The sequence below is a fragment of the Bufo bufo genome, chromosome 6, assembly GCF_905171765.1.
Source record: "Bufo bufo chromosome 6, aBufBuf1.1, whole genome shotgun sequence".
In the NCBI taxonomy this organism is placed as follows: domain Eukaryota; kingdom Metazoa; phylum Chordata; class Amphibia; order Anura; family Bufonidae; genus Bufo; species Bufo bufo.
The window spans coordinates 166,338,813-166,410,901 of NC_053394.1; the positions used below are offsets into that span (position 1 = coordinate 166,338,813).

A 72,089-nucleotide genomic window follows, 5' to 3' on the forward strand; every position below is an offset into this window, starting at 1 on the left:
AGCATCAGGTGAAATATTCAAGGACAAAACCCTTTCACTATTTAAGATATATTATAATTCAAAGTTGGCCAACGACCTGTCCACATTTCTAATCTCTTATGCCAGTTTTCTGTAATAAAAGAACACTGAAATCTATGCCAGCCCCTTCGATGTAGGCGCATGGACATCATGTAGCACGCTTGGTTATCATAGACTGGCTTACGCCTCCAGACTATGATAAATCAGCCCCTAAGTCTTCTCTTCAAATGCACCAAAGAATTCATGCTTCAGGGCAATCTATGGCAGCTCCACCTTTTGAAATCAGAGCAGACTTGTCAAAACAGTCGAAGGGGTTGTTCGGGATCAAGAAAAAATTAGTAATGGTGGAAAATTGCACAAACTAATAAAAGAAGCATTACTTACTGATCAGACCTTCTGCCGTTATATCATGGTCACTCCAGTTCCCCCCACCGGTGTTAGTTTACTGTGATAAAGGACTGACGGCACATCGACACATGTGACTGTTGCAGCCAGTTACTGGCCTCAGTGGTCTAGTGCCATACAGTCAAGCATCAGAGCTGGGACCTCTGATTGGCAGCAGGAAAAGTAAACAAAGAGTACCGGGGACCACCAGAGTAGCTGGGGGTTTAACAAGTGAGTAGCACAGTGGCAGGGGGTAACTAGTGAGCAGTACGGTGGCTCAGTAGGTTAGCACTGGTGCCTTGCAGTGTTGGGTTTTAATCAGACCATCTGAATGAAGTTTGTATGTTCTCCATGTGTTTGTATGGGTTTCCTCTGGGTACTCTGGTTTCCTCCCACACTCCAAAGACATACTGATAGGGAACTTAGATTGTAAGCCCCATTGGGGACAGAGTGATGCTAATGTCTGTAAAGCGCTGCAGAATATGTCAGAGCTATATAAGTGCGTAAAATAAGAAAATAAATAAAATTACATTCCCTGCTGTTCAAGAAATGTTTTAAAATTCTGGGAACCCCTTTCTATATATTCTATATTCTCTTTGTCCTTATGTGACATGTTTTGTTGACTTTTTAAGGGTGCTTGCACAGAAAATCTGCACCACAAATCCGCACTATTTATTAGAGATGTTGCGATACCAAATTTTTTATTCGATTTCGATACCATAAAAAAGTATTGCGATACTCACTACCATTCGATACCATGCGAAAAAACAAACCAAAAAAGCCAGGTGCATTCCGCATTTTAAAAAATGGCGAATCGCGCTGTTTTTATTTATTTTTTCTGTTCCGGCATTTACCGCATTGATTTTTTAAAATATTTTAATAGTTTGGACTGTTTATTTATTGTTTATATATGAAATTGGGAAAGGGGGTGATTTATACTTTAATATTTTTTATTTTTACCACTTTTTATTTAATAACGATTTCCCCCCTTAGGGGCCAGAACCTGGGATCTTTTGATCCCTTGTCCTATTCACACTCATAGAGCTCTATCAATGTGAATAGGACTTCACACTCTCCCTGCTGCCCTGTGCTTTGTGCACACAGCAGAAGGGAGCTGACCATGGCAGCCAGGACTTCAGTAGCGTCCTGGCTGCCATGGTAACTGATCGGAGCCCCAGGATTACACAGCTGGGGCTCCGATCAGAAGCTGACACTGCCACTAATGAGGGGGAGGGGAGAGGGGACCCTGATTTTAATACTTGGGGGGGGGGTGGAGGGGAGGAGGGGGCGCACTGCACCACCAATGATTTTAATGGGGTGGAGGGGTTGAGGGCGCACTGCGCCACGAATGATAATTACCCCTTAATACAGGAAGTGGGTGCCAGCAGCAGATCAGCGGCACCTGAGGGGTTAACTGCTGCTGATCGCAGCGCCCTGTCAGAGGAAGGGTGCCGGCTATGCGATTCTGCTGCCGGCACCTGCCTCCTGTATTCAAGGTTAAAGACGACCTTATATGGGTCCGGACTTTAAGTATTAGGCTACACAGAACAGCGCCCAGAGATGTCCCAGCACTTACTATTATTCCTGGGCGCCGCTCCGTTCGCCCGCTGTGCGCCTGTGCCCCATTACTGTCTCCTGCCCAGTATGCTAATTACTATGGAGCAATGGGGAGGAGACATCAGCTTCTCTAGTGGGCTTTCCTTCTCCCTGCGCTGTAGCGCTGTCCAATCGCAGCGCAGGGAGAAGGAACGCCCAGGAGAGAAGCTGATGTCTCCTCCCCATTGCTCCATAGTAATTTAGCATACGGGGGACGGAGCAGTGCCCAGGAATAATGGTAAGTGCTCGGACATCTCTGGGCGCCGCTCTGTGTAGTTGTCATGCCCCACTCTGACGATGTGCGGAGGTCGGCCAGGATAGCAGCACGAGTTTAGTATTTGTTTTGGTGCCGTGCTGGATCCGCCTCTCATCAGGTGCACTGGGTGGAGTCATTAGTTTAAATGGTCTCCAGCTAAGTGCTCTGAGCGGATTATACTGATCATTTTGGTCTGGGAAGTTTGGAGGGAAGGTTGGCTGTCAGTTCCTGCTCTCAGAAGATAAGTGTCATTTCTTGTTTGGTTGTTATTGTCATCTATCCCATCCAGGTTCTGTGCGAGCAGGCTGCTCCCATCTCCCCACTTCACCATCTCAGGGAGTTCAGGGTTTTGTTAGTTCAGGCTGGAGGACACAGCACACCTACCTTCAAGGTCTGCCTGTGGGCTGAGCAGTGCAGGGAAAGAGGTCAGGGATAAACTAGGAGGTGACCCTTCCCCTGTCTCTCGTCCAGAGCCTGGTTGGTGTGTTATCTTTTATACTGTGCACGTCCGCCGTGACAGTAGTCTAATACTTAAAGTCCGGACCCAGGAAAAATCCTTATCATTGGTGTTGCAGTGCGCCCGCCCCTCTCTCCCCATTGGTGGCAGCGGCACAGGAGGAAGGAGACACTGCTTCCTTCTCCCCTGTGCTGCCGAGAGAACATGAGCGCACCAACAGCAGTGCGCTCATGTCCAGAGATACTAGACTGCGCAGCAGCGCAGCCCAGTATCGAAAAAATGGAAATCCCGGTATCATATCGATACCGGGACAAAAGTATAGATTGGGTATAGAAATTTAGATACCCGCAACAACCCTACTATTTATTGTGTTTTCTGTGTGGTTTTTAGTTGTTTTTTTGCTGCAGATCTTACCCTTCCATGGAAAAGGTTGAAATCAGCACAAAAAAAACTGCAACAACAATTGACATGCTGAAGATTTCAAAATTTCGGCACCTAAGGGCTCATGAACACAAATGTATTTTCTTTCCGCTTCCGTTTAATTTTTTTTTTTTCCGGGCCGTATGCGGCACCATTCATTTCTATGGGTCTGCAAAAACAACGGAAGGTATTCCATGTGCATTCCGTTTCCGTTTGTCCACATGGGTGTTCCGCAAAAAAGTAGTGCATGTCCTATTATTGTCCGCAAATCACGGTCCGTAACTCCATTCAAGTCAATGGGTCTGTAAAAAATACGAAATGCACACGGAACACATCCGTATTTCATCAGTTTTTTGGTGGATCCGTGCTGTATATTATTAGGCCCAGCCCACAATAGCCATGTGCTTGTAGTTTGTAAATAAGGATTTGTAGACAGGTGCAGTGTGGAGTAGGCCAGAGCAAAGATACAAGCATGCCTCGCATGGATGTTGAGTAGCTTATTTCTTTAGTACAGGAAAGGCCAGAACTGTGGAACACACGGTCAGATAATTATCATGACCGTGTCCAAGACAGGCTATGGGTGGTGGTGACGAAAACCATATTCGACTCAGAGTGGGAAGGATGCCCTAAATTGAAAAAAAAACTCTTGGTAAGCCAAACCTTGCTGACCATAAAATTTTGCATTTAAAGCATAATGTATAGGCGATGTTTAGAAAATATTTTGCAATCAGCTACATACCATATAATGGCCACCAACATAGTTATAATATAAGCATGTCTTTGAGTACGTTTTCTGCAGCAACTGGAATAATGTCATAACGGTATTTTATAATTGCCATCATAGTGGGACCCTGCTGTAAAGTGTTTTAGAATGTATTGCATCATTAACAGTATGATAGCCGCCATGTGCTGTCTATTCACTGCATGTTATCTCATGTACCAAGTGATGGCTGCATTATTTCATAATACATGTTTAATGTTCTGATGTTCGGGGGGGCGGAGCTTGCCAATGGCGGAGTAAGACGTGCTTCACCTCGGCTCCTGAAAGGCTCCAGCTCACACAGCCATTATAGGACAATCCAGATCCCGCCAGCTTCATGAAAGGTCGCAGGAGGAGACCCTCATCCACCCCAGCTCCGATCCAACGCAAATCGGGAGCTATATCCCGCTTCTTTGCCTCCTCAAGCCAGACAGACGCTCACCAGGAGAGTGCCGATTCCTCCAAGATGGCGTCGAGACAGCGCAGAGCGGCGTCCCCTGCGCGCCATGAGGGATCGGACCCACAGGCCTCGGCTTCACCACAGCCAGCAAGAGGTACTCTTACCAGCTCTCCGGCCTCATACGCTGCAGCAGCTAGCTCCGGTTCGTCGGCTGCTTCGTCTCCCTTGCTTGCAGGGACGGCCTCCGCAGCAGCTCGGGGCCACTCTCCCAGAAACCGCTACTCTCAGGCCGCGATGTCCGGGTCGGGAGGCTCCCCAGCCCCACTGGGTGACGATGAGGACTGGGACTGGAAAGTTCACCTCAAATCCCTCCCCACCAGGCATGAAATAGATGCCTTATTCACAAGGCTGGAAACTTCTCATAAACGGGACATTGAGGCCTTGCAGCATGATCTTAAACAGGTGGGTCAGAGGGTGGAAGAGGTTGAAACAATGCAGGATCAAGTACAAACCAGATTCCAAAAAAGTTGGGACACTATACAAATCGTGAATAAAAACTGAATGCAATGATGTGGAGGTGCCAACTTCTAATATTATATTCAGAATAGAACATAAATCACGGAACAAAAGTTTAAACTGAGAAAATGTACCATTTTAAGCGAAAAATATGTTGAATCAGAATTTCATGGTGTCAACAAATCCCCAAAAAGTTGGGACAAGGCCATTTTCACCACGGTGTGGCATCTCCCCTTCTTCTTACAACACTCAACAGACGTCTGGGGACCGAGGAAACCAGTTTCTCAAGTTTAGAAATAGGAATGCTCTCCCATTCTTGTCTAATACAGGCCTCTAACTGTTCAATCGTCTTGGGCCTTCTTTGTTGCACCTTCCTCTTTATGATGCGCCAAATGTTCTCTATAGGTGAAAGATCTGGACTGCAGACTGGCCATTTCAGTACCCGGATCCTTCTCCTACGCAGCCATGATGTTGTGATTGATGCAGAATGTGGTCTGGCATTATCTTGTTGAAAAATGCAGGGTCTTCCCTGAAAGAGATGACGTCTGGATGGGAGCATATGTTGTTCTAGAACCTGAATATATTTTTCTGCATTGATGGTGCCTTTCCAGACATGCAAGCTGCCCATGCCACACGCACTCATGCAACCCCATACCATCAGAGATGCAGGCTTCTGAACTGAGCGTTGATAACAACTTGGGTTGTCCTTGTCCTCTTTGGTCCGGATGACATCGCGTCCCAGATTTCCAGAAAGAACTTCGAATCGTGACTCGTCTGACCACAGAACAGTCTTCCATTTTGCCACACTCCATTTTAAATGATTCCTGGCCCAGTGAAAACGCCTGAGCTTGTGGATCTTGCTTAGAAATGGCTTCTTCTTTGCACTGTAGAGAGTTTCAGCTGGCAACGGCGGATGGCACGGTGGATTGTGTTCACTGACAATGGTTTCTGGAAGTATTCCTGAGCCCATTCTGTGATTTCCTTTACAGTAGCATTCCTGTTTGTGGTGCAGTGTCGTTTAAGGGCCCGGAGATCACGGGCATCCAGTATGGTTTTACTGCCTTGACCCTTACGCACAGAGATTGTTCCAGATTCTCTGAATCTTCGGATGATGTTATGCACAGTTGATGATGATAGATGCAAAGTCTTTGCAATGTTTCGCTGGGTAACACCTTTCTGATATTGCTCCACTATCTTTCTGCGCAACATTGTGGGAATTGGTGATCCTCTACCCATCTTGGCTTCTGAGAGACACTGCCACTCTGAGAAGCTCTTTTTATACCCAATCATGTTGCCAATTGACCTAATTAGTGTTAATTGGTTCTCCAGCTCTTCGTTATGCTCAAATTTACTTTTTCCAGCCTCTTATTGCTACTTGTCCCAACTTTTTGGGGATTTGTTGACACCGTGAAAATTGGAATCAACGTATTTTTCCTTTAAAATGATACATTTACTCGGATTAAACGTTTGATCTGTCATCTACATTCTGTTACAAATAAAATATTGACATTTGCCATCTCCACATCATTGAATTCAGTTTTTATTCACAATTTGTTTAGTGTCCCAACTTTTTTGGAATCCGGTTTGTACTGGAAAATGAAGGGATGGCAGTGATGGAACTGGGCTGAAAGATCCATTCTCCAATGACAGAATGCTGATGTTTGTACCCTGGCGAGGGTGGAGGTGGTAAACTAGGAGAGAACTGTGTCCGAAGGTGTCAGCCAACTGCTTAAAGGGTTTCTATCACTTCATATGACATAATTAGCTGGCAGACACTAGCGATCTGCTAGTGTCTGCTCTGGCCAACCATCCTACTATAATCACTTGTGGGGCAGCGGTTTTGCTAAAAAACTAACTTTTATAAATATGCTAATGAGCCTCTAGGTGCTATGTGGGCGTCATTAGCACCTAGAGGCTCCGTCTACCTTCATACACAGCCGCCGCCCAGCGCGTCCCTCCAGCCCGCCCATGTCCTCCTCCGTGTGACGCAGCGGACGAGTTATCGCGCATGCGCCGTGCGCGGCTGTATTCGGCGCATTAGAGATGTCTGAGCTCGGAGCGGTCAGACATTCAATGCGCATGCGCCGACAGCCGCGCATGCGCATTGAATGTCTGACCGCTCCGAGCTCAGACATCTCAAATGCGCCGAATACAGCCGCGCACGGCGCATGCGCGATAACTCGTCCGCTGCGTCACACGGAGGAGGACATGGGCGGGCTGGAGGGACGTGCTGGGCGGCCGCTGTGTATGAAGGTAGACGGAGCCTCTAGGTGCTAATGACGCCCACATAGCACCTAGAGGCTCATTAGCATATTTATAAAAGTTCGTTTTTTAGCAAAACCGCTGCCCCACAAGTGATTATAGTAGGATGGTTGGCCAGAGCAGACACTAGCAGATCGCTAGTGTCTGCCAGCTAATTATGTCATATGAAGTGATAGAAACCCTTTAACTGTTAGCCTCCTATTGATTCTGATTGGAATATCAGAATCAATCGGGTACGGGGCACACAGGTTCGTGTGCATGAACCCTTAGAGTCAGAAATGATAAGTGAAGAAGTCATGAATGTAGGCGAGTTGGTTACATATAGAATGTATACGAGGGAGTAGGAGTCAAATTGATGTTTTTAAAGGAGTTGTCCTTAATTAGACAAACTATGGCTGCCTTCTTCCAAAAACAATGCCACATCTGTCCATGGATTGTGTGGGGTGCAGCAGTTCAATCTCATTCACTTCTGTAAGAAAGACATGTTTTCTAATCCCTGACAACCCCCTTAGGATTTAAATGTTGTGGGTGACACTATAGGGACGCAGCAGTGGGGAGACGTAGGTGTCAGCATAATGAGTATTAACTGATTGTTTATGTTTGGGAATTAAAGATTTAAAGGGTTTTCAGAGATTTTTATTCTCAAGATGTTTTGAGAAGGTTTTGGCGCTCCTGTGAGTGCTGCTGCCTTCTCACAGCTCAGCAAGCACAACACTGTACATAGTATAACGGCTGTTCTTGGAATGGCGCACAGCCCCATTCAATTGAATGGGGCTGAGCTGCTCCTAGACCACATGACATCACTGGCCTAGGAAAAGCTGGGACAAGGCCGCAATGCTCACAGGAGCGCCACTGCCTTCTTTTACCGCTGATCGGCAGGGGTCCCAGGTGTTGGAGGATAGGTCATCAGTATTAAAATCTCGGAAAACCCATTTAAACTCCTTAACCAGGTTTTCAGCTTTTTGCCCTTTTTTATTTCGAGACCAGCCTGCTGTAAAAAAAATAATAATAATTCATTCTCCTGCCCCCCCACTGCTCTGTTCCTGCTCCCTTCTGAGGTCTTCTGGTCCCCATTCTGTAAAATCCAACAGATGGGGTCATGTGTGCCACTGCACCCAGCGACTGGCCTCAGAGATAACATGTTTCCAAGAGCTTGAGGACACGTAACTGTTGGGGCCAGTCATCACTGGCTACGGTGTCACACATGACCATGTCCTTTTGGGAGTTTACAGGATGGGGGCTGAAAGACCACAGAGAAGGGCCAGTGAGCCGGAATGGAGCATCGGGGAGCAGGTAAGTATGTTTTTTTTCAATACAAACAGCAGGCTTGCCTTGAAATAAAAAAATAAAAGTGCACAAGGAACCTGTCATCTTCAATTTAGCTATTAAACTTATCCTTTCTTAATCTTTATTGTGTTTCCCCAGTCATATAAATCACAATTAGAATTAAATCTGCTGCCGATTTAACTAACAATCTTTTCTTTACTTCCCGCCATCTATGCAAATGTGCATAAAAGAGTCATATCTTACATCTCTCAGCAGAGAAGAGTCATATTTTCCCGGAGTCAAGCTCAACAGCCCCGCCTCAGAAACGCCCCATATCGATGTAATCTCGCGCATGCGCATTATTCTTATTATTGAAAACGAGGTTGCGTCGCTGTGAAGCAGGAACTAACGCACCGCTATCTACTATCGCTGGAGGACCGGAGAGTTGGGAAAATTTTAGCACGTTGTGGCGTGAGGGGACATACATTGAGCTATCTGCTCCAAGAAAGAAAGGGCAATTGCGCATGCGTGCGATATCAGATGCGATTTCGAGCGCAGATGCAGAATATTGGCTGTCAATCAAAGTCTAGGGGGAGGGAAATAGGCGCTGATGGTGTGAGGGGAAGGAATTAAAAATGCTAATGAGCATAACGGCGGGGAAGCTTTAGGGGGCGATATATTAGGATATGGGGGTCCAGAGAAGGTTATGGATGGATCGCTGGAAACTCTCATGGTAGACAAGATTTATGGTACCTTTAGTTTAATATGTAAAAACATGGTGACAGGTTCCATTTAAGGTCCTACATTATGCCAGCATGGTAGTACATACACAGCTCATGTGCATGTAATGCTGTCACTTTTCCACTCACAATATGCCAAACCTCTGTTTTACCCTAAGTATACCCCACATAAAGGAAAAATCAAAGAGGCATCCCCTTTGAATTGCATCACAAGGATGTCCTTACCCTACATGGGTAACTTGACCAATGTTTATTGAAGGACCCTAGGCTATTGGGCCTGTTATGGAAGAAGTACATACAGTGCAATAAGCATTAGTATTAAAGGGGTTGTCTTCATGGGACCCCCCCTTTAATACTGATACTCATTGTACTTCAGCTGGCAAAGCAGCAGGTCCAGCTTATATAACCCCCAGTGATCAGCTGATCAGGCAAAGGGCAGCCTCTTCTATAAACAATTGCCATAGGACCATGTAACGCAATGCATGAACGCCCTTGTGTCCTCACTCTAGTTGTCGAGCAATCACGTTGTAGTTCTCCACCAATCATGGCATCTGGGGACACTCTTCCCTAGTGCCATAAAGGACAGAGCACAGCCAAATTTAACACTGAAGAATCACCAAGCCTTACAATCTACTCTGCATGTGACAGTATATTATCCAATAGCAGTAACACAGTTGGCCACTAGGCGGTAGCATAATCCTGTAAATACAACACAGTATAAGGGGTCATTCAGATGACCGTATAGCATTCATTTCAATGGGGCCGCAAAAGATGTGGACAGCACACTGTGTGCTGTCCGCATCCGTACCTCCGTTCCGTAGCCCTGCAAAACTATAAAGCATGTCCCATTCTTGTCCGCAATCGCGGACAAGAATAGGCATTTCTATCATAGTGCCGACCCTATGCGGTTCGCAAAATGCGGAACATACATAGCCGGTATCTGTGTTTTGCAGATCCACAATTTGGGGGGCCACAAAACACTATGGCTGTCTGAATGCACCCTTAGTCCTTATACACACGACCGTATCCATTTTGCAGTCCACAAATCGCATATCCGCAAAACACGGATACCGTCCAGGTGCATGCCACCATTTTTTCCAACTCCTGTAAAAATGTCCTATACTTGTCTGCAAAACGGTCAAGAATAGGACATGTTCTATCTTTTTTGCGGGGCTATGGAACAGACATACAGATGCGGACAGTATATGGCATGCTGTCCAGATCTTTTGCGGCCCCATTGAAATGAATGGGTCCGCATCCGATCCGCCAAAAATCCGAAAAAATGGTTGTGTGCCTGAGGCATTAGACAGTAAACTGAGTTATGCATATTTAACCATTTATAAACTAGTTCACTGAGGGATCAGGTTACATGCTGTTCATTAAAGTTTATGGAGAAGGGAGGAAGAGAGCGCTCCAGGAGGGAGACAGAGGGATACACAGACACTGCTGGCTTACCTCAGCCCAGTGCTGGATTTACAGCAACACTGTTCAGTACTGCTGCATTATGTCCTCCATGCTGCCTTTGTTTCTGAGGATGTGCTGCAGAGAAATAAGAAAGCAGGATGTCCTCTTTGTGAGCTGTGCATGGGACAAAAAAAAAGTCCCATAGAGATGGAACAGAGCTCACCCACCACTCCAACCAAACAGAGCCCTCAACACCCCCATTCTTGAGAAAGGTTCCAGTGGTTCTATTCCTTATCCAAAGGAAATGGGATAACATGTTATTACCAGAATACCACATTAAAAGGGTTTTCCGAGATTTTAATACTGATTGTGGAGGTCCAACCCCTGGACCACCACCGATCTGCTGTTTGAGAAGGCACCAGTGCTCCTGTGGGCGCCGCAACCTTCTAAGTGCTTACCAAGCACTGCGCCGTACATTGTATATGGTATATATATGGTATCGCACTCAGCCCCATTCACTTCAGTAAGGCTGAGCTGCTCTTAGGCCACATGACAGATTGTCGTCACTGACCTAGGGAAACCTGAGAGCGCCGCTGCCTTCTTAAAACGCTGATCGGCAGGGTTCCCGGGTGTTGGACCCTCACCAATAAGATACTTATGACCTATCCTAAGGATAGATCATCAGTATTAAAATCCCTGAAAACCCCTTTAACTCAGAATTCTTTAAAAGCGTGCATATGGAAATAAAATAAGGAAATGTATCCACTATCCTATCTGTACCCCAAATAGCTCTGCTCCAGAAAGCAACCAGTCAGACTCCTCCAAAAGGAAGAGACAACCTTTCGTAGATAGCTGTTTGAACCAATACCTCCTATATGTCCCTATAATGGCAAAACCCCCAGCTATACCCACAATACCCAGACCCTCATACAAATAATAGGCAAAAGCTATTTTGCTCCAGTTCTTCAAGGAACTAATATGTGGAGATACAGTAGATACAGTAGATTGAGTGCATTATTTTCCGTGATTTTTTTCCTTATAAATGTTGCCATGTACATCCGCATATTTAGTTATCATATTAGGATGTTTTGTATCTTTTCTGTGATTTTTCATGGTGGCAGGAAGGAAGACATTAGAGATGAGTGAATTTCATATTTGGAAATTCGTTCACGCTTTGTTTACTGGTAAAAAGTGAATTGCGTAAAGGATTTAGTTACCACGGACCATAATGCCATTTTATGACGGAATGCATAACTGAAGGCCTTTAGAGGCATTCCGTTATTCATTCCTGCATAACTGAAATGGGACAGATCCGTTTTGCAGCCCATAGACTTCTATTATGACGGAATAATTAACGGAATGCCTCTAAAGGCATTCCGTTATGCATTCCGTCATAGAATTGCGTTATAGTCCGTGGTAACGGAATCCATAACGCAATTCACCTTTTACGAGTAAACGAATCTCAGACGAATTTCATAGCCGGAAATTCACTCATCTCTAGAAGACATAAAAAGGGATATTCTGCATAAAGTTGGGTGTGTTCACATGTCAGTAGTGTGCAATGCTTTTGCTTTTATTACACTTTTTTTTATATGCGCGACACTGGTAGCACATAGATGTACAAAAATCACCATTAGATATCTATTACTTGTAATCTTCCCAGTATCAGCTGAACTGCAGCTCAGCAGTGAGGGGGTTAATGCAGCCACTGAGCATGACCACTGCTCGGAGACCAGAGAACAAGGGGCGTGATGTCTTCAGCCTGCATCACGTGACAGTGGGAAAGATCACATGGGCAGGAAGTGGTGGTGGGGGCAGCACTGCTGCTGAGGTTGGAAGCATTTCCAGGTCAGGCATCTTATCACTGTTATTATACATCTCATAATCTTAATTATAAACTGTGCATGCCGGGACATGACAGCAGTGGAAGCTGGGAAATCACTTGTAGAAAGTGACTGAAAAAAAAAACACAAAACAGTAATTCCACAATATAATGTCCCATGCAGTTGCTATTATAATGATAGTAACAAGGAGGAGATGTCTCTGATCTTATTATAATGATAGTAACAAGTGGGAGGTGTCTCTTTTCTTATTATAATGGTAGTAACAAGGAGGAGGTGACGCTGATCTTATTATAGTGGTAGTAACAAGGAGATGTCTCTAATCTTATAATAATGGTATTAACAAGGAGGAGATGTCTCTGATCTTATTATAATGATAGTAACAAGAAGGAGGTGTCTCTGATCTTATAATAATGATAGTAACAAGGAGGAGGTGTCTCTGATCTTATAATAATGGAAGTAACAAGGAGGAGATGTCTCTGATCTTATTATAATGATAGTAACAAGAAGGAGGTGTCTCTGATCTTATAATAATGATAGTAACAAGGAGGAGGTATCACTGATCTTATTATAATAATAGTAACAAGGAGGCGGTGACACTGATCTTATTATAATGGTAGTAACAAGGAGGAGGTGACGCTGATCTTATTATAATGGTAGTAACAAGGCGGAGGTGACGCTGTTTTTATAATAATGATAGTAACAAGGAGGAGGTGACGCTGTTCTTATAATAATGATAGTAACAAGGAGGAGATGTCTCTGATCTTATAATAATGGTAATAACAAGGAGGAGATGTCTCTTATCTTATTATAATGGTAGTAACAAGGAGGAGGTGACGCTGATCTTATTATAGTGGTAGTAACAAGGAGGAGATGTCTCTAATCTTATAATAATGGTATTAACAAGGAGGAGATGTCTCTGATCTTATTATAATGGTAGTAACAAGGAGGAGGTGTCTCTGATCTTATAATAATGGAAGTAACAAGGAGGAGATGTCTCTGATCTTATTATAATGATAGTAACAAGAAGGAGGTGTCTCTGATCTTATAATAATGATAGTAACAAGGAGGAGGTGTCTCTGATCTTATAATAATGGAAGTAACAAGGAGGAGATGTCTCTGATCTTATTATAGTGATAGTAACAAGAAGGAGGTGTCTCTGATCTTATAATAATGATAGTAACAAGGAGGAGGTATCACTGATCTTATTATAATAATAGTAACAAGGAGGCGGTGACACTGATCTTATTATAATGGTAGTAACAAGGAGGAGGTGACGCTGATCTTATTATAATGGTAGTAACAAGGCGGAGGTGACGCTGTTTTTATAATAATGATAGTAACAAGGAGGAGGTGACGCTGTTCTTATAATAATGATAGTAACAAGGAGGAGATGTCTCTGATCTTATAATAATGGCAATAACAAGGAGGAGATGTCTCTGATCTTATAATAATGATAGTAACAAGGAGGAGGTATCGCTGATCTTATTATAATGGTAGTAACAAGGAGGAGGTGACGCTGATCTTATTATAATTGTAGTAACAAGGAGCAGGTGTCTCTGATCTTATAATAATGATAGTAACAAGGAGGAGGTGTCTCTGATCTTATAATAATGGTAGTAACAAGGAGGAGGTGTTGCTGATCTTATTATAATGGTAGTAACAAGTGGGAGGTGTCTCTTATCTTATTATAATGGTAGTAACAAGGAGGAGGTGACGCTGATCTTATTATAGTGGTAGTAACAAGGATGAGATGTCTCTAATCTTATAATAATGGTATTAACAAGGAGGAGATGTCTCTGATCTTATTATAATGGTAGTAACAAGGAGGAGGTGTCTCTGATCTTATAATAATGGAAGTAACAAGGAGGAGATGTCTCTGATCTTATTATAATGATAGTAACAAGAAGGAGGTGTCTCTGATCTTATAATAATGATAGTAACAAGGAGGAGGTATCACTGATCTTATTATAATAATAGTAACAAGGAGTCGGTGACACTGATCTTATTATAATGGTAGTAACAAGGAGGAGGTGACGCTGATCTTATTATAATGGTAGTAACAAGGCGGAGGTGACGCTGTTCTTATAATAATGATAGTAACAAGGAGGAGGTGACGCTGTTCTTATAATAATGATAGTAACAAGGAGGAGATGTCTCTGATCTTATAATAATGGTAATAACAAGGAGGAGATGTCTCTGATCTTATAATAATGATAGTAACAAGGAGGAGGTATCGCTGATCTTATTATAATGGTAGTAACAAGGAGGAGGTGACGCTGATCTTATTATAATTGTAGTAACAAGGAGCAGGTGTCTCTGATCTTATAATAATGATAGTAACAAGGAGGAGGTGTCTCTGATCTTATAATAATGGTAGTAACAAGGAGGAGGTGTTGCTGATCTTATTATAATGGTAGTAACAAGTGGGAGGTGTCTCTTATCTTATTATAATGGTAGTAACAAGGAGGAGGTGACGCTGATCTTATTATAGTGGTAGTAACAAGGAGGAGATGTCTCTAATCTTATAATAATGGTATTAACAAGGAGGAGATGTCTCTGATCTTATTATAATGGTAGTAACAAGGAGGAGGTGTCTCTAATCTTATAATAATGATAGTAACAAGGAGGAGGTATCACTGATCTTATTATAATGGTAGTAACAAGGAGGATGTGACGTTGATCTTATGGCAATGGTAGTAACAAGGAGGAGGTGTCTCTGATCTTATTATAATGGTAGTAACAAGGAGGAGGTGTCTCTGATATTATTATAATGGTAGTAACAAGGAGGAGGTGAGGCTGATCTTATAATAATGATAATAACAAGGAGGAGATGTCTCTGATCATATAATAATGGTAGTAACAAGGAGGAGGTGTCGCTGATCTTATTATAATCATAATAACAAGGAGGAGGTGACGCTGATCTTATCATAATGGTAGTAACAAGGAGGAGGTATCTCTGATCTTATAATAATGGTAGTAACAAGGAGGAGGTGTCTCTGATCTTATTATAATCATAGTAACAAGGAGGTGACGCTGATTTTATTATTATGATGGTAACAAGGAGGAGGTGACGCTGATCTTATTATGATGATAGTAACAAGGGGGAGGTGTCTCTGATCTTATAATAATGGTAGTAACAAGGAGGAGGTATCGCTGGCCTTATTATAATGGTAGTAACAAGGAGGAGGTGACGCTGATCTTATAATAATGATAGTAACAAGGAGGAGATGTCTCTGATCTGATAATAATGGCAGTAACAAGAAGGAGGTGTCGCTGATCTTATTATAATGGTAGTAACAAGGAGAAGGCGTCTCTGATCTTATTATAATGGTAGTAACAAGGAGGAGGTGACGCTGATCTTATTATAATAGTAGTAACAACGAGGAGGTGACGCTGATCTTATAATAATGAAAGTAACAAGGAGGAGATGTTTCTGATCTTATAATAATGGTAATAACAAGGAGGAGGTGTCGCTGATCCTATTATATTCATAGATATTCATAGTAACAAGGAGGAGGTGACGCTGATCTTATTATAATCATAATAACAAGGAGGAGGTGACGCTGATCTTATTATGATAGTAGCAAGGAGGAGGTGTCTCTGATCTTATAATAATGGTAGTAACAAGGAGGAGGTATCGCTGGCCTTATTATAATGGTAGTAACAAGGAGGAGGTGATGCTGATCTTATTATAATGGTAGTAACAAGGAGGAGGTGACGCTGATCTTATAATAATGATAGTAACAAGGAGGAGATGTCTCTGATCTGATAATAATGGCAGTAACAAGGAGGAGGTGTCTCTAATCGTATTATAATGGTAGTAACAAGGAGGAGGTGACGCTGATCTTATAATAATGGTAGTAACAAGGAGGAGGTGTCGCTGATCTTATTATAATCATAGTAACAAGTAGGAGGTGACGCTGATCTTATTATAATGGTAGTAACAAGGAGGAGGTGTCGCTGATCTTATTATAATCATAGTAACAAGTAGGAGGTGACGCTGATCTTATTATAATGGTAGTAACAAGGAGGAGGTGTCTCTGATCTTATTATAATGGTAGTAACAAGGAGGAGGTATCGCTGATCTTATTATAATGGTAGTAACAAGGAGGAGATAGGGAAACTGATCTGATTATCACAATCCTAGTAACAAACACTCTGATCTCATGACTATAATGTTAAGAATATTCCATAGTCACAGTGTTCAACAGTCTAGAATACATTCTGTCACATGTTGAAGGTTCATTGTATGAACAACGGTTTCATGTACATTGGGTTCAGTTCTACTCTTTCCATAATCTTTTTATTTAATACTGTCCACGTCATACAATGTGAGAAGAGGAGGTGTATCTACAAGCTAAGATATTCGTCTCAGTGGATTATTTGACCCGAGTACTGTGACCACAGTTGGCAATACATGATGTGTTTTTTTTTAGAACTTTCATATGAGAAGAAAATAATTAAATTTGTTGCTTCAGACTGGAGAAATGAGCCATTTAAGAGTCATGTTTCTGGTCCTAATGCTAATCTTATCTAATGATCTTCTGATGGTCAGCTTATGATGGTCTGTTCCATCATACAGGACATTGATGGGAATAAAAGTCAGAACCCATCACATTATTCATATTCTAATTTGCTGATAGCAGCAGTGATGACATGAACATTGATGTCATTGAACATCACAGTGTACAAAATGAAGCTATGACCATGCTACCTAGAGGGGGATCAGATTCCAGAGGACATTTCACCAGTAGTCATGGGTGTTGAAGGGATGGTTGTTTTCAACTATGTACAATCGCACCATGTATGGTCAACAGAATTGTCTCAGCGCTCTTCTGTAACACTGTTTTATGTCTTTTCTTCTAGGAAAACACTAAAAATGCCAAAATGCATTGTTGATTATTGCCATAATTATGCAGGCATGAGGAACAATTATGCCAATGTAATTCTACATGGTTTTCCCACCACTCTTGACAGAATAAAAAGCTGGCTGAGATCTTTAGAGCGGGGTGGTCAAATTTTCAAGAACCTTGAAGAGATGGCTACAAAGATACATGAAGGCAAAAAGCATGACTCATATCGTGTTTGCTCTGAGCACTTTTCCAAGCAATGTTATATTGTGAACGGTGAGAAGAAGGTGTTAAATAAAGATGCAGTTCCAACAATCTTCATGCCATCTGTGATGGAACCACGCTGTAACTATAGGCAAGAGCCCCTGAGCAAACAGGTAAGTTGTGGCCCCAAAACTGGGATGATTGTGCAATATACATGTATGTTAGTAATGACATGATACTGGAAAGCCACAATATTTCCATGTATTACTACATTTCAGCCCGTCTCCCAACTGGGATTAGACAAGCATAAGTGACTGTCACATTTAGGACAGAAATACAGCTTTTTAGTTAGGGTAAAAAAAAACTCTAAAATACTGCACATCTGGGATTAGACGTGCATAAGTGACTGTCACATTTAGGCCAGAAATTCGGCTTTTTGGTTACTGGGGTGAAAAAACCCTCTGATATACTGCACATCTGGGAATTAGACGTGCATAAGTGACTGTCACATTTAGGCCAGATATACGGCTTTTTGTTTACTGGGGTGAAAAAACCCTCTAATATACTGTACATCTGGGATTAGACGTGCATAAGTGACTGTCATATTTAGGCCAGAAATACGGCTTTTTGGTTACTGGGGTGAAAAACCCCTCTAATATACTGCACATCTGGGATTAGACGTGCATAAGTGACTGTCACATTTAGGCCAGAAATATGGCTTTTTGGTTAATGGGGTGAAAAACCCTTCTAATATACTGCACATCTGGGATTAGACGTGCATAAGTGACTGTCACATTGAGGCCAGAAATACAGATTTTTGGTTACTGGGGTGAAAAAACCCTCTAATATACTGCACATCTGGGATTAGACGTGCATAAGTGACTGTCACATTGAGGCCAGAAATACAGATTTTTGGTTACTGGGGTGAAAAAACCCTCTGATATACTGCACATCTGGGATTAAACGTGCATAAGTGACTGTCACATTTAGGCCAGAAATACGGCTTTTTGGTTACTGGGGTGAAAAAACCCTCTAATATACTGCACATCTGGGATTAGACGTGCATAAGTGACTGTCACATTTAGGCCAGAAATACGGCTTTTTGGTTACTGGGGTGAAAAAACCCTCTGATATACTGCACATCTGGGATTAGACGTGCATAAGTGACTGTCACATTTAGGCCAGAAATACGGCTTTTTGGTTACTGGGGTGAAAAAACCCTCTGATATACTGCACATCTGGGATTAGACGTGCATAAGTGACTGTCACATTTAGGCCAGAAATACGGCTTTTTGGTTACTGGGGTGAAAAACCCCTCTGATATACTGCACATCTGGGATTAGACGTGCATAAGTGACTGTCACATTTAGGCCAGAAATACGGCTTTTTGGTTACTGGGGTGAAAAAACCCTCTGATATACTGCACATCTGGGATTAGACGTGCATAAGTGACTGTCACATTTAGGCCAGAAATACGGCTTTTTGGTTACTGGGGTGAAAAAACCCTCTGATATACTGCACATCTGGGATTAGACGTGCATAAGTGACTGTCACATTTAGGCCAGAAATACGGCTTTTTGGTTACTGGGGTGAAAAAACCCTCTGATATACTGCACATCTGGGATTAGACGTGCATAAGTGACTGTCACATTTAGGCCAGAAATACGGCTTTTTGGTTACTGGGGTGAAAAACCCCTCTGCTATACTGCACATCTGGGATTAGACGTGCATAAGTGACTGTCACATTTAGGCCAGAAATACGGCTTTTTGGTTACTGGGGTGAAAAAACCCTCTGATATAGACTGCACATCTGGGATTAGACGTGCATAAGTGACTGTCACATTTAGGCCAGAAATACGGCTTTTTGGTTACTGGGGTGTAAAAACCCTCTAATATACTGCACATCTGGGATTAGACGTGCATAAGTGACTGTCACATTTAGGCCAGAAATACGGCTTTTTGGTTACTGGGGTGAAAAAATCGTCTGATATATACTGCACATCTGGGATTAGATGTGCATAAGTGACTGTCACATTTAGGCCAGAAATACAGCTTTTTGGTTACTGGGGTGAAAAAACCCTCTAATATACTGCACATCTGGGATTAGACGTGCATAAGTGACTGTCACATTTAGGCCAGAAATACGGCTTTTTGGTTACTGGGGTGAAAAACCCCTCTAATATACTGCACATCTGGGATTAGACGTGCATAAGTGACTGTCACATTGAGGCCAGAAATACAGATTTTTGGTTACTGGGGTGAAAAAACCCTCTGATATACTGCACATCTGGGATTAGACGTGCATAAGTGACTGTCACATTGAGGCCAGAAATACAGATTTTTGGTTACTGGGGTGAAAAAACCCTCTGATATACTGCACATCTGGGATTAAACGTGCATAAGTGACTGTCACATTTAGGCCAGAAATACGGCTTTTTGGTTACTGGGGTGAAAAAACCCTCTAATATACTGCACATCTGGGATTAGACGTGCATAAGTGACTGTCACATTTAGGCCAGAAATACGGCTTTTTGGTTACTGGGGTGAAAAAAACCCTCTGATATACTGCACATCTGGGATTAGACGTTCATAAGTGACTGTCACATTTAGGCCAGAAATACGGCTTTTTGGTTACTGGGGTGTAAAAACCCTCTAATATACTGCACATCTGGGATTAGATGTGCATAAGTGACTGTCACATTTAGGCCAGAAATACGGCTTTTTGGTTACTGGGGTGAAAAAACCCTCTGATATACTGCACATCTGGGATTAGACGTGCATAAGTGACTGTCACATTTAGGCCAGAAATACGGCTTTTTGGTTACTGGGGTGAAAAACCCCTCTGATATACTGCACATCTGGGATTAGACGTGCATAAGTGACTGTCACATTTAGGCCAGAAATACGGCTTTTTGGTTACTGGGGTGAAAAAACCCTCTGATATAGACTGCACATCTGGGATTAGACGTGCATAAGTGACTGTCACATTTAGGCCAGAAATACGGCTTTTTGGTTACTGGGGTGTAAAAACCCTCTGATATATACTGCACATCTGGGATTAGACGTGCATAAGTTACTGTGAAATTTAGGCCACAAATACCGCTGTCATATAGAGTTTTAAAAAAAAAAATTGAGTGCATTACCCTACATCAGAGTTTTTATTGGCGGTTAATTATTTTTAACAGACTTAACCACTTTTTACTTTGCTTTGTGAACGCTAACTATGAGGCAAACATCTAATAAGGGACGCGGTCGTGGTGGTGGTGTTGGTGGAGCCTCTGGTGCAGGGAGAGGACGTGGCCGTTCTGCCACAGCTACACGTCCTACTGAAACTACTACCTCAGATCCCAGTAGCCACCAGAATCTACAGCGATATTTGGTCGGGCCTAATGCCGTTCTAAGGATGGTAAGGCCTGAGCAAGTACAGGCGCTAGTCAATTGGGTGGCCGACAGTGGATCCAGCACGTTCACATTATCTCCCACCCAGTCTTCTGCAGAAAGCGCACAGGTGGCACCTGAAACCCATGCCCATCAGTCTGTCACATCACCCCCGTGCATATCAGGGAACCTGTCTGAGCCTCAAGTCATGCAGCAGTCTCTTATGCTGTTTGAAGACTCTGCTGGCAGGGTTTTCCAAGGGCATCCACCTAGCCCTTCCCCAGGGGTGGAAGACATAGAATGCACTGACGCACAACCACTTATGTTTCCTGATGAAGACATGGGAATACCACCTCAGCACGTCTCTGATGATGACGAAACACAGGTGCCAACTGCTGGGTCTTTCTGCAGTGTGCAGACCGAAAAGGAGGTCAGGGAGGAAGACTGGGTGGAAGACGATGCAGGGGACGATGAGGTCCTAGACCCCACATGGAATGAAGGTCGTGCCACTGACTTTCAGAGTTCGGAGGAAGAGGCAGTGGTGAGACCGAGCCAACAGCGTAGCAAAAGCGGGAGCAGGGTGCAAAAGCAGAGCAGCCGTCGCCAAAACAGTTCGCCTGCTACTGGCCACCGTCACCAGGGACCGAGCACACCAAAGGCAGCTTCAAGAAGTTCCCTGGCATGGCACTTCTTCACACAATGTGCTTACGACAAGACCCAAGTGGTTTGCACGCTGTGCCATCAGAGCCTGAAGCGAGGCATTAACATTCTGAACCTTAACACAACCTGCATGACCAGGCATCTACATGCGAGACACGGGCTGCAGTGGAGTAAGCACCTTCAAAACCAAGAAAGGCCCCTCCTGCTCCCTCTTCTGCTGCTGCCTCGGCCTCTTCCTCCGCCTCTGGAGGAACGTTGGCACATGCCGCCCAGCAAACAGAGGATGTGCCACCGACAACACCACCTCCGTCACCAAGCATCTCCACCATGTCACACGGAAGCATTCAGCTCTCCATCTCACAAACCTTTGAGAGAAAGCGTAAATTCCCACCTAGCCACCCTCGATCCCTGGCCCTGAATGCCAGCATTTCTAAACTACTGGCCTTTGAAATGCTGTCATTTAGGCTGGTGGAGACGGACAGCTTCAAACAGCTCATGTCGCTTGCTGTCCCACAGTACGTCGTTCCTAGCCGCCACTACTTCTCTGCACTACTTCTCTGCCCTCCCTGCATAACCAAGTATCGGATAAAATCAAGTGTGCCCTGTTGCGCTGTTTCGAGTACTCCACCAACATGGCCAGTGGCGATGACGCCGTTATCAGAGTTACAATACCACTTCTATGTCTCCTTGAGAAAACACTTAGGGTGATGATGGAAGAGGATGTGGCCCAGGACGAGGAAGAGGGGTCATCTCTAACACTTTCAGGCCAGTCTTTTAGAAGTGGCTCAGAAAGAGGATTTTTGCAACAGCAGAGGCCAGGTACAAATTTGGCCAGCCAGGGCCCACTACTGGAGGAGGAGGAGTAGGATTCGGAAGAAGCATGTTCACAGCGTGGTGGCATCCAACGCAGCTCAGGCCCATCACTGGTGCGTGGCTGGGGGGGATACGGAGGACGCAGACGATACGCCTCCCACAGAGGACAGCTTGTCCTTACCTCTGGGCAGTCTGGCACACATGAGCGACTACATGCTGCAGTGCCTGCGTAACGACAGCAGAGTTGCCCACATTTTAACGTGTGCTGACTACTGGGTGGCCACCCTGCTGGATCCCCGTTACAAAGACAATGTGCCGTCCTTAATTCCCTCACTGGAGCGTGATCGTAAGATGCGCGACTACAGGTGCACGCTGGTAGATGCGCTTCTGAGAGCATTCCTGACTGACGCCGGGGGACAAGTGGAAGCACAAGGCGAAGGCAGGGGAGGAGGAAGAGGTCGCCAACACAGCTGTGTCAGCGCCAGCACCTCAGAAGGCAGGGTTAGCATGGCCGACATGTGGAAAAGCTTTGTCACCTCGCCGCAACAACCGGCCCCAACTGCTGATATGGAGCGTGTTAGCAGGAGGCAGCATTTGAACAACATGGTGGAACAGTACCTGTGCACACGCTTACACGTAATGACTGATGGTTCTGCCCCATTCAACTTCTGGGTCTCCAAATTGTCCACATGGTCAGAGCTTGCCCTGTATGCCTTGGAGGTGCTGGCCTGCCCTGCAGCCAGTGTACTCTCTGAACGTGTATTCATTACAGACAGACGCAGCCGCCTGTCCACAGCCAGCGTGGACAAGCTCACGTTCATTAAAATGAACCAGGCTTGGATCCCTCAGGACTTGTCTGTACCTTGTGCAGAACAGACAGTTCTAACAGCCTCAACTATCCATCCTTTTACTCAAGTGCACTTATTCCTTTTTTTTTTTATATATGTCCCAATATTTTGGGGGATACCCCTATGTAAAAATGCAAAATAACACACATCTGTGTTGGCTACCTATTCCTCCTTCGCCGCCGCTTCTCCCTAGACCGCCACGTGAGCCTACAAGGCCACATCCACCCATTCACCGCCTCCTCAACCTCTTCCTCCTACATCATTCCTAATTATTATTTTTTAAGGTCTTTTATGTTTTTTTAATTCCCTATCCACATTTGTTTGCAAAGCATTTGCTATGCTCTTAAAGGGCTTCTGTCAGCCCACTAAACCGTTTTTTTTTTTTTTTTTTTGCTTAATAATAACAACACCTACACTGCGATTTATCCATACATAAGTAAAATAATAATTTTGGTTCAGTAGAATTTGCTAAAACCCTATTTTTATAATATGTAAATTACCTTGCTACCAGCAAGTAGGGCGGCTACTTGCTGGTAGCAGCCGCATCCTCCGATGGTAATGACGCCCCCTCTGCTTGTTGATTGACAGGGCCAGCGGACGGGATCTTTCTCCGCTGGCCCTGCCTGTTTTCATTCAATATCTGGCGCAAAAAAAAAAAAACGGTTTAGTGGGCTGACAGAAGCCCTTTAAGCACATTTTGCTGCCTTTTGCAGCCCTCTAGCTCTCTCCATGACATTTTTACAGCCATTTTAGTGCTCAAAAGTTCGGGTCCCCATTGACTTCAATGGGGTCAAGTTCGGGTCCCGAACCCGAATTTTTTTTTTCAAGTTTGGCCGAACCTGCCGAACTTGAACATCCAGGTGTCCGCTCAACTCTAGTCCTGACCAGACCAGAATGACGTGTGGTGAGGCGATAATATCATAGCAAAATTACATAAAAGTTAAAATGTATATAAATGCATAAAATGTGTCACTCTGCAGCGAGCCCCTGAAGCTAGAGCAGAGGATTGGCGTAGTAGTGGCCCTGATGAGATGATGTGTCATGGTATACTCCCTCATGCTACTGCTCCCTGGGGATCAGTGCAGTGAAAAGATGGTATAAGGAATCAGGCCAGAAGTAGAAGAAAAAAAGTCTCTCTTTACTTAGCACAAAATAGGAGTTCTAGTACATCCACCAGTAGTTGTACACAGTTCAATTCCTCTTCCTAGATGATGAGATATGATGGCTGGCAAAGTGGAAGATAATGGCACCTCTGGTATGCTATCTTGCTGATGTTTCTACCCTTAAATTCTGGCTAATAGCTGAAAACTAGCACTTGTGGCAGTAGGTGTCCACTTGGTAATACAGATTTTTAGAGTTGGCCGGGTCTCGATGTGGTCTAAGATGATGGTGTCTGAGCCGTAGTCCCTCACCTGCAGTAAAGACTGGATAGCTATGGTTGCTGGTAACTGACTGTAATGCTGTAGCTTTGCACAATATCTTTAGTTTTGCCTTTAAAGTCTCTCTGGAGTAGTGGTCTCACAGATTAGTTGATTCCCTGGTCCCTAAGGGCTTAGGAACAGGAACAATTGGACATGCTTCCTCACTCCTCACAGTCCTAGCTAACACCTCCCTCTCCTGGCAGGAAGTAGGATCAGCCCACTCCTACCAAGAAAGAAGGAATTGATAGTTAGCCCCATTTTATATGCCAATGTTTTTTTATTATTGCATTGTACTCATTTTGAGCTAAAAATATTTTTTTCAATTGGTTTTTATTAAAGGGTTTTTCCAGGATTGATTACCTATCCTCAGAATAGGTCATCAATATCAGATCGACGGGGGTCTGACACCCCCGGCGATCAGCTGGTTTAAGAGAAGGCCACGCTTTATGTGAGCGCAGCCTTCCCATCATTGTTTATCTGCTTGCCGTTGTGGTGAGAATGTGTAATTACAGGCCATCCCTTTCACTTATATGTGACAACTCTGTAGTATACACTTGAATAGGAACTAGCTGTCTCATAGAAGTGAATGGGATGGCTTGTAATTACACCTGCCCACTGATGCGATGTCGATATTGAACAAGTAAATAATGAAAGTAAGGCTGCACTTGCACAGAGCACGGCCTAATCTTCAACTAGCTGGTCAGGGGTGGTGCAGTGTGTTAGACCCCCGCCAATCTGATATTGATGACCTATTCTGAAGATAGGTCATCAATATTAAAATCCCAGAAAACCATTTTAAACGTTTTGAACCCTTTTCTTTGTACAGCCTTGAGATTCTCTAGTGGTATGCTGTCTGTTTTCACTCTGCTCCGTCAGGCAGCTCAGCTGACGGGTCCTTAGCTCTGATCTCTGACCTCCTAAACACTCATTATAGCTCAATTCTTATCTTAATGATAAGGATGTGGCTTAACCCATTCAGTACCAGCGCCGTACATGTACGGCGCTGGCTACTGTGGCTTAAATATCAGCACCCTAATACTACGGTGTGGTTATCAGGGCGGTGCAGGAGCTCCGCCCGCCCGATCAGCTGCAGGGGTCCGGCAGTGACTGATAGCCGGACACCTGCTATATGCGCCGGCATCGTGGCACCTGCTGACCGCCGCACGTGTGATGTGTGGAGAGGGAGGGAGCACCCATCGGGTCCCCATGCTGCTATGATCGGGACCCAATGGCTTGGACGGCAGCCCAATGCCTTCCTTAGGCATCATGGCTGCCTTTCGTGTGAGCCTGTGAGATCCAGCCCCCTGGACACAATGCATTGTACAGGGGATCAGACCCCCAAAAGTTAAAGTCCCAGAGTGGGACAAAAAACAAAGTGAAAAGAAAAGTAAAAAAAAAAAAATTAAAAGTTTCAAGTAAAAAAGAAAAATGCATCCTTTTCCCAAAATAAAGTAATTATATATTTTTTTAAATAGTGAAAAAAAGAAAAGTAGACATATTAGGTATTACCGCGTCCGTATCGACCGGCTCTATAAAAATATCACATGATCCACCCTATTAGGTGAACGCGGTAAAAAAAATTCTATAAAAACCATGCCTAAAAAGCCATTTTCTGAATACCTTACCTCACAAAAAGTGTAATACCAAGCGATCAAAAAGTCCCATGTACCCCAAAATGGTACCAATAAAAACGTCATCTCATTCCGCAAAAAATTAGCCCCCACATAAGACAATCACTCAAAATATGAAAACCAATGGCACCCGTAAACCAATCCATCAGAACCTGCACTGCCTTATGGCACTCCTTCTGTTCTGAAGCCTGCCATGTGTCCCTACAGCAGTTTTTCCACCACATATGGGGTGTTGACGTATTCAGGAGAAAATGAGTAACAAATTATGGGGTGCTTTTTCTCCTGTTACCCGTTGTGAAATTTGGGGCTAAAGCAACATTTTATTGGAAGAAATTAAACTTTTCATTTTCACAGTCAAGTGTTTCCAAATTCCGTAAAAAACGCTTAGGGGGTCAAAGTGCTTAGTACCCCCACTAATATATTCTTTAAGGGGTGTAGTTTCCAAAATGGGGTCACTTTTGAGGGTTTCCACTGTAGGGGTACATCAGGGTTTCTTCAAATACAAAATGGTGCCTAAAAACCATTCTACCAAAATCTGCCTCCAAAATCCATATGGCGCTGGTTTCCTTCTGACCACTGTCACATGCCAATAGAGCAGTTTACCGCCACATATGGTTGGTTTTTATTATGTAAGCCCCTCAAAATCACTTTATAACTGAATTGGTGCTTAAAAAAATAGTTTTGGAAATTTTTGGGAAAAAATGCTTCTACAATTCAAAGCCTTCTAATGTCCTAAAAAAATAAAATGACATTTACAAAATTATGCCAACATAAAGCAGACATATGGGGAATGTTGATTAATAACTATTTTTTGAGGTATTACTATCTGTCTTAAAAGTAGAGAAATTAAAATTTTTACATTTTGGATTATTTTATAAATAAAGGTGAAATATATTGACTCAAATTTACCACTGTCATGAAGTACAATGTGTCACGAGAAAACAATCTCAGGCTACTTTCACACCTGCGTTTGGTGCGGATCCGTCTGGTATCTGCACAGACGGATCCGCACCTATAATGCAAACGCTTGGATCCGTTCAGAACGGATCCGTTTGCATTACCATGAACAAAAAAAAAAAAAAATTTTTTTTTTTTTTGCTCATGATAATGCAAACGGATCCGTTTTGACTTTACATTAAAAAGTCAATGGGGGACGGATCCGTTTGAAAATTGAGCCATACTGTGTCAACTTCAAACGGATCCGTCCCCATTGACTTGCATTGTAAGTCTGGACGGATCCGTTTGCCTCCGCACGGCCAGGCGGACACCTGAACGCTGCAAGCTGCGTTCAGGTGTCCGCCTGCTGAGCGGAGCGGAGGACAAACGGTGCCAGACTGATGCATTCTGAGCGGATCCGCATCCACTCAGAATGCATTAGGGCTGGACGGATGCGTTCGGGGCCGCTTGTGAGAGCCTTCAAACGGAACTCACAAGCGGAGCCCCGAACGCTAGTGTGAAAGTAGCCTCAGAATGGCTTGGCTAAGTAAAAGCGTTCCAAAGTTATTACAACATAAAGTGACGCATGTCAGATTTGCAAAAATCAGCCTGGGATTTAGGATGAAAAGTGGCTCAGTAGTGAAAGGGTTAAATAAGTGTTTATGACCTTTTAGTTATTTAGAGATAAGGGTTATTAGATAACCAGCACAAAGTGAAAGTAGGATACCCACAGCTTGCCAAGCAGTTAACCCTTTGTGACAGAACAGCTGAATATTTATAACAAAGAGTAATTGAAAAAATGATTTTAAGCCCAATATGAGTAAAATGCAATCACAAAAAATTGTCCCCAAAGCCTTTAAATTTTTCATGGATTTGAGAATAACCAGTGGACAAATTTGCACAACTATCTGCTGAATTAGATGATACTGAGGCTGCATTTTTTTTTTTTATCTCATCCACATTTAGGTTAAAGAATTTATTAAGAAGAAAGATATTGAAGAACCTGAACAGAATGCACAAAAAGCAAAACAATTCTGCAGAGACAACTCAAAATCAGTCAAACAGGAGGAAGAGTTAATTGAAATAGTGCTAAATCTCACACTTGAGATCACGTACATGCTGACTGGACAGGTAAAGTTTTCTGGGACTCAATGTCATGAACCAGCGAGTGTGAACCCACTGTGCCTCGTGTTATACCTCCTCTAAGGGCGTTGTCTAAGTGAACCCCTCGATTTTCACAGTACCTCTGATTGTTGGGATAGACTTTCCTGAGGGGAACACCAGGTCGCTATCTCTTGAGAAGGATAGGCACACGAGGCAGGAGGTACCTGAGAAAGGTACCAGAGGTACAGGCATTGTCAGCAGGCTGAGTCGTTACCAGGAGCAACAGTGCAGGACCGAAGGATGAGGCAGAGGCGAAGTCAGACAGGCGTTACAGGTATAGGTCAGGCAATCCGGATCGGCAACAGGAGAGTCAAGGCAAGCAGGCAGGGATCAAACAGGTAGCAGAGTCCAGGAATACAAGCAGATATCAGAAACCTTAGCAGGACACAAGGACCTTGACACTGAGGCATCTAGGAAGGGGGAAGAGCCACTTATATATGTGCAGGAGGGCTAGGATTGGTCAGCGAGGTCACATGATCCAAACCGTAAAACACAAGAAGTGACGCAGGCAGGCCATTAAGGAAATGTAGCAAGAAAAAAAGGAGCAAGCATGCTGTGGCCAGGGCTGAAAGGAAAGACTGGCAGCAGATAACCGCTGAACACGGCGCCCTGGACCGCGGCGGTAAGCAGGGGAACAGCGGCGCACAGCAGCCGCTGTTACACTCAAACTTGACTGTCTAAAGTAGGGGGGTACAGGAGTGCTACACTGTCAGAATATATTTCTATATGGTATATGTCTCTTAGGTGGGAGGGGTGTTCCACCTCTGAGACTTCCACCTGTTGGGAGAATGGAGTTCCTCCTCTCAGTACTATGAAGAGAAATAGACACAGCTGAGCTGAAACAAAATTGTGCAGCCACCTCTTCATATCATCTCCTTCTCTCTGGAGTGCTATACATGGTGTCAATAAACCTTCATTCTTCCAGTAAATTGGGTTCAGAGAGGTGGAATGCTCCACAATGTACACCTCATAACAGTGCCGGTTCTACAGTGCCCTCACATAAGGTACAACCCTGCTGTGTCCCCATAAGTGTCAGCACACTGTGTCCACACACACTGCTAGGCCTAAAGTGCCCCCTATTAGTTATTACCTGCTCTTGCTTCCACACTGCGTGACACTTTGCAGAGGGTGCTGACATGCATCACATGATATCTATGACCAATGCAGAGAAGAAAGAATGGGTGTACAAAATGACAATAAACACTTTGGACTGTGCACCCCTGATTGAGAGGATCATTAACAAATGAATTTCTTCTAGTATAACCTCCTTATCTAGCTAACTAAACAGTGTTTGTTAATTAAGAAGGAAATGATAAGATGCTACTTATTGGGTGCAAGTGGATCAAGACCTTCCTATTTATTTTGACCAATTGTGTCTGCACAGTTATAATAATTATATTTGTTATATTATAAAATGTAGGATTATTACCTTGTGAAGAGGGACTCATTACACAGCCCCATCAGAGAACATCCAGCTTACTCACTGATCCAGGATAGAAACAGTGAGGAGAAGATCCTAAAACTAGCCAACAAGGTCATTGAGATGCTGACTGGAGAGGTGAGGAATGCTGAACACTCTAAAGACCTGGACAAAATAGTTCACATATCTGAAAGGCAATCTAGAAGGATTGTGGCTTTCCAGCCAGGTGTTTCTTTCATAAGCCTTTTGTGCCCATTAAATTAATTTAGGTGAGTTCTAGTTACAATCTAATGCATGCGGGGGGCTTCCAACTGTTCCCTATTGGCATGGCAAATCACCAAGGTTTGAACATGTTGGATTTGAAGAGATATCTAGCAGTGGTTCTTCCTCCTGTCCCCACTGAAAAAAACATGCAACCGAGGGATTTAGCTATTAGCTGAAAGCTTTGTTGGCAAACTTAAAGAGGACCTGTAATCAGAAAATGCAATTCAGTCTAAAAGCACCATGTTATAGAGCAGGAGAAGCCGGGTAGATTAATATAAATTTTTGTAGGAAAAGATTCAGTAAAACCTGTAATTTATATATTTATATATTTGCTTTTTCTAATACCTGTCGGTACAGGGAGGAGGTGTTTATAAGTGATTGACAGCTATATCTTATGCACAGTTATAGACACAATGATATCAATCACTGATAACACCTCCTCTCCTGTACCGATAGCTGTTCACAGGAGGTGAAAAATGCAAAGATGTACAGGTTTTACAGAATCTTTCCCCATAAAAATATATATCAATCTGCCCAGCTCCACAGCATGGTGCTTCAGATTGCATTTCATTTTGTAGTAACAGGTCCTCTTTTACCATCTTTAGAAAATTTCATATCTTGAGCTTAAAGGCTATGTACAACTTTGTGAGCAATTGTTTTTATTATTGCATTGTACTTATTTTGAGCTAAAAATCATTTTTTTCAATTGGTCTATATTAACAATATGGAATCCTTTTTTGTGTACAGAGCTGAGATGCTCTACTAGCTGCCTGTAGATTTTTTCTTTCCGTCATCTGGGGAACAGACGGGCTCCTTATCTCTGCTCTCTGACATTATAAACACTCATTATAGCTCAATCCTTATCTTACTGATAACAATGTGGCTTAAATAAGTGTTTATGACCTCTTAGTAACTTAGAGATAAGGGTTATTAGATGACCAGCACAAAGTGAAAGTACCAGTCTCACAATTATAAAAACAGTTAATCCTTTGTGACAGAATGGCTCAATATTTTTAAGAAAGGCCAATTGAAAATATGATTTTTTAGCCAAAAATCTGTAAAATGCAAGAAAAAGATAAATTGCCTCTAAAGGTGTACATCTGTCTTAAATATTTCCTTTTAATCTTTTTCTGTCATACAAATAGTACTTTTTCATTAGTCTTGGGTCAGTTTTCTTTTTTCCATATCAATGGTGTAACGGTCACGTCCACACACACACAGGGGGAAGGGTAGTGACCACTGCGCTCCACCCTCACCCCTGGCCCTGCCTACTTGACTCACGAGTCCTGATGACAGGGGACAACTGGACGGCAGTCCCTAACTTAGGATATGTGCAGGGAAGACAGACAAGACAAAATACGGAACATGAACGGACCGGGTCAGAACCAAGAGAGCTACGCAGTACAACGGATTAAGCAAAGAATGGTCAGGAGAAGCCGGGGTCAACTACCAGGAGAGTAGCGAAGTACAAGAGGAGTCCAAAGAGAGTAGTCAGGTGGGAGCCGAGGTCACAATACCAGGATGTATGCGCAGTACAGGAGGAGCAGGCAGAGGATCGTCAGGGAACAGGATCAGGTAAATATTCAGTAGTCCAACAAATAGCCAGGAACCTAGAAATTAACAGGCAACCTGTAGCCAGCAGGCTGCCTGTATTTATAGTGGGGAGTGAGGGTCATGTGACGTGGCCAGCGTCACATGACCGACAGACCAACCAGTCGAGCACCGAGTGATCAGCTCGGCGCTCAAGGCAGACTAGGAGCAGGGAGCCACCCAGCTAGTAAAGCCGCCCTGGGAATGAGGTCAAACACAGAACCTCATTCCAAAAGCTAAGCAACAGTTCTGCGGACAATGGGGGACCGAGTGCACCTTCGGAACCCCGTGACAGTACCCCCCCTTTTTTGAGGGGCCACCGGACCCAAAACTTCAGGCGATGGCTTTTCAGGGTGTTCTAAATGAAATTTACGAACAAGTCTAGGAGCATGAACCTCCCTGGCAGGTACCCAAGATCTCTCTTCAGGTCCATACCTCTTCCAGTGAATCAGGTACTGCAAGGAATTACGCACCTTCCTGACATCGACTATTTTAGACACCACATACTCGACAGCATCATTAACAAGAACCGGCGGAGGCGAGGCTTTTGATGGTACTACCAGTTCAAAATATTTTTTAAGCAGAGATTTATGGAACACATTATGAATGTGGAATGACTCAGGCAGCTCCAACCTAAAAGATACCGGGTTAATCACTTCCGTGATCTTATATGGTCCAATAAAACGAGGAGCAAATTTTTTAGAAGTTACCTTGAGAGATAGATTCTTGGAGGACAACCATACTTTATCCCCAACCTGAAAGTTTACCCCCCTTGAACGTCTCCTATCGGCCTTGAGTTTTTGAGAACATTGAGCCTTTTCTAGGTTCGATTGAACCCGGGCCCAAACTGTGCACAGTTCGGAGGAGAGTTTATCAGCTTCAGGGTTAGAGGAGGAGACGGACGACCCAGAATGAAAACGGGGATAAAAATCATAGTTACAAAAGAAAGGGGAGACCCCAGCAGAAGAATTGACACGGTTATTCAGAGCAAATTCAGCCAACGGAAGGAATTTGACCCATAATTGCTGGTCATCAGCAACATACAACCTCAGGAATTGTTCCACAGACTGATGAAGGCGTTCAGTCTGCCCATTACTCTCAGGATGGTAGGCGGAAGAAAAAGACAACAAAATTTTACATCTTTGACAGAAGGCCCTCCAGAATTTGGACACAAACTGCACACCCCTGTCCGAAACAATATTTTCCGGGATGCCATGTAAACGAACAATCTCTCTCACAAAAATAGACGCCAGGGTTTTAGCATTCGGAAGTTTAGACAGGGGAATGAAATGAACCATCTTGCTAAACCTATCGACCACTACCCAAACCACAGTCTTACCCTCCGCCAGCGGTAGGTCAGTTATAAAGTCCATCGAGATATGGGACCAGGGTCTACTGGGAATGGGTAGGGGTCATAGGTTACCAGCAGGGCGAGTCTTAGGTGTCTTAGACCTGGCACAAACCTCACAGGCTGACACGTAGGACTTGACATCCCTGGTCAGAGTGGGCCACCAATAAGATCTAGAAACCAGATCCTTAGTGCCCTCAATACCCGGATGTCCACAAAAGGCAGAATCGTGACATTCACCCAACAGCTGGAAACGAAATTGTACGGGAACAAACAACTTATCTGTTGGGGTGGATGCCGGTGCCAGATGGTGTTCAGCCTTAATGCGAGCCGAGATATCCTGGGTTAGAGCCACTAAGAAGATGTTTGCTGGTAGGATGGATTCAGGCGGTGTCTCAGTGGGTTGAAAAGCATGGAAGCTCCGCGATAATGCGTCTGCCTTCACATTTTTACTTCCCGGCCTGAACGTAATGGAGAAATCAAAACGGGTAAAAAACAGAGCCCATCGGGCTTGTCGGGGATTCAACCTCTTAGCGGACTCGAGAAACATTAGGTTTTTATGGTCAGTGACAACAGTTACTCGATGCCTTGCCCCCTCCAAAAAATGTCTCCACTCCTCAAATGCCCATTTAATGGCCAACAGCTCCCTATTCCCTATGTCGTAGTTTCTCTCCGTGGGAGAGAATTTCCTAGAGAAGAAGGCACACGGTCTCAGGTTAGTGAGGCTAGCAGGACCTTGTGAAAGGACTGCTCCTGCGCCGTCCTCGGACGCATCCACCTCCACAATAAAGGGTCTCTCATGATCAGGCTGGATCAGAATGGGAGCGCTACTAAATGCCTTTTTTAATGTTTCAAATGAAGAAATGGCCTTGGTAGACCAATTCTCCAAATCCGCCCCTTTCTTAGTAAGGTCGGTCAATGGCTTAGCAATTACAGAAAAATTCATGATAAATTTACGGTAGTAATTAGCGAAACCCAAAAACCGTTGTAAAGCCTTTAAGGATGAAGGCCTTACCCATTCCTTAATTGCTAAAACCTTACCAGGATCCATCTTAAAGGCGTGAGGAGTCAAAACATGCCCTAGAAACAGTATCTCCTGTACACCAAAGACACATTTCTCTTGCTTAGCGGATAGCTGGTTCTCCCTCAACACCTCTAATACTTGTTTGACATGGGACACATGAGATTCGAAAAACCTGGTTAAATAAATCCAGAATCAATGGGAGAGAGTATCTATTTTGGACAGTGATTTTATTTAATCTCCGGTAATCAATACAAGGCCTAAGACCACCATCCTTCTTTTTAACAAAGAAAAACCCTGCTCCCATAGGAGAGACTGAAGGTCTAATATGCCCTTTAGCAAGGCTCTCCTTAATATAATCTTCCATAGCCTTGCGTTCGGGCCCTGAAAGATTATAAATTCGACCTTTAGGAAATTCGGCACCCTCAATTAGCTCTATGGCGCAATCATAAGGTCTATGGGGGGGTAGAACCTCTGGAGTAAGGGATGAGAACACATCAGAATATTCCTTAATAAGAGAGGGTAATGTATTAGACCCTACTGAAACCCCAGCCTGGACCACGGACAAGCATGAGTCACACTTAGGTCCCCATTTCACCAACTCTCCTTTGGACCAATCAATTGTGGGGTTATGTAAACGGAGCCAAGGCAACCCTAGTACCACCTCAACCGGTAGGTTCTCCAGGACTAGAAGAGAACATCTCTCAGAGTGGCACACACCCACGGACAGAGAAATTTCAGAGTTACATGACCTCACCGTACCACCAATCAGGGGAGTAGCATCAATAGCCATGACATGGATAGGTGTAGGTAAAGCAAACATTGGAATACCCAATTTACAAGCAAACTCAAAGTCAATAAAGCTGGCCGCTGAACCGGAGTCAATAAAGGCCTTATCCGGCCACTTATTAACCCCCAGAGAAATTGTTATGGGTACCAAAAGCTTACCTTTAGAAAAATCACGGTGTACCTGGTCTTTAGGTTGTCTTGCCTTAGAAGACTTGTCAGAGAGAACCCTCTTAGGACACTTGTTGATCCAATGGCCAGGATCTCCACAGTAGAAGCACTCTCCGCGTCTGCGACGAAGATTACCCCGGGTCATGCCAACCTGCATGGGTTCCTCGGTGGAGACCTCAGTGTTGTCCCTGGAAAAGGCCTCTGGCTGGAGCACCATCTGAGAACAGAACTGTCGTTCTTGTCGTCTCTCTCTAACTCGTCTGTCAAGTCGGACAACTAGGGTCATCATCTCCTCTAAGGTCTCAGGAATTTGGTAATTGACCAATAGATCTTTTAAATTATCAGATAGACCAGACCTAAACTGACTTTTCAGGGCTGGTTCATTCCATCCTGAGGGGACACACCACCGTCTGAATTGGGTGCAATACTCCTCCGCAGGGAGATGGCCCTGAACCAGTGCCCTAAGAGCTGTCTCGGCTACCAGGGCCCTGTCTGGTTCGTCATAGAGGGTACCCAGGGCCTGAAAAAAAACCTCCACAGAAGTTAGACAACTGGCCCCAGGAGGTAACGAAAATGCCCAGTCCTGGGGATCACCCTGTAGTAGAGAAATGATAATCCCCACGCGTTGGCTCTCGGGACCGGAGGACACGGGGCGCAAACGGAAGTAGAGTTTGCAATTCTCCTTAAAGGAGAGAAACCTCTTCCGGTCTCCAGAAAAGGGTTCTGGGAGCTTGATCTGGGGTTCAAAATATGGACTGGAGGACAGAGGAGTGGAAGAACCTTGCCCTAACTCACAAGAACGGAGTTTCTCTCCTAGCTCCTGCACCCTCTGTGTCAAATTAGAGACATGGTCAGTCAGGGTAGTAAGAGGATTCATGATACAGTGGTTATTGGGCCTGTTAATCTGTAACGGTCACGTCCACACACACACAGGGGGAAGGATAGTGACCACTGCGCTCCACCCTCACCTCTGGCCCTGCCTACTTGCCTCACGAGTCCTGATGACAGGGGACAACTGGACGGCAGTCCCTAACTTAGGATATGTGCAGGGAAGACAGACAAGACAAAATACCGAACATGAACGGACCAGGTCAGAACCAAGAGAGCTACGCAGTACAACGGATTAAGCAAAGAATGGTCAGGAGAAGCCGGGGTCAAATACCAGGAGAGTAGCGAAGTACAAGAGGAGTCCAAAGAGAGTAGTCAGGTGGGAGCCGAGGTCACAATACCAGGATGTATGCGCAGTACAGGAGGAACAGGCAGAGGATCGTCAGGGAACAGGATCAGGTAAATATTCAGTAGTCCAACAAATAGCCAGGAACCTAGAAATTAACAGGCAACCTGTAGCCAGCAGGCTGCCTGTATTTATAGTGGGGAGTGAGGGTCATGTGACGTGGCCAGCGTCACATGACCGACAGACCAACCAGTCGAGCACCGAGTGATCAGCTCGGCGCTCAAGGCAGACTAGGAGCAGGGAGCCACCCAGCTAGTAAAGCCGCCCTGGGAATGAGGTCAAACACAGAACCTCATTCCAAAAGCTAAGCAACAGTTCTGCGGGCAATGGGGGACCGAGTGCACCTTCGGAACCCCGTGACAAATGGATGTTGGCCAGAGTCCCATGTGCCTTGATATTATTTAAAATTATACTAACAGTGAACATGCTTGTTAATATCTTCTTTTTATGCTCCTCAGATTACGCTGTTTTTATTATTCTTTTTCCACTCTTAAAGGGGATTTTCAACCCCAAAGCCAAATTTCATGTGTCCCAGAATGTGGTCTGCATAACGCCAGTTCAATGCTGAGGGTCCATTCCATTCTTCTTTCAGTCCCAAGTGTGTACGTTTCCAGAAGGGGTCTCATATGCTGCTGCAGCAGCGATTTACTGGTCTCAGTGGTGATGTGTCTCCAAGCAGTGAGTGACCCAGCAGTGATGTGACTCTCTGAGGCCAGTGAATGGCTGCAGTGCCACTGAGACCCTGTCTGGATGTTTAAACACTGGTGATTGGAGGGAGCACAGAGCAGTGGAGAGCAGGTGAGTGTTTTTATGTGGACCACATTCCGGGTCATAATAAAGATTGTCTTTTGGGGTTGGGAATCCCCTTTAAAGCCATTTTATAGCGGCTGATTTCATGATCACTGCCACATGTTATGCCCAGCGATCATCAGCTTGTTGGTCTTTGATCACATCTTTTATGTTGGCATAAACATCTTTGATTGTTGGCTGCACATCTCCTTATGTAAAATGTTATTGTTTTAGCCCAAATAAGTAAAGTCCAAAGATACAAAACTGAGGTGTTCATAGCCTTCAATTTTTACCAGGTTAGTCATAGAAGACACTTCTTTAGATAGAATGGAAATGTAGCAATGTGCTGCTTAGCACTTTGGCCTTATAGAGTTCTTTATATATCCTGGAAAAGAACATGCAATAGAAAGTATATAGTCTGTACATGACTTCTTTCAATTAGAACACATTGCAGGGCGAACAGTGATTTATTTCATTAATATCTGTAAAGTGAACAGCAAGTAATAATGTGTCTGTATGATGACTGTATCACTGTGTGTGTCAGGTTCCTGTAAGGTGTCAGGATGTCACTGTCTATTTCTCCATGGAGGAGTGGGAGTATTTAGAAGAACACAAGGATCTGTACAAAAATGTCATGACCCTCACATCACCAGGTAAGAAAGTACACGATGAGTCAGCTATCAATTATATAGGGGGTCACTTAGGGGGTCATTTATTAATCTGAAATACACCTAAATTATGGAGTATTTCAGGCGCAGATGGCGACTATCTGCGACTTTGCCCCAGTCACGCCAGGTCTAAAATAATTGTGGGCGTGGCATGAAAAGGAGGAGGCCCGTCTGATTCATCATTTTCTCCACCTGTTTTAGGCGTAGAAAATGGTCTAAATGTAAGGCCTCTTTCACACTTGCGTTGTCCGGATCCGGCGTGTACTCCACTTGCCGGAATTACACGCCGGATCCGGAAAAACGCAAGTGTACTGAAAGCATTTGAAGACGGAACCGTCTTCCAAATGCGTTCAGTGTTACTATGGCACCCAGGACGCTATTAAAGTCCTGGTTGCCATAGTAGGAGCGGGGAGCGGGGGAGCAGTATACTTACAGTCCGTGCGGCTCCCGGGGCGCTCCAGAATGACGTCAGAGCGCCCCATGCGCATGGATGACGTGATCCATGTGATCACATGATCCATGCGCTTAGGGCGCCCTGACGTCACTCTGGAGCGCCCGGGGAGCCGCACGAACGGTAAGTACACTGCTCCCCCGCTCCCCGCTACACTTTACCATGGCTGCCAGGACTTTAGCGTCTTGGCAGCCATGGTAACCACTCTGAAAAAGCTAAATGTCGGCTCCGGCAATGCGCCGAAACGACGTTTAGCTTAAGGCCGGATCCGGATCAATGCCTTTCAATGGGCATTAATTCCGGATCCGGCCTTGCGGCAAGTGTTCCGGATTTTTGGCCGGAGCAAAAAGCGCAGCATGCTGCGGTATTTTCTCCGGCCAAAAAACGTTCCGTTCCGGAACTGAAGACATCCTGATGCATCCTGATGCATCCTGAACGGATTTCTCTCCATTCAGAATGCATTAGGATAATCCTGATCAGGATTCTTCCGGCATAGAGCCCCGACGACTGAACTCTATGCCGGAAGACAAGAACGCAAGTGTGAAAGAGCCCTAAGACGGCTCAAAAGTAAAAAGATTTTACATTTAGAACTGACGCTGGATGTGCCGAAGTTATGGAAAGTCCTGCGCCTCCTCATAACTTTGGCGGAACCACCACCAGTTATGGCCCTTTATTAAGACCGGCATCTAAAATGCCGGTCTTAATAAATGTGCCCCTTAGTTTCATGCAAAATCAGTAATCAACTTTTGGAGCATTTAGAGAAATTTCAAAGAATAAAAGGACTAATGCAGACATTTTGTGTTTGGGGGTTGAATATTACAGAATATCAGATACAGCAAAATATTAAAGGATTTGTAACTTTTTTTTTTTTTACAGTTCTTCCATGTGATCAGATTAAATCCCTCCAACACATTTCTTATTCAAACTATGCAAACCGATATACAAGTTCTAATAGTGACCAGCAAAAATCTACTTACCTTAAAAAGACCAACAAATTTAAAGAATCGGTGAAAAATAAGTTAAAGGCACCAAAGTCCTGTGATGAGAAAGATCTGTCAGAAACGAATTCTACATATTCATATCTGTCTACATTAATTAAAGAGGAACCGGTCTCACATGATGGAGAAAACATCACAAACACCTGTGTATATACGCACACAAATCATAAAGAACAATGTCCATCTACTCAGGATATGGAGGAACGTGTTCCATCTGAAAAAAATGTTCTACCAGATGCCAAGTATACACCTCCAGAAGGTACGCAAAACTGTCCATCTATTCGTGTTATGGAAATTTCCTGCTGTGATGAAGAAAATCTCACCTACCCTGGCACTTATAGACCTACTGATCATACATCACGCAATCTACCTCCTCATATAAAAGTGGAATATGATCCATGTGAAGAAGAAAGGACTACAGCTAACACATTTTATATACCTGAAGATCATACACAATTCCCATCTGTTCATATTAAGGAGGAGCCAGTTTCGTACGAGGAAGGAGATCTTACAGACTCCAACATTTATATGCCCACAAATCATGTAACACAACATCCATGTCCTTATATTAAGGAGGAACCCGTCACATATCATGGAGGAGATAAAACAGCCACAGGCGTTTCTTGGCTGGCAGATCATACACAATACTTTACTTATATTGAGGAAGAACCAGTCTCCTTGGAAGAAAACAATGTCTTGGGCCAAACTCTGTCCTTTAATTGCATGGAGTGCTCAGAGGGTTTTACCTCCAAGTCAGATCTTATGTATCATCAAACTGTTCACAGAATAGAGAAACTGAGGTGTCCTGAATGTGGAAAATACTTCTCCAATAAGTCCAATCTTTCTAATCACATCAGAAGTCACACAGGAGAAAAACCCTACTCATGTCCTGCTTGTGGGAAACGTTTTACTAGGAAGAGCACGCTGATTATACATCAAAGGATCCACACGGGAGAGAAGCCCTTTGTCTGCTTAGAGTGTGGGCGATGCTTTCCTGGCAGGGGTAATCTTGTGAAACATCAAAAGGTGCATAAAGCAAAAAAGCCAGTGACTGTTAAAACCTTCCTCCCAATGCCAATGACTTTCATAGTAGACTCAAATGTGGCCCCAATTCAGATGCTTCAATGATGAATCTAGTATGATGTTGTTTGGAGAACTCTATGGGGAAATAGGTTGGAATAAAATCATTAATATGTGAGAATGAACCTTTAGCTATTCACTATTGCACATTGATTAACTCCAGTGCTGGTCACCAGGGCAAACACAAAAAATGTCTTGGTGATCTCTACATTTTTGATGGCCACAGTTGAAAATATGTTTGGTTGGTTTACTTTGCAAATCTGACTTGGACTTCAGTCATATGATATTAGTTTTTTGAGAGTAGATGGTGATTTATTTTGGAGCCTAGTCTATCTATTCTGGTTTTGAAGGCATTATACTTGGAAGAACTTTTCGGTAACTGGAAAATAAACAGGCTGAACTAAGAAGTTTACATCAATGAATAATGGTCATGTGTTCATGCTTCTGTGGGTTCCATGTAACTGAAGCCCATAAGTGGACTCATACTAAGGGCTCATGCACACGAGTGTATGTATTTTGTGGTCCGCAAAAAAAAATGGATGACATTCGTGTTGCATCTGGTTTTTTTGCGGATACATTGTTACAATGCCTGTCCTTGTCTGCAAAACAGACAAGAATAGGATATGTCCTTTTTTTTTTGCGGAACAGACATACGAACATGGAATGCACAAAGAGTCATTTCAGTTTTTTTCAAGCCCTATTGAAATGAATGGTTCCACATAAGAACCTGTAAAAAAACGGAACAGAAACGGAAGAAAAATACGTTCGTATGCATGAGTCCTAATGTTCATGTCCGGGTGCTGTCCGAATATAGAATGGACAGCACCCGAACTGAACCCAGGCCCATTATAGTCACTGGGCCAATTCACATGTGTGATTTTCCAAATGGACCATCAGTGCAAAGAAAATCACAGCATACACCATTTAGGTATGATTTTCCCTCAAGATTCTTGTGAATGGGGGTGCAAGAAAAATGGACTGTCCATAAACTCTATTCGTGTTCAGTCTGTTTAAAAAAAAATCGCCATTTGCTTGCCTTAATAAGTCTTTAAAGAGTAGTAAAATAATTCCATCTTCTCTAGAAGACATGCTTCCTCTGATACAAGGCAATATTCTACAAGCCTTAGGCTTTGTGCACACATTGCTGAATCGCTTTGTACATAATTGTAACTGGACTCCAGTAGGTGTGCATGGGTCCTCTAATGTACCGCTGTATGTCTCCGATTTCATACCATGATATTTTCTCTTAGAAGCATATTCTCTTTGGTAAGGATAGCTCCATATATGTGCCCTATACAGCCCTAACAAGTGCCGTGTGGCTCTATACCCTGCTGGCCATACACTTCCAATAGTTGTTCGGCCAACCTGTGGGGCTCACAATCTAAATTACCCTATTAGTATGTTTTTTAATGTAGGAAGAAACTAAAGTACCTGGAGGGTAGATGGGGAGAACATACAAACTCCATGCAAATGTTGCCCTTGTCAGATTCAGTGCCAGCACAGCAAGGCAACAATGCTAACCACTGAGCCACGGTGCTGCCCACATGCACCCCTCAGCTACACCATGTGTTCATAGGTTTTAAATGTGCAGAATGGAGTAAGCTGCTAAGAGATACCTCTAGCGTCAGTGTATCTTCCCTGAGAACAAAAGAATCGGCTATATTGAAATCTATCTTCCTGGCATCTGCCCTCAGAAAGAAGTCAAGACTCCTCCCCTATAGACATTAGACAGTCAGACAGTCCTGCCAAAATCATTGGGTTCGGCTGATATTCTTACCGTATGGCCAGCAAATCCTAGGCTGTCTAGCCGCTAACTACACAGTAGTTTGTCCCTCACAGAACCTGTTGCATCTGTTTTTTTGCGGATACATTGTAACAATGCCTGTCCTTGTCTGCAAAACATGATTTTCCCTCAAGATTCTTGCACAAATCACAAATTTGTACAAATCACAATTCATACCAAATCACAATTCATACCACATATCTGGTCAGAGGTCTTGGCTCCTACAGGCCTTGGCACAGCCTGCTTCTTCCCCAGACTGGGAGCACTGTTAGAAGAGCTCTGCCCATATTTTCAGAAGCTCTTCAGCTGGCTGCTAGTAAACCCTATATAACAGCTCAGTTTTCTGATGAACAGAAGGCAAACCTAATTTTCCCAGACGTTTCTCTCTCATCCAGCCTTCACTGGATGAGACACATTCTAATGGTACCAATATGCCTCTCTGGCTAAAATGTGCATATTCAACTTATTTGAACTGGAAGAGGTCTGAGTTTGGAAGTCAAGTCAACACATTACAGCTCTGTGAATACCTGGACGCACCCAGAGGACCCAGTCCTGAGTTCTATAGTGGTCTTCATTTGGTTCAGTAGTACTCCATATTTGGACATTATTGTGCATGGTTATATTAATGCACATAAATGTAATTTTTTACTGGTGTTTGGCTAAGAGCTCTTAAGCCTGTAATGGGTATCACTAGAGAAGAGGTAGGAGCATTCTATGACCTTCTGGTCATTGAATTGCTCCTGAAGATTCTTGGCTTTAAATTGGCACCAAAACAATGGGGAAAATTTAGCATTCCCCTTACACCTCTTATTTGGCAGATTTGCGATTTTCAATGCATTTGTCACTTTTCTAGTCGCAATCTGCATGTACTGCCGCCCTCGTCAAGTCCATGAAATAGGGGACGTGGTGAGGAAGGAGCAAGGGTGTTGAAAGCCGGGACCAGTGCCCCCAGCTAATTTGTCATTATTTACACCAGAAACTGTGATAAATAGTAATTGAAATCTACAGCAGCTCTGAGCATGGGGAGCCAGAGGAGGCCGTTTATTTAGGCAGAGGCCTGCACCTCGTCATAAATTACATACCTCCTTCGGCAGCACAGGCCCTATTAAGAACGGCGTAGCACATGCCAGCCTTGATAAATAAGGGGCAATGCCTCTAGTCTTGATATTGAAGTCTAAGCTCTAGTTCAAAGCCAGAATGTGATACATACAGTACAGACCAAAAGTTTGGACACACCTTCTCATTCAAAGAGTTTTCTTTATTTTCATGACTATGAAAATTGTAGATTCACACTGAAGGCATCAAAACTATGAATTAACACATGTGGAATTATATACATAACAAACAAGTGTGAAACAACTGAAAATATGTCATATTCTAGGTTCTTCAAAGTAGCCACCTTTTGCTTTGATTACTGCTTTGCACACTCTTGGCATTCTCTTGATGAGCTTCAAGAGGTAGTCCCCTGAAATGGTTTTCACTTCACAGGTGTGCCCTGTCAGGTTTAATAAGTGGGATTTCTTGCCTTATAAATGGGGTTGGGACCATCAGTGGCGTTGAGGAGAAGTCAGGTGGATACACAGCTGATAGTCCTACTGAATAGACTGTTAGAATTTGTATTATGGCAAGAAAAAAGCAGCTAAGTAAAGAAAAACGAGTGGCCATCATTACTTTAAGAAATTAAGGTCAGTCAGTCAGCCGACAAAATTGGGAAAACTTTGAAAGTAAGGGCTATTTGCCCATGAAGGAGAGTGATGGGGTGCTGCGCCAGATGACCTGGCCTCCACAGTCACCGGACCTGAACCCAATCGAGATAGTTTGGGGTGAGCTGGACCGCAGAGTGAAGGCAAAAGGGCCAACAAGTGCTAAGCATCTCTGGGAACTCCTTCAAGACTGTTGGAAGACCATTTCAGGGGACTACCTCTTGAAGCTCATCAAGAGAATGCCAAGAGTGTGCAAAGCAGTAATCAAAGCAAAAGGTGGCTACTTTGAAGAACCTAGAATATGACATATTTTAAGTTGTTTCACACTTGTTTGTTATGTATATAATTCCACATGTGTTAATTCATAGTTTTGATGCCTTCATAGTCATGAAAATAAAGAAAACTCTTTGAATGAGAAGGTGTGTCCAAACTTTTGGTCTGTACTGTATGTTCTTGGTTTCAAAAGCCGATGACTGCTGGAATGTAATACTAAGGTCCCTGGCAGGCAACGGGGACCTGTGCGTGCCACCCAAGGTAAGAGAAGGAACACTCTGGCTGACATTTTGTAAGGCGAAAGTATGCAAGTATGCATCTCCAAAACGGCAGGTCTTATGAGTTGTTCCCTCTATGCAAAGGTTATTTCCTACCAAAAGTGGCCCGAGCAAGGACAACCACAAGGGTTATGGGTGTCTAAGGCTCACTGAAGTGAGTGAGAAGTGATGACTAGCCCTTCTGCTCCAATTCCACAGAAGAGCTGTTGTACAAACTGCAGACGTAATAATGGCTATGAAAGAAACTTGTCAGAACATTACCACTTACTGTTTATCGGGCTGCAGACCAATCAGAGTGCCAATGCTGTCCACCAACACTGTTGCCTACAAGGAATACATAAGCATCAGAACTTGACCATGGAAGAGGGCTACAAGGTCTGATGAATCACATCTTATTTTATGCATGGCAGAAGGATGTACTAGGGGAAGAAGGTAAGCTGGCTGGACAGTGTAATGCATGTAAGCCTCTTGCGTCATCCAGTGTACTGAACGAGATCCCGCCAGCGCATGCACACTGTGATTACCATTGTGGGCAGCAGCATTGCTCCATGCAGTGCGCATGCGCCGGTGGGATCTCGTCCAGTACATTGGATGACACAAGAGGTTTACAGGGCAGGCCAAACAAGAGGCTGGGGAGGGGTTATCTGAGAAGAAGGCAGAGCAGCCTGGGCACTTACAGCCCGAATGCTGCCCCTGGGCACTTGCAAGCCCTCATTTACATATGAATAAAACTTTGTTTTTGCCTCTGGTGAACATCCCAACTCTGGGACCCGCACCTACGAACAAAGTGGGGAGAACAGTGGCTGGAGTACCCCGGGTTTCCCAGGTTTCGGGCACCGCCAAGCGCTCTCCCCATACAAGTGAATGGGAGCGCACCACCCTTGTGCGGCCACAGTTCCCATTCATTTCTATGGGGCCGACGGAAATAGCCTAGGCTATTTTCGGCGGCCCCATAGAAAATGAATGGAGCGTGGCTGCGCATGCGCAGTGCGCCCTCCACCACCTTTCCCTGCTCCGTTCTCGGTGTAGGTGTGGGTCCTAGCAATATGCCTCCATTGTCTATGATGGCAATACCCCTTCAAAGACATACTTGGAAAACATTACATACAGCACTACAGAACATACAGGATAATACAGTCCCACGCATGTAACTCTTACATCCAGTGACGTCTCCTCTGATGTAGATATCCTCTTTCCTCATCTTCTCCATTCAGACCACCATGGTGACTTCTTCCAACCGTGTCTTGTCTCTGTACAGTTTAACAAACAGATATCTTAGTTTCCTACTTTTCCATCATCCTCCCCACCTTCTCTACACCTCATCCTGCCCCCTCCCCAATACTATCCTGCAGAAACAGTCCCCCTGAAAATACTGGTACCACACAGTGCGCCAGTACAAAAATATCCCTTTATATTGTGCGCCAGTACAAAAACAGACCCCTGTACCTTTCAGATCAGACCCCCTATATAAAACCCCAGAAGAGACACCCCTCTATCTCCCTTTAGACCTCTGTCAGACCCCATATCAGACCCTAGTTTTAGACCTCAGATTAGACCCCGCCCCAATATCAGACCTCAGATAAGACCGCATTAGACCTCTCAGACCCGACCCCCATTAGACTTCCAGACCCCCACTAGACCTCCAATCCCTATATCTGACCCCCATTAGACCTCCAGACCCCCAATCAGACTCCCATTAGACCTCCAGACCCCCAATCAGACCCCCTATATCAGACCTCCAGAACCCCATATCAGACTTCCAGACCACCCATATTAGACCACCAGACCCCACATATCAGACTTCCAGACCCCACATATCAGACTTCCAGACCCCCCATATTAGACCACCAGACCCCCCATATCAGACCTCAGATCAGACATAAAAATAAATAAATAAATTTACCTCTACTGGTCTGGTGGTCGCCTGGCTGTCTTCTCAGGGCCCTTGCTGCAGTCACCTGACTGCCTGCATCGTCAGGTCAGAGTGAGCTCTGTACGTCCTGACGCTGCAGGCAGCCAGGACACAGCAGCGCCGGCCCTGAGAAGAGCAAACCGGGAGAGGTGAGTACAGCGCTTCACTTCCCGGCCTCCTGCAGACTGGTGAGCGCTTCCATTATGGAAGCGCTCACTAGTATTCCCTTTATAAGATGCACTGGAACTTATAAAGGGAAATATACAGCACCACTGGCAAGGGGGGCCCGGTTGCAACTGCGACCTCTGCAACTCCTATAGCTATACCAATGGATGGTACTAGCATTTTCAGAGGTGCTATGGCACTATTTTTTCTTCAGTATAGTACTTGTGGGCACGGTATTAGTGGTGGCAGGATGACACTTTTGGGGCACCAGGATAGGGAGTTTGTGCTGAGAAGATGGAGAGGATGATGGAAAAGTGAGGAGCCTAAGATGTCTGTGGCAAACTATAAAGAGATGAGACGTGGCTGAAAGAGGTTATTATGGAGGTCTGAGCCGAAAGAAGAATATAATCAGAGATATCACTGGATGTAATAGGCAAGTAGTGTGTAATGTATACAGTGCAGGACGGTGTGTGTATAATGTGTGCAGAGTTGTGTGTGTGTAACGTATACAGTGCAGAGCGGTGTGTGTGTAATGTATATAGTGCAGAGCAGTGTGTGTAATGTATTCAGTGCACAGCGGTGTGTGTATAATGTATACAGTGCAGAGCGGTGTGTGTATAATGTATACAGTGCAAAGCTGTGTGTGTATAATGTACTCAGTGCAGAGCGGTGTGTGTATAATGTATACAGTGCAGAGTGGTGTCGCTTTCTTATTGATCATTTTCTCATTCACATAAGGTGTTTTTTCTTTTTATGAATGAACTAGCTGATGACCCGGCGTTGCTCGGGTATTTATTTATTGCAATTTTATATTAAACAACAGTGACTTTCACAATGGCCGCCCGTTTAACGGTGACCGCCCCTTTAACAGTGACTTTCACAGTGGCCGCCCCTTTAACAGTGACTTTCAAAATGGTTTCCCCTTTAATGGTGACTGCCCGTTTAACAGTGACTTTCCTAGTGGCCGCCCCTTTAACGGCGACCGCCCCTTTAACAGTGCCTTTTATAGTGACTGCCCCTTTAACAGTGAATTTCACGGTGGCTGCCCTAATAACAGTGACTTTCACAGTGGCCGCCCCTTTAACGGTGACCGCCCATTTAAAAGTGACTTTCATAGTGGCCGTCCCTTTAACGGTGATTTTAACAGTTTCCGCCCCTTTAACGGTGACTGCCCCTTTAACAGTGACTTTCACAATGGCCGCCCCTTTAACAGTAACCGCCCCTTTAACAGTGACTTTCACAGTGGCCACCCCTTTAATGGTGACCGCCCGTTTAACAGTGACTTTTATAGTGGCCGCCCCTTTAACGGTGACCGCCCCTTTAACTGTGACTTTCACAGTGGCAGCCCCTTTAACGGTGACTGCCCCTTTAACCACCTCAGCCCCCCTAGCTTAAACACCCTTAATGACCAGGCCACTTTTTACACTTCTGACCTACACTAATTTATCCGTTTATTGCTCGGTCATGCAACTTACCACCCAAATGAATTTTACCTCCTTTTCTTCTCACTAATAGAGCTTTCATTTGGTGGTATTTCATTGCTGTTGACATTTTTACTTTTTTTGTTATTAATCGAAATTTAACGATTTTTATGCAAAAAAAATGACATTTTTCACTTTCAGTTGTAAAATTTTGCAAAAAAAGACATCCATATATAAGTTTTTCTCTAAATTTATTGTTCTACATGTCTTTGATAAAAAAAAAAATGTTTGGGTAAAAAAAGATGGTTTGGGTAAAAGTTATAGCGTTTACAAACTATGGTACAAAAATGTGAATTTCCGCTTTTTGAAGCAGCTCTGACTTTCTGAGCACCTGTCATGTTTCCTGAGGTTCTACAATGCCCAGACAATAGAAAAACCCCACAAATGACCCCATTTCGGAAAGTATACACCCTAAGGTTTTCGCTGATGGGCATAGTGAGTTCATAGAACTTTTTATTTTTTGTCACAAGTTAGCGGAAAATGGTGATTTTTTTTCTTTCTATTTTTTTTCTTACAAAGTCTCATATTCCACTAACTTGTGACAAAAAATAAAAACTTCCATGTACTCACTATGCCCATCACGAAATACCTTGGGGTGTCTTCTTTCCAAAATGTGGTCACTTGTGGGGTAGTTATACTGCCCTGGCATTTTAGGGGCCCAAATGCGTGCAAAGTAGTTTGAAATCAAAATCTGTAAAAAATGGCCGGTGAAATCCGAAAGGTGCTCTTTGGAATGTGGGCCCCTTTGCCCACCTAGGCTGCAAAAAAGTGTCACACATGTGGTATTGCTGTACTCAGGAGAAGTTGGGCAATGTTTTTTGGGGTGTCATTTTACATATACCCATGCTGGGTGAGAGAAATATCTTGGCAAAAGACAACTTTTCCCATTTTTTTATACAAAGTTGCCATTTGACCAAGATATTTATCTCACCCAGCATGGGTATATGTAAAATGACACCCCAAAACACATTGCCCAACTTCTCCTGAGTACGGCAATACCACATGTGTGACACTTTTTTGCAGCCTAGGTGGGCAAAGGGGCCCACATTCCAAAGAGCACCTTTAGGATTTCACAGGTCATTTTTTGCACATTTTGATTTCAAACTACTTACCACACATTAGGGCCCCTAGAATGCCAGGGCAGTATAACTACCCCACAAGTGACCCCATTTTGGAAAGAAGACACCCCAATGTATTCCGTGAGGGGCATGGCAAGTTCCTAGAATTTTTTATTTTTTGTCACAAGTTAGCGGAAAATGATGATTTTTATTTTTTTCTTACAAAGTCTCATATTCCACTAACTTGTGACAAAAAATAAAAACTTACATGAACTCACTATGCCCATCACGAAATACCTGGGGGTGTCTTCTTTCCAAAATGGGGTCACTTGTGGGGTAGTTATACTGCCCTGGCATTTTAGGGGCCCGAATGCGTGAGAAGTAGTTTGAAATCAAAATCTGTAAAAAATGGCCGGTGAAATCCGAAAGGTGCTCTTTGGAATGTGGGCCCCTTTGCCCACCTAGGCTGCAAAAAAGTGTCACACATCTGGTATTGCCGTACTCAGGAGAAGTTGGGCAATGTGTTTTGGGGTGTCATTTTACATATACCCATGCTGGGTGAGATAAATATCTCGGTCAAAGGCCAACTTTGTATAAAAAAATGGGAAAAGTTGTCTTTTGCCAAGATATTTCTCTCACCCAGCATGGGTATATGTAAAAAGACACCCCAAAACACATTGCCCAACTTCTCCTGAGTACGGGGATACCAGATGTGTGACACTTTTTTTGCAGCCTCGGTGGGCAAAGGGGCCCACATTCCAAAGAGCACCTTTCGGATTTCACCGGCCATTTTTTACAGATTTTGATTTCAAACCACTTCTCACACATTCGGCCCCTAAAATGCCAGGGCAGTATAACTACCCCACTGGTGACCCCATTTTGGAAAGAAGACACCCCAAGGTATTTTGTGATGGGCATAGTGAGTTCATGGAAGTTTTTATTTTTTGTCACAAGTTAGTGGAATATGAGACTTTGTAAGAAAAAAAAAATCAGCATTTTCCGCTAACTTGTGACAAAAAATAAAAAGTTCTAGGAACTCGCCATGCCCCTCACGGAATACCTTGGGGTGTCTTCTTTCCAAAATGGGGTCACTTGTGGGGTAGTTATACTGCCCTGGCATTCTAGGGGCCCTAATGTGTGGTAAGTAGGTAAATGACCTGTGAAATCCGAAAGGTGCTCTTTGGAATGTGGGCCCCTTTGCCCACCTAGGCTGCATAAAAGTGTCACACATGTGGTATCACCGTATTCAGGAGAAGTTGGGCAATGTGTTTTGGGGTGTCTTTTTACATATACTCATGCTGGGTGAGAGAAATATCTCGGCAAAAGACGACTTTTCCCATTTTTTATACAAAGTTGGCATTTGACCAAGATATTTATCTCACCCAGCATGGGTATATGTAAAATGACACCCCAAAACACATTGCCCAACTTCTCCTGAGTACGGCGATACCAGATGTGTGACACTTTTTTGCAGCCTAGATGCGCAAAGGGGCCCACATTCCTTTTATGAGGGCATTTTTAGACATTTGGATCCCAGACTTCTTCTCACGCTTTAGGGCCCCTAAAATGCCAGGGCAGTATAAATACCCCACATGTGACCCCATTTTGCAAAGAAGACACCCCAAGGTATTCAATGAGGGGCATGGCGAGTTCATCGAATTTTTTTTATTTTTTTTCTCACAAAGTCTCCCTTTCCGCTAACTTGGGACAAAAATTTCAATCTTTCATGGACTCAATATGCCCCTCAGCTAATACCTTGGGGTGTCTTCTTTCCGAAATGGGGTCACATGTGGGGTATTTATACTGCCCTGGCATTCTAGGGGCCCTAAAGCGTGAGAAGAAGTCTGGAATATAAATGTCTAAAAATTTTTACGTATTTGGATTCCGTGAGGGGTATGGTGAGTTCATGTGAGATTTTATTTTTTGACACAAGTTAGTGGAATATGAGTCTTTGTAAGAAAAAAAAAAATAATTTCCGCTAACTTGGGCCAAAAAAATGTCTGAATGGAGCCTTACAGGGGGGTGATCAATGACAGGGGGTGATCAGGGAGTCTATATGGGGTGATCACCCCCCTGTCATTGATCACCCCCCTATAAGGCTCCATTCAGATGTCCGTATGTGTTTTGCGGATCCGATCCATGTATCCGTGGATCCGTAAAAAACATACGGACATCTGAATGCAGCCTGACAGGGGGGGTGATCAATGACAGGGGGGTGATCAATGACAGGGGGGTGATCAGGGAGTCTATATGGGGTGATCACCCCCCTGTCATTGATCACCCCCCTATAAGGCTCCATTCAGATGTCCGTATGTGTTTTGCGGATCCGATCCATGTATCAGTGGATCCGTAAAAAACATACGGACATCTGAATGCAGCCTTACAGGGGGGTGATCAATGACAGGGGGGTGATCAGGGAGTCTATATGGGGTGATCACCCCCCTGTCATTGATCACCCCTCTATAAGGCTCCATTCAGATGTCCGTATGTGTTTTGCGGATCCGATCCATGTATCCGTGGATCCGTAAAAAACTTACGGACACCTGAATGCAGCCTTACAGGGGGGTGATCAATGACAGAGGGGTGATCAATGACAGGGGGGTGATCAGGGAGTCTATATGGGGTGATCACCCCCCTGTAAGGCTCCATTCAGACGTCCGTATGTGTTTTGCGGATCCGATCCATGTATCAGTGGATCCGTAAAAATCATATGGACGTCTGAATAGAGCCTTACAAGGGGGTGATCAATGACAGGGGGGTGATCAGGGAGTCTATATGGGGTGATCACCCCCCTGTAAGGCTCCATTCAGACGTCTGTATGTGTTTTGCGGATCCGATCCATGTATCCGTGGATCCGTAAAAAACATACGGACATCTGAATGCAGCCTTACAGGGGGGTGATCAATGACAGGGGGGTGATCAATGACAGGGGGGTGATCAGGGAGTCTATATGGGGTGATCACCCCCGTCATTGATCACCCCCCTGTAAGGCTCCATTCAGCCGTCCGTATGTGTTTTGCGGATCCGATCCATGTATCAGTGGATCCGTAAAAATCATACGGACGTCTGAATGGAGCCTTACAGGGGGGTGATCAATGACAGGGGGCGTGATCATTGACAGGGGGGTGATCAGGGAGTCTATATGGGGTGATCAGGGGTGAATAAGGGGTTAATAAGTGATGGGGGGTGTAGTGTAGTGTGGTGCTTGGCGCTACTTATTACTGAGCTACCTGTGTCCTCTGGTGGTCGATCCAAACAAAAGGGACCACCAGAGGACCAGGTAGCAGGTATATTAGACGCTGTTATCAAAACAGCGTCTAATATACCTGTTAGGGGTTAAAAAAATCGCCCCTTTAATGGTGACCGCCCGTTTAACAGTGACTTTCATAGTGGCCGCCCCTTTAACAGTGACTTTCACAGTGGCCGCCCCTTTAACAGTGACTTTCACGGTGGCTGCCCTTTTAACAGTGACTTTCACAGTGGCCGCCCCTTTAACGATGACTGTTGCTTTAACAGTGACTTTCACAATAGCCGCCCCTTTAACGGTGACCGCCCCTTTAACAGTGACTTTGACAGTGGCCGCCCCTTTAAGAGTGACTGCCCCTTTAACAGTGACTTTCACAGTGGCCGCCTCTTTAACGGTGAACCCCTTTAACAGACTTTCACAGTTGCCGCCCCTTTAATGGTGACCACCCGTTTAACAGTGACTTTCATAGTGGCCGCCCCTTTAACAGTGACTTTCACAGTGGTCGCCCCTTTAACAGTGACTTTCACGGTGGCTGCCTTTTTAACAGTGACTTTCACAGTGGCCGCCCCTTTAACAGTGACTTTCACAGTGGCCGCCCCTTAAATGGTGACCGCCTAACAGTGACTTTCACGGTGGTCATCCCTTTAACAGTGACTTTCACAGTGGCCACCCCTTTAACAGTGCATGCAGATCGGTGCCCCAGTCAGTTAACCCTTTAAATCCCACTGATGCCCATTTTCATGTCAGGTATTTCTGTCTTCATGTTGCTTTTAATTGGTTTCACCTCAGTGCCATTTATTTTATTACTGATTCTCCTCATAATTAGGGTTTCCACCCAGCCCTATCTCACACTTCCATTGTGGATCGCTCAATAGTGCAGCCTTTACCCCCCCCCCCCTTGTGTTAATAAAAAATAAAAAGCGCTCTCCTCCTCTATTTGCTCGCGCTGCTCACTGGATGTACAGGACAGGACCTGCGAGACGTTATCACGCTGGAGCGCAGGTCCTGTCCGGAGCTTCCAGTGAGCAGTGAACGGCAGTGTGAGCAAATGGAGGAGGTGAGTGATTTTTTTTTTTTTGGCAGAAGCAAAGAAGGGGGCATTATTCTTCTTGGGGGGGGCACCAATGAGGGGCATTATTTTTACTGCGGGGCACTAATGGGGACATTAATATTATTGGGGACACTATTGGGGAGAGTATTAATTCTGGAGGGTGTTAATGGAAGCAATATTAATTCTAGGGGGGCACTAATAGGGGCATTATTAATGCTGGAGGGCACTAATGGGGGAATTATTAATTCTGGGTGGCACTAATGGGGGCATTAATATTACTGGGGGCACTAATGGGGGCATAAATATTATTGGGGACACTATTGGGGACAGTATAAATTCTGGGGGGTGTGAATGGAAGCAATATTAATTCTAGGTGGGGACTAATGGTGGCATTATTAATGTAGGGGGCACTAATGGGGGAATTATTAATTATGGGGGGCATTAATATTATTGGGGACAGTATTAATTCTGGGGGGTGTTAATGGAAGCAATATTCATTCTAGGTGGGCACTAATGGGGGCATTATTAATGCAGGGGGCACTAATGGGGGAATTATTAATTATGGATGGCACTAATGGGGGCATTAATATTACTGGGGGGGCACTAATGGGGAATTAATATTATTGGGAGCCACAGTATGACAGCGACTTATTTCCCTGTGTTAAGCCACGCCCCACAAGCACACTACATGTCGTAGTTTTATTCCAGCCGCCTCTCGGCATGTTTGCTGTTCTGCCGCCGGAACTCCAGCCCTCCCCCTTTATAGTCAATGGGGCCAGAGCAGACCTCCGGCAGCACGCGTGCACTAGCGGCAGCATGGATCCGGCAGACTGTTCACCCGCCGGAACAGCCTGCCAGAGAAGGCTGCCGCTAGTAGGAAACTAGACTTAGGCCTCATGCACACGACAGTATTTTTTCACGGTCCGCAAAACGGGGTTCCGTTTGTCCGTGATCCGTGACCGTTTTTTCGTCCGTGGGTCTTCCTTGATTTTTGGAGGATCCACGGACATGAAAAAAAAAGTCATTTTGGTGTCCGCCTGGCTGTGCGGAGCCAAAGGTTTCCGTCCTGACTTACAATGCAAGTCAATGTGGACCAATCCGTTTGACGTTGACACAATATGGTGCAATTGCAAACGGATCCGTCCCCCATTGACTTTCAATGTAAAGTCAGGAGTTAATTTACCATAGGATCTGAGTTTTCTCCAATCCGATGGTATATTTTAACTTGAAGCGTCCCCATCACCATGGGAACGCCTCTATGTTAGAATATACCATCGGATTTGAGTTAGATCGTGAAACTCATATCCGACAGTATATTCTAACACAGAGGTGTTCCCATAGTGTTGGGGACGCTTCAAGTTAGAATATCCTACAAACTGTGTACATGACTGCCCCCTGCTGCCTGGCAGCACCCGATCTTTTACAGGGGGCTGTGATCCGCACAATTAACCCCTCAGGTGCCGCACCTAAAGGGTTAATTGTGCGTATCATAGCCCCCTGTAAGAGATCAGGTGCTGCCAGGCAGGAGGGGGCAGACCCCCTCCCTCCCCAATATTATATTCTTTGGTGGCCAGTGTGGCCTCACATCTCCCCCCCCTTGTTAAAATCACGTTCCGAATCCCCCATCATTGGTGGCCAGTGCGGCCTCACATCTCCCCTCCCCCCCCCCCTAGTTAAAATCAAGTTCCCCCATCATTGGTGGCAGTGGAGAGTTCCGATCGGAGTCCCAGTTTAATCGCTGGGGCTCTGATCGGTAACCATGGCAACCAGGACACTACTGCAGTCCTGGTTGCCATGGTTACTTAGCAATTTTTAGAAGCATTATACTTACCTGCGAGCTGCAATGTCTGTGACCGGCCGGGCGCTCCTCCTACTGGTAAGTGAAAGATCTGTGCGGCGCATTGCCTATAGCACAGACCTGTCACTTACCAGTAGGAGGAGCGCCCGGCCAGTCACAGACATCGCAGCTCGCAGGTAAGTATAATGCTTCTAAAAATTGCTAAGTAACCATGGCAACCAGGACTGCAGTAGCGTCCTGGTTGCCATGGTTACCGATTGGAGCCCCAGCGATTAAACTGGGACTCCGATCGGAACTCTCCACTGCCACCAATGATGGGGGAACGTGATTTTAACTGGGGGGGGGGAGGTGAGGCCGCACTGGCCACCAATGATGGGGGATTCGAATTGTGATTTTAACTGGGGAGGGGAAGAGGGGAGGCCGCACTGGCCACCAAAGAATATAATATTGGGGAGGGAGGGGGTCTGCCCCCTCCTGCCTGGCAGCACCTGATCTCTTACAGGGGGCTATGATATGCACAATTAACCCTTTAGGTTCGGCACCTGAGGGGTTAATTGTGTAGATCACAGCCCCCTGTAAAAGATCGGGTGCTGCCAGGCAGCAGGGGGCAGTCATGTACACAGTTCTCAGTATATTCTAACTAGAAGCGTCCCCATCACTATGGGAACGCCTCTGTGTTAGAATATACTGTCGGATATGAGTTTTCACGAAGTGAAAACTCATATCTGAAAAAGCTTTTATGCAGATGGATCTGCGATCCGTCTGTGTGAAAGTTGCCAACGGCCACGGATCATGGACGCGGATGCCAATCTTGTGTGCATCCGTGTTTTTTCATGGACCTATTGACTTGAATGGGTCCGTGAACCGCTGTCCGTCAAAAAAATAGGACAGGTCCTATTTTTTTGACGGACAGGAAACACGGATCACGGCCGCAGATGAACAACGGTGCATTTTCCGAGTTTTCAACGGACCCATTGAAAGTCAATGGGTCCGCAGAAAATCACAGAAAACGGAACAACGGCCATGGATGCACACCATGGTCGTGTGCATGAGGCCTTATCCTGTACTCTTTCATTTTCTGTTGCCAAACATATCCCAATCAAATATGACTCTGTTTTCAACTACACACCAAATTGCAGCAGTCTGTGATGCAGGAAATTCTTTTCCTGTACTACATGTAATATTCCAATGTACGTTTTTATTTTAAATACATACATAAATGGTTGTACACAGAGTGATGCAAGAAATTGAATTGCCTTAGAAAATGCAATATTATTATTATTTATTATTAAAGCGCCATTCATTCCATAGCGCTGTACATATGAGAAGAGGTTTACATACATAATACAGACAATTGCACTAATCATAAACAAGACGAGTTACAAACTGGTACAGAAGGAGAGAGGGCCCTGCCCGTGAGGGCTTACAATCTACATGGTATGGGAGAAGGACACAGTAGGTGCAGGTGAAATGTAAGTTTTCTTAAATACACACCAAAATGCCATGTGATGATTGTCTGCTGTATAAAATGCAGGTTTTGCTCAAATTAATAAAATAAAATAAAAACTATTTTAGCTGGCACTGCACTAAATAAAGAATGCGCAGTCACTTAATTGTCAGTTCTCTTCTGCACAGATAGAGTGTGTGCGTGACAGTGTAAATGACTCCCTGAATACACTATATTTTCACTATCCCTAAACCTATCCAGCTATTACTTAAATATACACTGCTCAAAAAAAAATAAAGGGAACACTTAAACAACACAATGTAACTTCAAGTCAATCACACTTCTGTGAAATCAAACTGTCCACTTAGGAAGCAGCACTGAGTGACAATCAATTTCACATGCTGTTGTGCAAATGGGATAGACAACAGGTGGAAATTTTAGGCAATTAGCAAGACACCCCCAATAAAGGAGTGGTTCTGCAGGTGGTGACCACAGACCACTTCTCAGTTCCTATGCTTCCTGGCTGATGTTTTGGTCACTTTTGAATGCTGGCGGTGCTTTCACTCTAGTGGTAGCATGAGACGGAGTCTACAACCCACACAAGTGGCTCAGGTAGTGCAGCTTACAGTGGGGGAAATAATTATTTGACCCCTCACTGATTTTGTAAGTTTGTCCAATGACAAAGAAATGAAAAGTCTCAGAACAGTATCATTTCAATGGTAGGTTTATTGTAACAGTGGCAGATAGCACATCAAAAGGAAAATCGAAAAAATAACTTTAAATAAAAGATAGCAACTGATTTGCATTTCATTGAGTGAAATAAGTATTTGTACCCTCTAACAAAAAAAGACTTAATACTTGGTGGAAAAACCCTTGTTTGCAAGCACAGAGGTCAAACGTTTCTTGTAATTGATGACCAAGTTTGCGCACAATTTTAGGAGGAATGTTGGTCCACTCCTCTTTGCAGATCATCTCTAAATCCCTAAGGTTTCGAGGCTGTCTCTGTGCAACTCTGAGCTTGAGCTCCCTCCATAGGTTTTCGATTGGATTAAGGTCCGGAGACTGACTAGGCCACTCCATGACCTTAATGTGCTTCTTCTTGAGCCACTCCTTTGTTGCCTTATGCTGTATGTTTTGGGTCATTGTCGTGCTGGAACACCCATCCACGACCCATTTTCAGTTTCCTGGCAGAGGGAAGGAGGTTGTCGCTCAGGATTTCACGATACATGGCTCCGTCCATTTTCCCGTTTATGCGAATAAGTTGTCCTGTGCCCTTAGCAGAAAAACACCCCCAAAGCAAAATGTTTCCACCCCCATGCTTGATGGTGGGGACGGTGTTTTGGGGGTCATAGGCAGCATTTTTCTTCCTCCAAACACAGCGAGTTGAGTTAATGCCAAAGAGCTCTATTTTGGTCTCATCAGACTCACAGCACCTTCTCCCAGTCACTCTCTGAATCATTCAGGTGTTCATTGGCAAACTTCAGACGGGCCTGCACATGTGCCTTCCTGAGCAGGGGGACCTTGCGAGCCCTGCAGGATTTTAATCCATTGCGGTGTAATGTGTTTCCAATGGTTTCTTGGTGGACTGTGGTCCCTGCTAATTTGAGGTCATTAACTAACTCCTCCCGTGTAGTTCTAGGATGCTTTTTCACCTTTCTCAGAACCATTGACACCCCACGAGGTGAGATCTGCGTGGAGCCCCAGAGCGAGGTCGATTGATGGTCATTTTGTGCTCCTTCCATTTTCGAACAATCGCACCAACAGTTGTCACCTTCTCTCCCAGCTTCTTGCTAATGGTTTTGTAGCCCATTCCAGCCTTGTGCAGGTCTACAATTTTGTCTCTGACATCCTTGGACAGCTCTTTGGTCTTTCCCATGTTGGAGAGTTTGGAGTCTGCTTGATTGATTGATTCTGTGGACAGGTGTCCTTAATGAGGGTGACTAATTGAGTAGAAGTGTCTAACCACTCTGTGGGAGCCAGAACTCTTAATGGTTGGTAGGGGTTCAAATACTTATTTCACTCAATGAAATGCAAATCAGTTGCTATCTTTTATTTAAAGTTATTTTTTCGATTTTCCTTTTGATGTGCTATCTGCCACTGTTACAATAAACCTACCATTGAAATGATACTGTTCTGAGACTTTTCATTTCTTTGTCATTGGACAAACTTACAAAATCAGTGAGGGGTCAAATAATTATTTCCCCCACTGTATACAGGATGGCACATCAATGCGAGCTGTGGCAAGAAGGTTTGCTGTGTCTGTCAGCGTAGTGTCCAGAGCATGGAGGCGCTACCAGGAGACAGGCCAGTACATCAGGAGACGTGGAGGAGGCCGTGGGAGGGCAACAACCCAGCAGCAGGACCGCTACCTCCGCCTTTGTGCAAGGAGGAACAGGAGGAGCACTGCCAGAGCCCTGCAGAATGACCTCCAGCAGGCCACAAATGTGCATGTGTCTGCTCAAACGGTCAGAAACAGACTCCATGAGGGTGATATGAGGGCCCGACGTCCACAGGAGGGGGTTGTGCTTACAGCCCAACACCGTGCAGGACGTTTGACATTTGCCAGAGAACACCAAGATTGACAAATTAGCCACTGGCGCCCTGTGCTCTTCACAGATGAAAGCAGGTTCACACTGAGCACATGTGACAGACGTGACAGAGTCTGGAGACGCCGTGGAGAACGTTCTGCTGCCTGCAACATCCTCCAGCATGACCAGTTTGCCATTGGGTCAGTAATGGTGTGGGGTGGCATTTCTTTGGAGGGCCGCACAGCCCTCCATGTGCTCGCCAGAGGTAGCCTGACTGCCATTAGGTACCGAGATGAGATCCTCAGACCCCTTGTGAGACCATATGCTGGTGTGGTTGGCCCTGGGTTCCTCCTAATGCAAGACAATGCTAGACCTCATGTGGCTGGAGTGTGTCAGCAGTTCCTGCAAGACGAAGGCATTGATGCTATGGACTGGCCCCGCCCGTTCCCCAGACCTGAATCCAATTGAGCACATCTGGGACATCATGTCTCGCTCTATCCACCAATGTCACGTTGCACCACAGACTGTCCAGGAGTTGGCAGATGCTTTAGTCCAGGTCTGGGAGGAGATCCCTCAGGAGACCGTCTGCCACCTCATCAGAGCATGCACAGGCGTTGTAGGGAGGTCATACAGGCACGTGGAGGCCACACACAACTACTGAGCCTCATTTTGACTTGTTTTAAGGACATTATATCAAAGTTGGATCAGCCTGTAGTGTGTTTTTCCACTTTAATTTTGAGTGTGACTGCAAATCCAGACCTCCATGGGTTGAAAAATTTGATTTCCATTTTTTTAATTTTTGTGTGATTTTGTTGTCAGCACATTCAACTATGTAAAGAACAAAGTATTTCAGAAGAATATTTAATTAATTCGGATCTAGGATGTGTTATTTTTGTGTTCCCTTTTTTTGAGCAGTGTATATTCGCTTGTATTCACACACTAAATAGCTCACATTACCAACACCACTCACTTGGCTTGTGGGTGAAATTTCCGGATGAACCTAATATGCACATGTCCAACTGTTCAGTGTTTCAGGACGTTTTAAACAACTTGCTGTTCTCTAAAAATAGGTGTTTGATCCATGAATCACGCAATAAATTTCCTGGTTCAATAAGAATTGGTATTTAAACAGTCCTCCTCATCATGCTGGTCATATTTTACCATCATGAGACCAAGACGACGCCTAACAATTGATCAGCAGCAGGGCCGGTGCCACCCATAAGCAGAGTAGGCCACCGCATAGAGCGCACCCTTGCTGGGGGTGCCGGCGCTCTGGAGTCTGGCCGCCAGTGGCGTTGCGATGGGGTGTCACCCGCTGGACCCAAGTTCCCAACACCACTAGCACCCGCCCCCTTGTACTTGTGTCGCTGATCTAATCCTGTACTTGCCGGTTGCGCGGGCATGAGTTCAGTCACTTCGGCGTGCAATCCCGTGAGACCCGTGACCTCCCAAGGTGGTTTTTCGTGGGATCACACGCCGCAGGACGGGTTTGCTTGCCGAAGGCACTGAACTTAACTGAACTCATGGTCGTGCAGCCGGCAAGTACAGACTGTACAGGATCAGACTGTACGGGGGGGGGGGGACTACATAATGAAGGGCAGTCTGGGGGCAAAATTAACTTGTGTGGGGCAAAATTAACTTGTGTGGGGCAAAATTACTTAGTGGGGGGCAAATTACATAATGGAGGGCAGTGTGGGGGCAAAATTACTTAGTGTGGGGGCAAATTACTTAGTGGGAGTCAAATTACATAATGGAGGGCAGTGTGGGGGGCAAGGATAACACTGTGGGGACTCCAGGTTGGGGGATGATGATAGAAAAGTGAGGACACTAAGATGTCTGTGTGTCACACTCTGCAGAGATGAGCGGCTGAAAGAAGTGTCTGGACCAAATGGAGAAGATGATGACAGAGAAGATCTACATTGGAGGAGACATCACCTGGGAGGCCCTGGATGTGAGAGGTATGTGCTGCTGTATATGTGCAGTGCTGCTATTTTATGTTTTGCATATGAGAAAATTTTTACAATTAAAATGTTTTAAGTAAATGTTCTATTTTTCTACAAACCGAATTCCCAAAAAGTTGGGACACTAAACAAATTGTGAATAAAAACTGAATGCAATGATGTGGAGATGGCAAATGTCAATATTTTATTTGTAATAGAACGTAGATGACAGATCAAACGTTTAATCCGAGTAAATGTATCATTTTAAAGGAAGAATACGTTGATTCAAAATTTCACGGTGTCAACAAATCCCAAAAAAGTTGGGACAAGTAGCAATAAGAGGCTGGAAAAAGTAAATTTGAGCATAACGAAGAGCTGGAAGACCAATTAACACTAATTAGGTCAATTGGCAACATGATTGGGTATAAAAAGAGCTTCTCAGAGTGGCAGTGTCTCTCAGAAGCCAAAATGGGTAGAGGATCACCAATTCCCACAATGTTGCGCAGAAAGATAGTGGAGCAATATCAGAAAGGTGTTACCCAGTGAAAAATTGCAAAGACTTTGCATCTATCATCATCAACTGTGCATAACATCATCCGAAGATTCAGAGAATCTGGAACAATCTCTGTGCGTAAGGGTCAAGGTCGTAAAACCGTACTGGATGCCCGTGATCTCCGGGCCCTTAAACGACACTGCACCACAAACAGGAATGCTACTGTAAAGGAAATCACAGAATGGGCTCAGGAATACTTCCAGAAACCATTGTCAGTGAACACAATCCACCGTGCCATCCGCCGTTGCCAGCTGAAACTCTACAGTGCAAAGAAGAAGACATTTCTAAGCAAGATCCACAAGCTCAGGCGTTTTCACTGGGCCAGGGATCATTTAAAATGGAGTGTGGCAAAATGGAAGACTGTTCTGTGGTCAGACGAGTCACGATTCGAAGTTCTTTTTGGAAATCTGGGACGCCATGTCATCGGACCAAAGAGGACAAGGACAACCCAAGTTGTTATCACGCTCAGGTTCAGAAGCCTGCATCTCTGATGGTATGGGGTTTGCATGAGTGCGTGTGGCATGGGCAGCTTGCATGTCTGGAAAGGCACCATTAATGCAGAAAAATATATTCAGGTTCTAGAACAAACATATGCCTCCCATCCAGACATCATCTCTTTCAGGGAAGACCCTGCATTTTTCAACAAAGATAATGCCAGACACATTCTGCATCAATCACAACATCATGGCCTGCGTAGGAGAAAGGATTCGGGTACTGAAATGGCCAGTCTGCAGACCAGATCTTTCACCAATAGAGAACATTTGGCGCATCATAAAGAGGAAGGTGCAACCAAAGAAGGCCCAAGACGAATTGAACAGTTAGAGGCCTGTATTAGACAAGAATGGGAGAGCATTCCTATTTCTAAACTTGAGAAACCTGGTCTCCTCGGTCCCCGACGTCCTGTTGAGTGTTGTAAGAAGAAGGGGGAGATGCCACCAAAGTGGGGAAACTGGCCTTTTCCCAACTTTTTGGGGATTTGTTGACACCATGAAATTCTGATTCAAATATTTTTCCCTTAAAAAGGTACATTTTCTCAGTTTAAAACTTTTGTTCCGATGATTTATGTTCTATTCTGAATAAAATATTAGAAGTTGGCACCTCCACATCATTGCATTCAGTTTTTATTCACGATTTGTATAGTGTCCCAACTTTTTTGGAATCCGGTTTGTATTTTTATTATTTGGTCGAAAGGCTGATTGGGGAGGGGGGACAAAAAAGGGGCGGGTCAAAGGGTGGGGTCAAGGGGGACGGAAAAATTAGCTTTTGCCTAGGGTGGCAAAAATCCTTGCACCAGCTGTGATCAGCAGTACCTCGCCATTGCGAGGCTTCAAGCAGGATGTTTTCAGATGTAAGTGGCTGTTGAGGAACGGTTGAGACGTATGCATATATATCCATGCATGCCTGCAAACACGTGCGGGCATGTATGGTATATATATGCATACATTAACCACCGCATCATGGGGTGATGTGCGCAGATGTGCCCAGCATCTGCGCACGTCTGCCCATGGTGATCCCCAGGGGCTCATGGTGGCCCTTGTGGGAAATATGTGGTCCGTGGAAGCTGTGCCCCCTTATAATCCCCCTTATAGTATATATATGTGCCCCCTTATATGTGTCCCCTTATAGTTAGTATATATTTCCTGTATGACGTGTATATATTGGCCTGTATGGCAAGTGGGGACATAGAAACATAGATGGATAGCCCCCGGCCCTTATCTTATATGAAGGATGGCCTTATGCCTATCCCATGCATGCTTAAACCCCTTCACTGTATTTGCAGCTACCACTTCTGCAGGAAGGCTTTGTGATACCCCAGGTATATGCGAGGGTGTGTGTATATATAGATATGTGTGTATGTATTTGCACACGTATCTATGTATATACACTTATGTCAGCTTATTGCTGCCCATTCATACCCCCGGTTTTGTATGTGTTTATAGATGTGCCCCAAGCATCTGTGGATATATATATATATATATATGGGCCTATAACTGCCCATGTATGCCCCAGGTTTATAATGAGTATATATGTGTATATAGATGCGCCCCAAGTATCTATTTACATATATATACTTAAATGCCCCCCAGAGGGACAGCGTTTAGCCAGTTCCTGCAGATGGCTGGTGACTTCAAAGGCTAAGCAGTTGCCTTTTGTTGATTTTATCAGCCTAGTTACTTATGTTTGGGACATGGCTGGGTGTGTGGTGTTGCTAGCCTCAGGGGGCCAACTGGCAGTCCTGAGTGCAGGTATACGTCACAGTGACACTATGATGTCACATCCCTGAAGAAGGAGGAGGGAGGCTGCTTTTGGGCTATAAAGCCCCCCAGCACGGCAGACATGCTTTCTCTTGCAACCAGACTAGATACATGGGAGAGTGCAGCTCCATGATGGACCGCCTGGAAATGGCCCTACTAACGCTGGAAGGATTAAGTATATCCCCTGACCCCCGACCGCTATATCTCTCCCCTGGTTAACCCACACCCCTGGTCCTGTAACCCCTATATTTGTGTCCCTGATGTGTACCCTGGGCCCTGATTTACCCTTTCCCCTGATGTGTACCCTGGGCCCTGATTTACCCTTGCATTGCTGTACAGTTATGTTATTAACCCTGTAGGGACAGTGAGTACAGACGGGTGGGATTGTTCATATACTTGAATGTGTGAATTGTATAGTTAGTTGATGGGTAGAATTGGGAATGGGTAGTGTAGTTTAGGATGGTATATTTAGTGCTGTATTGTAGTGCACTGCGTGCGTAGTGTATTGTAGTGTACTGCGTGCGTAGTGTATTGTTAGTGTATTGCTTGGTGTAATAAATACTGTTATATTTGTACCCTTTTGTGTAGCGTGTACTTGTTAGCGGTAGCGAGTTAGTAAGGCGCATGCAGTTAGCATAAGTGATCAGTGTAGAGCATAGCGAAGGTATTGTGTGTTATTATTATATAAAGGCATAAATGGGCGGAGTTATCACTAGATGGTTCCTCCCATTTATGAATATTAATTATCGATATTTGCATAAATATTGGTGATTAATATTCCCCCTTTACAGTGGCCACTGAGCTTAGAGTGTCACAGAGTGTCATTAGCAGGTTGCATGAGAGAGACTGGAAGAGTAACAGAAAGGCAGAGAAGTGGACGTCCTTTGGCCACATCCCATACTGATGACCACTTTATTGTGAGAAATGCCCTGTGGAACAGGATGATGAATGCCACACAACTCCAGGCACAAGGGAGGTACGAGGCACCCAAGTGTCACGTCAGATCATTAGAAACCGTTTACGTAAAGGGAGGTGAGAGGCACCCAAGTGTCACGTCAGACCATTGGAAACCGTTTATATAAAGGGAGATGAGAGGCACCCAAGTGTCACGTCAGAACATTGGAAACCATTTACATCAGCGCGGTCTGCGTGCTAGATGACCTGCAAGGGTACCTGACCACACCACCAGGCACAGGAGTCATCGTCTTCCATGGGCCAGGGAGCATCCATGCTGGATGAGGGACCAGTGGGCCTCAGCACTGTTCACTGATGAAAGTTGATTCACGCTGAGCAGAAATCATGGCTGCCAACGATGTTGGAGACGTCAAGGAAAGCGCTATGCATCAGCCACTGTTGTCACCAGATGAGCCTTTGGTGGTTGTGGTGTTACAGTGTGGGCAGGTGTGTCTAGTCAATACAGAACTGCCCTACACTTTGTGAATGGTACAGTGCAAGCCCATACTACTTGAATAACATCATTATTCCAGTCATTGTGCCCCTGCAGGAACAACACAGGCCTAATGTCATCTTCATGGAGGACAATGCGCCAGCTCATCGAGGTCCATCATTAGGGAATGGCTGCTGGAGACTGGGGGACCGTGTAGAGGCTCGTACCCCAGAACCTTAATGGCGTGAGGGCCACCCTTCAAGAACAGTAGGATGCCATGCCTCAGCAGACAATAAGTTGACTTGTGAACAGCATGAGACATCGTTTCAAGCTGTAATTGATGCTTAACACATGACAAGTTCTGGAGACACTGACATTTTGTGCGGGCATACCCACCACTGGTGTTGGTTTTTGTTTCAATAAATTGTTTGAGATGAGGAAATCACCATTGCTGCTTCTACTTAACCCCTTCAGGACCCTGCCATTTTTCACCTTAAGGACCAGGCCATTTTTTCCAAATCTGACATGTATCACTTTATGTGGTGATAACTTTAAAACGCTTTTACCTATCCAAGCCATTCTGAGATTGTTTTCTCTTCACATATTGTACAGTGGCGGATCCAGAGCCTGGTCTTCCAGATTGTTTTGTGGTGGCGGACAGAAAATAATGTGGTGCTTATAGAACAGACTATTATATTTAACCTATCGTACAGCTCTAACCTTATTTAAAAACAGTCACATTTGTCTTTCCAAGAAATAAATGATCGTTTGTCTAACAGAGTTGGAATTTCTATTTTCTTTTATTTAATAAGATGTATAACTTATACCAGGCCAGCTGATAAGTTACCAAGGCCAGTCTTCAGATGGTAACTAGTACCTGGTGGTTTGAGGTTGCTGAAGATTAGGGATGAGGTCGCTGACTCCGCTGAGTTACTGGCTTGGCTGGCAGAGAGAGAGAGAGCCGCGAGGCAGGGCGATGGGGTGAGTGAGTCTGAGACTAGTGGCAGTGGGCATAGAGCTACTGGGCAGTGGATGTTTTGCTCCCTGGCTGTGAGCTCAGCGGCACCCACTCTCTCACTATATTCTCGGGGGGGGGGGGGGGGGGCAATTTTAGGAGATATTGTATTTCATGACAGTGGTAAATTTGAGTCAAAATATTTCGTTTTATTTACAAAAAAAATAAAATTTACCTTTTTTTTTTTTTAATTTGCAACTTTCCATATTTTAACTTCTATACTTTTAAAATAAATAGTAATACCTCCTAAAATAGTTATTACTTTACGTTTCCCATATGTCTACTTTATGTTTGGATCATTTTGTAAATGACATTTTCTTTTGTTGGGATGTTAGAAGGCTTAGAAGTTTAGAAGCAAATCTTAACATTTTAAGAAAATCTCCAAAACCCAATTTTTTAAGGACCAGTTCAGTTATGAAGTCGCTTTGTGGGGCTTACATATTAGAAACCACCCATAAATCACCCCATTTTAGAAACTACACCCCTCAAGCTATTCATAACATAGCAATGGACATGTTGTGTCAGACAACTGTCCACATGGTGCAGTACTGCATGGTGGCCTTTGTTTTTGTGGCGCTGTGCCGGTGGATTAGTGGGACCCAGTGCCATGGGTGGCATTGTCAGACAGCAGGGTTGCTGATTGACTCCTGGGTCCTGCCGCCTACTAGGGCAGTGCCACTTTGTCACCGCATTGTGCTGCGCCTTTTTGTCAGAGTAGGTCCCACTCAAAGAGGCGACCTTGGCGTGGTGAGTGGGCTTATGCCTTTTGATCAAAATGTACACTAATGCCTCTTGTACAGCATGTAGTATGGGGGCTGTACACTTTAATATGGCGCTAAGAAGCGAGTTTAATTAGATCAAAGCATAGCATTGTGGATGTGTGATCCAGTTGTGTTTTTCTCCCCCTGATATAAGCTATTCATAACTGATTTTACAAACTTACAAACTTAGGAAAATGCGAATGAAATTTCAATTTTTTTTAGCAGATTTTCCATTTTATTCCATTTTTCCTGCAACACATCAGGGGTTAACAGCCAAACAAAACTCAAAATCTATTACCCTGATTCTAGAGTTTACAGAAACACCCCATATGTGATCAAAAAACCATGTATGGGCGCACAGCAGGCTTCAGAGTGGAAGGAGCACCATATGGCTTTTGGAGAGCGGATTTAGCTGGAATGGTAATTGGGAGCTATGTCGCATATGAAGACACCCTGAGGTGGTCCTACCGTGGAAACCCCCAAAAAGTGACCCCATTTTGGAAACTAAACCCCTCAAGGAATCTTTCAAGGTGTGTAGTGAGCACTTTGACCTCAAAGGTGTTTCCCAGAATTAGGAAACACTTGGCAGTGAAAATGAAAAATTGCATTTTTTTTATAAGATAAAGTTGCTTTACACTCCCAAGGGGTAACAGGACAAAATGCACCCCACATTTTGTTCCCCATTTCTCCCCGAATGTGGCAACACCCCATATGTGCTCAAAAACTGATGTATGGGCGCACAGCAGGCTTCAGAGTGGAAGGAGCACCATATGGCTTTTGGAGAGCGGATTTAGCTGGAATGGTAATTGGGAACTATGTCGCATATGAAGACACCTTGAGGTGGCCCTACAGTCGAAACACCTAAAAAGTGACCCCATTTTAGAAACTACACCCCTCAAGGAATCTTTCAAGGTGTGTAGTGAGCACTTTGACCTCAAAGGTGTTTCCTATAATTAGGAAACACTTGGGCATTGCTAAGGTCTGAAAACATCCGGGGCACAAGAGCTCACAGCCATGTCTCCTAGGCTGTGGGCTGTGAGCTCTGCACTGCGATTGGACAGCGCTACAGCCTGGGAGAAGGAGACGCCCAGGGAGAAACAGGGCAGACTACGCCTAGTATAACCAATTCAGCGAAAATACTGGGGGACATAGCAGGAGAACAGAGCGGCGCCCTGGAATAATAGTAAGTGCAGTGAGATCCCGGGGCGCCGCTCTACACAGCCTGATAATTATCTTACAATGTTTGGACCGATGAAAGGTCCTCTTTAACCCCTTAAGGACACAGCCTTTTTACACCTTAGGACCAGGCCATTTTTTGAAAATCTGACCAGAGTCCCTTTAAGTGCTGATAACTTTAAAACGCTTTGACTTATCCAGGCCGTTCTGAGATTGTTTTTTCGTCACATATTGTACTTCATGACACTGGTAAAATGAAGTCAAAAAAATTATTTTTTTTGCACCAAAAAAATACCTAATTTAACAAAAAATTTGGAAAAATTTGCAAATTTCAAAGTTTCAGTTTCTCTACTTCTGTAATACATAGTAATACCCCAAAAAATTGTGATGACTTTACATTCCCCATATGTCTACTTCTTGTTAGAATTGATTTGGGAATGATATTTTATTTTTTGGGGATGTTATAAGGCTTAGAAGTTTAGAAGCAAATCTTGAAATTTTTCAGAAATTTACAAAAACTCAATTTTTAGGGACCAGTTCAGGTCTCAAGTCACTTTGCGAGGCTTACATTATAGAAACCACCCAAAAATGACCCCATCTAAGAAACTACACCCCTCAAGGTATTCAAAACTGATTTTGCATACGTTGTTAACCCTTTAGGTGTTGCACAAGAGTTATTGGCAAATGGGGAGGAAATTTGAGAATTTCATTTTTTTTGTCTAATTTTTCATTTTAACCCATTTTTTCCACTAACAAATCAAGGGTTAACAGCCAAACAAGACTGTATCTTTATTGCCCTGACTCTGCCGTTTACAGAAACACCCAATATGTGGCCGTAGACTACTGTACGGCCACACAGCGGGGCGTAGAGTGAAAGGTGCGCCGTATGGTTTTTGGAGGGCTGATTTTTATGGACTGGTTTATTTACACCATGTCCCATTTGAAGCCCCCTGATGCACCCCTAGAGGAGAAACTCCCTAAAAGTGACCCCATCTAAGAAACTACACCCCTCAAGCTATTCAAAACTGATTTTACATACATCGTTAACCCTTTAGGTGTTGCACAGGAGTTATTGGCAAATGGCGATGAAATTTGAGAATTTCATTTTTTTTGCCTAATTTTCCATTTTAACCCATTTTTTCCACTAACAAAGCAAGGGTTAACAGCCAAACAAGACTGTATCTTTATTGCCCTGACTCTGCTGTTTACAGAAACACCCCATATGTGGCCGTAAACTACTGTACGGGCACACAGCGGGGCGTAGAGTGAAAGGTGCGCCGTTTGGTTTTTGGAGGGCTGATTTTGCTGGACTGTTTTTTTGGCACCATGTCCCATTTGAAGCCCCCCTGATGCACCCCTGGAGTAGAAACTCCATAAAAGTGACCCCATCTAAGAAACTACACCCCTCAAGGTATTCAAAACTGATTTTACAAACTTTGTTAACCCTTTAGGTGTTGCACAAGATTTAATGGAAAATAGAGATACAATTTCAAATTTCACTTTTTTGGCAGATTTTCCATTTTAATATTTTTTTTCCAGTTACAAAGCAAGGGTTAACAGCCAAACAAAACTCATTATTTATGGCCCTGATTCTGTAGTTTACAGAAACACCCCATATGTGGTCGTAAACTGCTGTACGGGCACACGGCAGGGCGCAGAAGGAAAGGAACGCCATACGGTTTTTGGAAGGCAGATTTTGCTGGACAGTTTTTTTTTTACACCATGTCCCATTTGAAGCCCCCCTGATGCACCCCTAGAGTAGAAACTCCAAAAAAAGTGACCCCATTTTAGAAACTACGGGATAGGGTGGCAGTTTTGTTGGTACTAGTTTAGGGTACATATGATTTTTGGTTGCTCTATATTACACTTTTTGTGCGGCAAGGTAACAAGAAATAGATTTTTTGGCACGTTTTTATTTTTTGTTATTGACAACATTCATCTGACAGGTTAGATCATGTGGTAATTTTATAGAGCAGGTTGTCACGGACGCGGCGATACCTAATATGTATACTATTTTTTTTATTTATGTAAGTTTTACACAATGATTTCATTTTTAAAACAAAAAAAATGTTTTAGTGTCTCCATAGTCTAAGAGCCATAGTTTTTTCAGTTTTTGGGCGATTATCTTAAGTAGGGTCTCATTTTTTGCGGGATGAAATGACGGTTTGATTGGCATCTATTTTGGGGTGCATATGACTTTTTGATTGCTTGCTATTACACTTTTTGTGACGTAAGATGACAAAAAATGGCTTTTTTTACACCGTTTTTATTTTAATTTTTTTACGGTGGTCATCTGAGGGGTTAGATCATGTGATATTTTTATAGAGCCGGTCGATACGGACGCGGCGATACCTAATATGTATACTTTTTTTTTATTTATGTAAGTTTTACACAATGATTTCATTTTTGAAACAAAAAAAATCATGTTTTAGTGTTTCCATAGTCTAAGAGCCATAGTTTTTTCAGTTTTTGGGCGATTATCTTGGGTAGGGTATGATTTTTGCGGGATGAGATGACGGTTTGATTGGTACTATTTTGGCGTACATGCGACTTTTTTGATCACTTTTATTACCTTTTTTGGGAAGTAAGGTGGGCAAAATTTCAATTTCATCCTAGTTTTTTATTTTTTATTTTTATGGCGTTCACCGTTCGGGTAAAGTAACATAACCGTTTTATAGATCAGGTCGTTACGGACGCGGCGATACCAAACATGTGTAGGGAATTTTATTTTTTTCATTTTTAATCAGTGATAAATGTGTTTTTTGATTTTTACTTTTTTTTAACTTTTTTTAACTTTTTTTTTTGACCCAGACCCACTTGGTTCTTGAAGATCCAGTGGGTCTGATGTCTGTATAATACAGTACAGTACAATATATATTGTTCTGTACTGTATTTTACTTACACTGAACAGATCTGTTCAGCACCATGGACAGCAGGACGCCTGAGAGGCGTCCTGTTGCCATGGGAACCTTCCCCGTCTGCTCAGAACTGCGCAGACGGGGAAGGGTAAGCACAGGGCTGAGGGGGGCTCTCTGGGGGATCTCTCCCTCTCCCATCGGGGGGCTGCAAAGGCACAGCAGCCCCCCGATGGGAGAGGGAGGGAGCTCCCTGCGCTGTTAACCTTTTCCATACAGCGGTCCGTACGGACCGCTGTATGGAAAGGGTTAACGGCTGACATCGCATCGCAGATGTCAGCCGTTTATACCAGGGTGCCAGCAATGTGCTGGCACCCTGGTATCCCCACTAGAAACCAACGATTATACAAGGGGAGGCGGGCGGGGGATCGCGATCCCGCCTGCCGCACCGCCCGCCTCCCGCACCGCCCACACTGCCCGCAACCCTCCCCCTGCACCTCCCACCGGGCTAAAATCACTCGGGGGGTGCAGGGGGAGGGATACAGATCTATTTTAGGAATACTAAAGTAGAAACTGCAGAAATCGCAGCAAACCGCAGGTCTGAATTGACCTGCGGTTTGCCGCGATCGCCGACATGGGGGGGTCACGGGACCCCCCGCGCATTTAGCCTAGGTGCCTGCTCGATGATTTGAGCAGGCACCGGGTTCCGATCACTGCCGGCCGGGCGGCAGTGATCGGAACAACACATGACGTACCGGTACGTCATGTGTCCTTAAGTACCAGGACATCATGACGTACCGGTACGTCATGTGTCCTTAAGAGGTTAATGCCATAACTTGCCAGTTTGCTAGGCAGGTACTAGCGGAATCTAAGCCTCCCTTTGAAAAGTAATAGGACTCATCTAAACAGACATTTTTATCTGGGGTGTACACCTCAGCAAACCTGGTGCTAAAGTGGTCAAGGACAGGCCTAATCTTGAACAGACGGTCAAATGTCTGGTCGTTATGGGGTGGGCACTGTGCATTGTCGTTGTAGTGTAGGAATTTCCGAATTGACTCAAATCGCTTCTGCGTCATGATGTTACTTATTGGAGTCTGGTAGAAAATGTCCGAACTCCAATATTGTCTAATGTTTGTTTTTTTTATAACGCCCATATGCAGCACGAGTCAACAAAACTTCATCGTCTCTGCTGCATTTACTGGGGTCCAACCTGGGGGTCTAGCGTATGGTGATGTAGGGTTCTGAGCAATAATTTGTTGGGTGTATAAATTGGTTTGGGCCACCATTAAATGTACAAAATCTTCAGAGAAGATTTTTAAAAAATCTAGCTCAGTGAAGCCCGTACTATCTATCTTCCGGAGCTTTCCTCAAAATC

The 72,089-nt window shown here is 44.4% G+C and overlaps 1 protein-coding gene across 1 annotated transcript; it reads left to right on the forward strand.

Annotated features, from left to right (window-relative positions):
• Positions 1-4,228: 4,228 nt before the first annotated feature.
• Positions 4,229-40,131, forward strand: LOC121005597 (oocyte zinc finger protein XlCOF7.1-like). The gene is made up of 8 exons (XM_040438375.1): positions 4,229-4,445; positions 4,527-4,753; positions 12,143-12,327; positions 17,190-17,550; positions 28,031-28,195; positions 29,649-29,786; positions 37,396-37,504; positions 38,847-40,131. Exons 1-8 carry the CDS (start codon positions 4,229-4,231, stop codon positions 40,094-40,096), a joined length of 2,652 nt encoding a protein of 883 aa, XP_040294309.1. The 3' UTR covers positions 40,097-40,131.
• Positions 40,132-72,089: the final 31,958 nt, after the last annotated feature.

Coding starts and splice junctions, on each gene's coding strand:
- LOC121005597 (XM_040438375.1), top strand. CDS start 4,229: ATGAAAGGTCGCAGGAGGAGACCCTCATCCACCCCAGCTCCGATCCAA. Junction 4,754..12,142: donor TGCAGCATGATCTTAAACAG/GTGGGTCAGAGG, acceptor TAATCTTCCCAG/TATCAGCTGAACTGCAGCTC. Junction 37,505..38,846: donor CATGACCCTCACATCACCAG/GTAAGAAAGTAC, acceptor TTTTTTTTACAG/TTCTTCCATGTGATCAGATT.